The sequence below is a fragment of the Schistocerca nitens genome, chromosome 4 (genome assembly GCF_023898315.1).
Source record: "Schistocerca nitens isolate TAMUIC-IGC-003100 chromosome 4, iqSchNite1.1, whole genome shotgun sequence".
In the NCBI taxonomy this organism is placed as follows: domain Eukaryota; kingdom Metazoa; phylum Arthropoda; class Insecta; order Orthoptera; family Acrididae; genus Schistocerca; species Schistocerca nitens.
The window spans coordinates 349,950,964-350,023,052 of NC_064617.1; positions in this window are offsets into that span (position 1 = coordinate 349,950,964).

The following is a 72,089-nucleotide window of genomic DNA, read 5'->3' on the forward strand; positions in this document are numbered from 1 at the left end:
TGCTGTGCATGTATGCCTTTCTCGCATTATTAGTACACAAGTATTTCGCCTGCTCACACTGCAGTTCTTTCCTTTTCCACAGCTTTTCTCTTGTGTGGAGGTGTTGCCAGGATAGACGACGTGACGCCTTCGTAAGACAAGGAAAGCTGGATGAGACGTGGTTCTTCGATTACATCTGGCCTCAATATGGGCCGATCAAACATTTTTACCTTGATTTACTTCATTATGCGCTTTATTTTCTAGACGCCCCGTGACGCTTATCAATACGAGGAGGAAAATCAATGCAGAGTATGTTAATTAGTCAAATAAAAGATGTTTTGTTATTTGATGGCAACGAGAATATATTAACAGCGCTTCATACGGTAGTCTATGTTAACATAAATGCTGACATTATAATCACAGACAAACGTCTGTCATGGGAATGGAGGGAAATGCGCAAGCATTTCTTTTACTAATGACTGTGATTCAGTTTTTCGACTGGGCAAACGTATAAGCCCCACCAGTCTCCATCTCTAGGGTATGAGAGTGCAGAAGTTTAATGGGAGCAATTTCTTCGCAACATATCATCACTATTTAGACTAACTTATCGACGTGTATACATGAAACGTCTTTGCTTCTCTCTCACATTCTCTCCTTAGAGCTGGCATTTCTGTGGGACCTAAGCTAAGACAACTGGCATCCTTTTCTTCTCTATGTAGGCCAGAAGATTGACTTCAGTCTCCGCTGACTGTTTCATAAGTAAATGTCTGTCCATATACATATTGTGGTCGCTAACTAAATATTTCATTACTATTACGCATATTGCGAAAGGACTTCAGCTTACGTCTCGTGCGACAAGAGTGCGAAAACGTTGCTTTTCTTGCGATACGAACATGCAACCACTAAAGACTTGTTACTTTGTAGAGTCGCTTTGCTGCGGACTTAGTACATGTTTTCCAGTCCCAGTATCTTCCTAGGCTATCCTTACACCTTGTGCTGATTATCAAGAGAAGCCAGAGTCACAGGTTGGCAGATTTATGGTTGTGTGAGTAATTGGTGATCACGCGTCCTTTATCTGTATCATAATTTGTTTCTCGTGTTCCTTCTTCATAATGTACACTATTGGCCATTAAAATTGCTACACCACGAAGATGACGTGCTACAGATACGAAATTTAACCGAAAGGAAGAAGATGCTGTGATATACAAATGATTAGCTTTTCAGAGCATTCACACGAGGTTGGCGCCGGTGGCGACACCTACAACGTACTGACATGAGGAAAGTTTCCAACCGATTTCTCATACGCAAACAGCAGTTAACCGGCGTTGCCTGGTGAAACGTTGTTGTGATGCCTCGTGTAAGGAGGAGAAACGCGTACCACCACGTTTCCGACTTTGATAAAGGTCGGATTGTAGCCTACCGCGATTGCGGTTTATCGTATCGTGACATTGCTGCTCGCGTTGGTAGAGATCCAATGACTGTTAGCATAATATGGAATCGGTGGGTTCAGGAGGGTAATGCGGAACGCCGTGCTGAAGCCCAACGGCCTCGTTTCACTAGCAGTCGAGATGACACGCATCTTATCCGCATGGCTCTAACGGATCGTGTAGCCACGTCACGATCCCTGAGTCAACGGATGGAGACGTTAGCAAGATAACAACCATCTACACGAACAGTTCGACGACGTTTGCAGCAGCATGGACTATCAGCTCGGAGATCATGGCTGTGGTTACCCTTGACGCTGCATCACAGACAGGGGTGCCTGCGATGGTGTACTCAACAACGAACCTCGGTGCACGAATGGCAAAACGTCATTTTTTCGAATGAATCCAGGTTCTGTTTACAGGATGATGATGGTCGCATCCGCGTTTGGCGACATCGCGGTGAACGCACATTGGAAGCGCGTATTCATCATCGCCATACTGGCGTATCACCCGGTGTGATGGTATGGGGTGCCATTGATTACACGTCTCGGTCACCTCTTGTTCACATTGATGGCACTTTGAACAGTGGACGTTACATTTCAGATGTGTTACGACCCGTGGCTCTACCCTCCATTCGATCCCTGCGAAGCCCTATATTTCAGCAGGATAATGCACAACCGCTTGTTGCAGCTTCTATACGGGCCTTTCTGGATACAGAAAATGTTAGACTGCTGCCCTGGCCAGCACATTCTCCAGATCTCTCACCAATTGAAAACGTCTGGTCAATGGTGGCCGAGCAACTGGCTCGTCACTACTCTTGATGAATTGCGGTATCGTGTGGAAGCTGCATGGGCAGCTGTAGCTGTACATCCAAGCTCTGTTTGACTCAATGCCCAGGCGTATCAAGGCCGTTATTACGGCCAGAGGTGGTTGTTCTGGGTACTGATTTCTCAGGATCTATACACCCAAATAGCGTGAAAATGTAATCACATGTCAGTTCTAGTATAATATATTTGTCCAATGAATACCCGTTTATCATCTGCATTACTTCTTGGTTTAGCAATTTTAATGGCCAGTCGTGTATTTTCTGTTAGTGTGTTTTCTCTGTGTTTTCTGCAATTACATCCGATGCATTACATTTTCATGACATTATCTCAGTAATATAATATTATATCAGTAACGCATGATGGTAGATTGTGAGTTTTCACCTGCTGGTTGTATATGCTAAAGTGAAAGTTTGTACTTGACATTGCCGACTGGAGTAGCCGAGCGGTTCTAGGCGCTACAGTCTGGAACCGCGCGGCCACTACGGTCGCAGGTTCGAATCCTGCCTCGGGCATGGATGTGTGTGATGTCCTTAGGTTAGTTAGGTTGAAGTAGTTCTAAGTTCTAGGGCACTAATGACCACAGCAGTTAAGTCCTATAGTCCTCAGAGCCATTTGAACCATTTGTACTTGACAACATTATCTTTGCGACTCGCTTTCTCCTTACAAATATATACAGGATTGATACTTCCTGGCATTGAAACTGCGTGCAGGACCGAAACTCGAATTCGGGCTCTTTGCCTTTCGCTGGAAAATGCTCTGCCAGTTGAGTACGAACCACGACCCGTCCTCACAGCTTTACTTCCGCCAGCACCTTGTGTCCTATCTTAGTGCGATTTCGAGTCTCGATCCAGCACACAGTTTTAATCTGCCAGGAAGTTTCATATCAGCGCACACTTCGCTGCAGAGTGAAAACTTCATTCTGGATGTACAGGATTATTCGTGTGTGCGTCCGGGGTTCCAGGAGACGACTTCGCGAAAACTAGAAAACGTACTGATAGTGGGCAGACGTCAGTGGATAGAGCGTACCTCAACACCTGTATCTTACATCACAGTTGTTCAATATGAAGACCGTTTGTAACGCGACAAGCGTCAACACGTGCGTGTAAAACTGGGGACCCTGCAACGGATTTCCTAGGAATGTGGGCGGTGCCCGCTTTGGAAATACGTTCATTCGGTTGTCCATCCGTATTCCATTCATTAATTCGATGGGACAGTACGGAGAGGATTTGTCCTGACACCCCTGCGCTAGTGCAGTTATGCCACGACACGTATTACGTATGTCTCATATAAGGGACGTCAACAAATCATGCAACATATATTTCTTGTGCAAGCAGGTTGGTTTTGTTCAGGTTCAAATAGACTACATTATTCCTCACATTTTTGGATAGAAAATCCTGTTTTTCAACATAATCTCCGTTTAATAAGACGGCCTTATGCCGCCTTACTGGGAGGGCCGGTATACCCGCGTGGTACCACTCTACTGGTCGATGTAGGAGCCAACGTTTTGCTGCATCAGTAACCTCCCCATCATTCACATAGTGCTTCCCGCGGAGTTCATCCGTCATTGGGTCAACCAGGAAGTAGCCGCAAGGTGTCGGATTCGGGCTGTAGGGTGGATAAAGAGAACAGACTTCTGTGAAGTCTTGGATTGTTTTTGAAAAGGAGAAGTTCGTTTGGATTTTTATAGAGACGAACACGGTGAAGACCCTAATACTGCAGGAGTCACAGCTGTATGCTGCCATCCGGCACGCGGGAGATGGGACAGGTTTGCGTGACGTTATTGAGACGATTACAGACCCCTCGCCCAACTGTTCACAGTGCTTTTGTTCACTGTACAAATACCAAATTTTTTCAAACGAAATCGGCCTGGAAATACGCCATACACAAGTATGTTCCGAGTAAGTTTTTAAGTGATGGGGAAGATACACCACGGTTTAATAGCCGTGTTGTGAAAGCGTTACGTAAACAAAAGGCACTTCATCTCACATGGAAGAGAAGTAAAAACCTAGCTGACAAACAAAAGCTGAATAAAGCGCAAATGAGCATAAGTAGAGCAATGAAAGAAGCGTTCAATGATTTTGAAAGACGTTGTCAACCGACCTGAGTAAAACCCTAAGGATATTTTGGTCGTATGTAAAATCAGTAAGTGGGTCAAAACCATCTATTCATTCTCTCAGTGACCACACCGGCACCGAAACGGTAGATAACAGAGAGAAGGCCGAAATACTGAGTTCGCTCTTCCGAAGTTGTTTCACTGTGGAAGGTCGTAACAGTGTCCCCACTTTCATTTGTCGAAATGGCAGATATTGAGATAACCGATCGCGGAGTTGAAAAGCAGCTACAATGGATTAGGAGTAGAAACGCTTCAGGACCGGAAGAGATACCTATAAGATCCTATAAAGATTATGTGAAATAACTTCCTCCTCTTATATCAGTAAGTTATCGTAGATCGATTGATCAACGAAACTTACCTAACGACTGGAAAGACGTGCGGGTCATTGCAGTCTTCAAGAAAGGCCGTAAGACGGATCCACACAATTATAGACCTATATCGTTGACATCAGTGTGTTTTAGAATCATGGAACATGTTTTATGCTCAAGAACTATGACGTTTTGGAAAATAAACATCTCCTCTACAAAAATCAACATGCATTCCGCAAACAGAGATCCTGCGAAACTCAACTCGCTCTGTTCCTCCATGAGATCCACAGCGCAGTGGACAACGGCGCTCAGGTTGATGCCGTGTTCCTTGGTTTCAGTAAAGCATTTGGCACCGTGCCGCATTGCCGTTTAATGAAAAAAAAATACGAGCGTACGGAGTATCGGAGCAGACCTGCGATTGAATGCAAGACTTTCTTGCAGATAGAACCCAACACATCGCTCTTAACGGAAGTAAATCGATAGATGTAAAGATAATATCCGGAATACCACAGGGAAGTGTGATAGAACTGTTGCTGTTTACAATATATATAAATGATCTAGTAGAAAGCGTCGGTTGTTCTTTAAGGTTATTCGCATATGATGCAGCTCTCTGTACCAAAGGAACAACGCCAGAAGACAGTAAGAATTTAAAGAACGACCTGCAGAGAACTGATGAATGGTGCAGACTCTGGCAGTTAACCCTAAACGTAAGTAAGTAAATGTAACATATCGATCATACATAGGAGAAGAAATCCACTACTGTACAGATACACTATTGATGACAGACAACTGGAGACAGCATCTGCAGCAAAATATCTAGGCGTAACTATCCAGAGCGACCTTAAGTGGAATGACCATATAAAACAGATAGATGGAAATTCAGACACCACACTCAGATTCATCGGAAGGATTTTAAGGAAATGTAACTCATCCACGAAAGAAGTGGGTTATAAGGCGCTTGCTCGTCCGATTCTGGATTATTGTTCATCTGTCTGGGATCCCTATCAGGTAGGACTGATAGGGGAGATAGAGAAGCTCCAAGGAATAGCAGTGAGTTTCGTCACGGGTTCGTTTAGATGGTGAGTGAACGTTACGGAGATGCTAAAGAAACTCCACTGGCAGACGCTACAAGAGAGGTGTTGTGCATCATGGAGAGATTTGCTACTGAAATTTCGGGAAAGCACTTTTCAGGAGTAGTCGGACAACATAATACTTCCCCCCATATACATCTCGCGTCTTGACCACGGGGAAAAAATTTGAGACATTAGAGCCAAGACAGAGACTTACCGACAATCATTCTTTCCACGCACTATCCGCGAGTGTAACAGGGTTGGAGGGATCAGACAGTGGTACCGAAACTATCCTCCACCACACACCATTACTTGGCTTACGGAATATGATGTAGATGTAGATGATATATTGAAATTCAGCTTCAGATGAAAAACATACAAGTTTCTTTCAATGCAAATAGAATGATTGCATTGTTGTTTACTCCATCTCCATAATGACAAAACGTAAGTGCTGCGTGAAACGAAAGCTGGACAAAGAGAAGCTTCACAGTTATATCCCTGAGGCAAAAAAAGGCGCACTATTTTTGTTTTCATTTGCTCATGGCAACTTGCCTTTATAGGCTACCAGCGACTTTATTTCTTTAATTTATTTTAATAAGTAATCACCATTTAGAGATTGCACTTGATGCTCATGTCATGTTTTCTGGTACTATCTTTACACTCGGTAACGCCTCTGAAGTGTGTATACGTCAAGGTAATTGTTAGACATTCTCAGAATAGATATTTGATGTTGAAATATATTTACAGTATAGTTCTAAATAGTTATGTCTGTATAAATGCATAAAAACCACAATATTCATTGCTACCAGGTCAGTCGTTATGTTTATGCGAGGAGTAACCAATCAAAACATGTATTGTCCACCTGTGGACAAAATTGAGTTTGATATAGTTTCCGGTGGTATTTTACGTGCTCTACGTGACCCACCAATCACATTGCATCTATCAGTATATTGCAACATCGAAAAAGTATCTTGAAAATGAGCTGTAAAAACAAATCGTATATTATTCACATGACTAAATTAATCAGAAATGTCCACCATTTACGTTTCAGTTTGCTTTTGTTTCATCTACTTCGGCAATGGTGTAGAGTTTAACTTTTGTCAGTGCTTACGGCGGTTCAAAGCTTTTGTCGCCCTTGTTCACTTCTGGTATTGTTTAACATCATTTTAGCAAAATCGTTATTGATAGTACTGCATAGCGGCAGTACTCTGTTGTTTTTTGTGTGTCCTGCGTCCAATGGATTTAGAAGAGGAAAGTGTGACTGTAGGGGAGAAGCGTAAAGATCGCGCAACAAGAAAAAGAATGGAGAAGAAATCAAAAAGAGAAGTCGAACCTGAAATCAGGTAACTTCTGTTTATACTTTCTTATTAGAAAAATAGAATTAGTTTCCGTAACATTCATCAGTAAATAATACCAAGATAAATAGTATTTTCTTATTCTTTTTGTCCTAGATATGATGTTAAAGGTCCTCATTTAATGAATTTTGATCTTCCCTGCCAACATAGAGAGGGTCGTTTTAATTCCTGCTCTGTTCCAGTAAACGTTCTATGTAGAACCAAAAGAAATGTGTTTTCTACACCAAATAAAAACAGAAGATAAAAAACATCGTATCTTCTGGATTTAAGAGGTCCAAAACGTCGGTGCGTTCGCAGAGAAAGTGCCAAAATAAAACCAGTAGCTGGCACAGTGAAATATCACGGACGGCCGGTGTGGCCGTGCGGTTAAAGGCGCTTCAGTCTGGAATCGCGTGACCGCTACGGTCGCAGGTTCGAATCCTGCCTCGGGCATGGATGTGTGTGATGTCCTTAGGTTAGTTAGGTTTAAGTAGTTCTAAGTTCTAGGGGACTGATGACCACAGATGTTAAGTCCCATAGTGCTCAGAGCCATTTTTTTAAATATCACGTAATCTGAGGATTCTTCACCAGAATTTTCAACTCCAGGTTCGCACCATTTTCATTTAAATATTTCTTCTTAATGAGGATATAAAATATACACTGGCAATGGCAAGGAAGTCGTTTCTAAAGAAGAGAAATTTGTTAACATCGAGTATAGATTTAAGCGTCAGGAAGTCGTTTCTGAAAGTATTTGTATGGAGTGTAGCCATATATGGAAGTGAAACGTGGACGATAAATAGTTTAGACAAGAAGAGAATTGAAGCTTTCAAAATGTGGTGCTACAGAAGAATGCTGAAGATCATATGGGTAGATCGCATAACTAATGAGGAGGTATTGAACACAATTGGGGAGAAGAGAAATTTGAGGCACAACTTGACTAGAAGAAGGGATCGGTTGGTAGGACATGTTCTGAGGCATCAAGGGATCACCAATTTAGTACTGGAGGGAAGCGTGGAGGGTAAAAATCGTAGAGGGAGACCAAGAGATGAATACACTAAGCAGATTCAGAAGGATGTAGGTTGCAGTAGGTACTAGGATACAAAGGAGCTTGCACAGGATGGAGTAGCATGGAGAGCTGCGTCAGCCCAGTCTCTAGACTGAAGACCACAACAACAACGATTTCTGAAATAGAATGTCCGATTCGTCCATCTTCAACTACCAATCCGCGTTCAAAGTCTGTTAATTGGAGTCGTGGAGCAGTCGTCACGTTGGAAACCTTTCCACATGAATCGCCTGATTACACATGAGAGCTCCGCCAATGCATAGCCCTTTTATACCTTGCGTAGGTGATCGTACCGCCATCTGTAAATGTGCATATCGCTGTCCCATGACTCCTGTCACCTCATTGTAAACGTTTAATAATTTACAGTTTAATGGCAGACATTTCTTACGAAACGGTTGAGTATGTAGTGGGGATGCTTCAAGTCCGCAGTTATAATTACGAACAGGTGCACTCGCTCTCCTTTCGGAGCGAGTCGAATCTACTTGTACCCGAGAGCAGACTCAAGTGACAAGTTTGCACGGCGGAGACTCACAATTCGGGTCTATGGGTGCAAGGAGACGACGAGTTCGGAAATGACGTCACAGGACTTTCTGGGAATTTAAAGCGAGTATAAGGAGTACATTTCTGATCTCTACCAGGAAGGTGCCTTGCGTCGTTTGCCGGCCGATCTTGTTGCTGTAATCGTGTGTCTGGCCCAGGGAGTTGCCGGCGTCAGTGAGTAGACGAAGAGCAGTAAAAAGCTTTCAGTGGTGTTGAACCACGGTCATAAAGTAATTTTTGGAAGAATACACCGCTATTTAACTGTATATTAATGCATTTTTGTTCTGTACAACCTACATTTCGGTTTTAACGCCATTATCGAGTACGATGTTAGCAGAGCATTAACACGTCGTATTTGGCAAAGGGCTGAGTTTACAGATGCAACGTGTTCATGCTCTAATAACATTGTACTCAATAATGGCGTTAAAACCGAAATGTAGACTGCACAGAACAAAAATGCATTAATACACAGTTAAATGTTGGTGTATTCTTCCAAAAGGAAAGACGGAGGTCAGGCGGCCACTGTTGCCATCTGATGGAGAGCCTCGGTTGTGCGGCGCTAATTCTGGATGGCCAGTGAATAAGGACACTGCTAGCAATTTCAGAGTACGAGAGGCGTCTGCTGGAGGGCGAAAAATAAAGCATGGAACGGAATACCGAGGCAGCGTGGTGGACTGATTGTCGCGGCTCGAGGCGACTTGCTGTCAGCATGGTGCATCATTCAGGCTGGAACAGCAGACAGTTCTTGGCGTTTTGGACGCAAGAAACACAGCGCAGATAATATTTACTTGTTGTTGGGTGTTTTCGGCTATGGCCAATAAACGGGAGCACATCTTGTGTAACTAGTGCTGTCTTGTAGAGCAGATGGTTGCCTAAGGACTGGCCTACTCAAGTCACCAAGTGATGATATTTATGAAAGACAATGTGGCCGCGGGTGGGCCTGGCGTATTCGGCTGTAAAGGCTCTCTTTGACTGAAATATGTTTAGTGACAGTTTTTATCCGTCATTGGCTTTGTTTTCGCTGTTTTAAATGTGTGTGAAATCTTATGGGACTTAACTGCTAAGGTCATCAGTCCCTAAGCTTACAAACTACTTAACTGAAATTAACCTAAGGACAAACACGCCCATCCATGCCCTAGGGAGGACTCGAACGTCCGCTGGGATCAGCCGCACAGTCTATGACTTCAGTGCCTTAGACCGCTCGGCTTTCTTTGTTACACTGTCTTATCTTTTGCATCTATTCGAGTGTACATATGGTTCATATTTTACTGTTGAATCTGCCTCTTTTGCATTCTCTGTCTAGTGTTCTGTGAGGTGACAGCTTTTTTTGAGTACATTTTAGGTACGGGTATTGTGCTAAGAACCATCATGGAGTACTTCCATAATCTCTTTTTCTTGTGAACTGTTATTTGTCGTATATTAATTCCCGGCCCCTTTATTGTAACGTTGGATAAATACAGAGGCAGATTAATTGATTTCATATTTAACAGTATTTGGTACAGTGGCTCTTGCCATTTTTTTTTATGTTAATCCTATGTAAAGTTGGTTGACTGCAGAGGGACAAGGTGTTTAGAGGTGACGTATTAACTCGTATTTTAGTAAACCGGCCGCTGATTTCTTTGGTTCTTCCTTGCTGTATATTTGCTCTGAGTATCTGCACTGACTTGTCGAGACTGATTAATAAATTGCTTTATATTTTGTTAAGAGTTTATGCCCATACAATCCTCAGCCGCTTCCACTCGCACCGTTTTCTGTGCAACACGTTGCATAGATGTAGTATGTCTAGGAACAAAAATGGTAATTGAAATAATTAAAATGACACAAGCGACTTTTACAGGCAACATTGTTAGTGTCACTTAAACGTGACGATTTTCACATTTTGTGATTATTAAAATTCTATTTCAAAGGTGATCTATGTAAGAAAATACAGCGCCGCGAACTAACTACAGCTTACCTAAATTACCGAGCAGGAACCTTGAATACGACATTAGGGGGGACTGCAACTGCAACGGGCTTTCAGACGGAAAGGAATTTACACAAAACTGAACACAGGTTAGCTGCTTCATTCACAATATCCACTTCAATATTGTAGAGTGACAGTTTAATTTAATCGCTAGTGGAAGGGAATTGCATGGAAGGAAGTTTGAGCAGCGAAGCGTGACAAAATTACTTTGAGAACAAGTCGAAAATACTTGCCAGTGCAGCGGTCTATAGGTCTATTGACGCGCGCAATCTTGTCCCGATTATCGGTGCAAAAGAAGAACGAGGAAACTAAAAATTCTTAATGTATATTTGTTGCTCTGAGGTTGAGTAATATCATAGCTTGAACAAAACTCTAATCATTTCTGTAGCAGTTAGGAAGCTGTCTCAAAAGAAAAGGCCGGTTAGGTGATTAGCTGAACTATGTGGTGCCGTAGTTGTGGCTCTGCAATGGAGAGTAGGGTCCGTGGGTTAGACTCTTATGAGGGACGCTTTTATGATGATAAAGTATAATATGTTATAATGTGCAGAGACAAAAATGTAACTGACAGTCAAATGTATGTACTAATGTATCTGCCCCGTCAGACGAAGAAGTTTCGAGACTGATTAATAAAAAGTAGATAGAAGTTAATATGGTGGTTTCAGTGGTTCGGGAGTACTACTTAGGTTTCTTTTACTTCATTACAATGCACAACGTTCGTACAACTATGTGAATCTGTCACAAAGTCCTTCTTCGGGTTGTCGTTCAGTATGCGAGTCACTTTAGCTTGAATGTCGTTTATGTAGTCAAAGTATACAACTTTCATGTGAATTTATCCACTTTGTCGTTTTGTGGTAGGGTAGTATTGGTAACACCAAATCTCGTCCCCCGTGATAACTTTTCTCCAGGAAAGAATACTCCATCTTCAGCACTTCAGTCAAGTAGCGGCACTCATCCACGAGTAGTTGATTTTGTTCGGGAGTCAGGTGTGCGGGACGAACTTTGCGCACAGTTTTCACTTCTTCAAAACGTTCTGGAGAATGTCTTGAGCATCTGATTTAGAGGTGCTTGCCATTGCGAGCTGTGATAGAACAACGCTGACACTTCACACTGCCTGCTGACAACTGCACATATGTTGTTTGCATTTATTGCCACAAAGTCCCATCGTAGTTAGTTCATTGACGTCGCTTATCCACCAGGATTAAAAATCAGTGTCGGAATTTTTTGGGCGGCCTATCTATGTGTGAATGTATGTAAGGCACACCAGTAAATTTCACGAGAGGGGATACTTGGCTACTCGGGTACTAGGAGATCATTTGCAGCATTTCATCGACCATGTTCCCAAGGACCGATGGAATTTTTATGGATGACGATTCGCCGAGTCATCGTGACACATTTGTTCGCAATTGGTTTGAAGATCATTCTGGACAATTCGATGGAACGCTTTGGCCACTCAGATCACACTAAGATCCGGCGGAAAATCCATGGGACATAGTCGAAAGGTCAGTTCGTGCATAAAACCTTGCATCAGCAACATTTTCTCAATTATGGACGGCTATAGTCGCAGGAAAGCTAAGACGAATTGGCTGCATGACAAATGTGAGAACAACCTTCGGTGACATTAAAAAGATGGATGGTAATATTAAGAGTGCGAAGAGAATTCTACTGTTAAATGCAGAGGAGAAAGCGGATAGGTGGAAAGAGTACTCTGAAAGCCTCTATGAGGCGGAAGATTTGTCTAATGTGATAGAAGGAGAAACAAGAGTCCATTTAGAAAAGATAGTGGATCCAGCATTAGAATCAGAATTTAAAAGAAATTTGGAGTATTTAACATCAAAGAAGGCAAAAGGGATACATAACATTCCATTAGAACTTTAAAATAACTGAGGGAAGTGGAAAAAAAACGACTATTCACGTTGGCGTGAAGAATTTATGAGTCTGATGAGATACCATCTCACTTTCGGAAAAATATCTTCAATTCCGATAACTGCAAGAGCTGACAAGTGCGAGAATGATCGCACAGTCTGCTTAACAGCTCCTGCTGATATACATTGGGAAAGAAAATTGAGGATATGCTAGATGACGATCAGTTTAGCTTTAGGAAAGATAAGGCTACAAAAGGGGCAATGCTGACATTGCGATTGATAATGGAAGCAAGACTAAAGAAAAATCAAGACATGTTGATAGGATTTGTCGATCTGGAAAAAGCGTTTGGCAATGTAAAACGGTGCAAGAAATTCGAAATTCAGAGAAAAATAGATGTAAGCTATAAGGAGAGACAAGATGTACAACAACTAAGAGGGAAAAATAACAGGCACGAACAAGAACGAAGCGCTGGGATTAAAAAGGGTGTAAGACAGGGATGCAATCTTTCGCTCCTACTGTTTAATCTGTACATAGAAGAAGGAAATAATAGAAAGGTTCTAGAGTGGAACTAAAATTCGAGGTGAAAGTATATCAATGATACGATTCGCTGATGACATTGCTATCCTGAGTGAAAGTGAAGAAGAGTTACATGATCTGCAGAATGGGGTGAACGGTCTAATGACTACAGAATATGGATTGACAGTAAATCGATGAAAGACGAAAGTAATGAGAAGTAGCAGAAATGAGAAAAGCGAGAAACTTAACATCAGGATTGATGGTCATAAAGTAGATGAAGTTAAGGAATTCTACTACCAAGGCAGCAAAATAACCCATGACGTACAGAGCAAGGAGGACACTAGAAGCGGACTGGCACTGGCGAAAAGGGCGTTCCTGGCCAAGAGAAGTCTACTAGTACGAATCATGGGCCTTATTTTGAAGAAGAAATTTATGAGAATGCTGAGGGAATTAGATTAGGAAATGAGGCACTTATAGTAGTAAAGGAGTTTTGCTATTTGGGGAGCAAAATAACTGATGATGGTCGAAGTAGAGAGGATATAAAATGTAGACTGGCAATGGCAATGAAAGCGTTTCTGAAGAAGAGAAATTTGTTAACATCGAGTATTGATTTAAGTGTCAGGAAGTCGTTTATGAAAGTATTTGTATGGAGTGTAGCCATGGGAAGTGAAACATGGACGATAAATAGTTTAGAGAAGAAGAGAATAGAAGCTTTGGCAATGTGGTGCTACAGAAGAATGCTGAAGATTACATGGGTATATCACATAATTAATGAGGAGGTATTGAATAGAATTGCGGAGAAGAGGAGTTTGTGGCACAACTTGACTAGAAGAAGGGATCGGTTGGTAGGACATGTTCTGAGGCATCAAGGGATCACCAATTTAGTATTGGAGGGCAGCGTGGAGGGTAAAAATCGTAGAGGGAGACCAAGAGATGAATACACTAAGCACATTCAGAAGGATGTAGGGTGCAGTAGGTACTGGGAGATGAAGAAGCTTGCACAGGATAGAGTAGCATGGAGAGCTGCATCAAACCAGTCTCAGGACTGAAGACCATAACAACAACAACGTCTGGAGTACAGCATTGTATGGTAGTGAAACATGGACTGTGGGAAAACCGGAACAGAAGAGACTCGAACCATTTTTTGTGGTGCTACAGAGGAATGTTGAGAATTAGGTGCACTGATAAGGTAAGGATTTTTTGCAGAGTCGGAGAGGAAACGAATACGTGGAATACATTGATAAGGAGAAGGGGCAGGGTGGTAGGACATATGTTAAGACACCAGGGAATGACTTCCATAGTACTAGAGGGAGGTGTATGCTGGGGACTTCCAACGACTTGTTGAGTCCATGTCACGTCGAGTTGCTGCATTGCATCGGGAAAAAGAAGCTCCGAAACTATAATAGGAGGTATCGCATTACTTTCGTCAGTTTAGTGGATAGTATCAGTTTCGTATTCCGATGAAAGAACCTGCAACCCTCGTTCCTCGCCTGTCCGCATCAGCAGCGACGGCTGTCTCGCGGATAGTGCCGCTGTTAGAGTGTGGAGAGACGCAGGCGGTGTCTCCTGGCCATACTGAACCCGGGCAGCAGCGACCATCGTGCGGGCCGTGTCCAGGCGGCTGCGGAGCGGCCTCGGGGCAGCCGTTTCCACGCCGCGTCCAACTTGCGTCCCGCGGGAAATTTGCCAGATCGGCTTCCGCGCAGAAATTTGCTACGCCGCGCTGTGCAGGCCCTGGCTTGGGGGCCGAGTATTATGCACGCGAGGCAGCGGCCAGGGGCGGGCGTCGCGAGCGGCATAGCGCGGCGCTACGCTGAGCTCGTGTCCGCGGCGCTTAATGGCTCTCCCGACGCGGAGGGCCTCGCTCTGTCCACGGCGCAACACGATGGTTACCAGCGGTTACATCGCTCGTCAGAAAGGTCCGCCCCGTTGACGAATCTGCACACGGTGCGCCTGCGCCACTGTGCGCAAATAGTTGCTCTAGCGAACAGGTAGTTCGATAACGCTGCCGTCACAGTCCGACTAACATAGGGGCATTTCGAAGACGATCGTAGTCGGCCGAAGACGACCGAATTTCTCAGATTAATACTCCGGAACGAACGTGGCCTCGGTGTAAGCGACCTCTACTCAGACATTCTTGTCCAGACATGTGCCAACTTCGAAAGCCGGAATTCAAATGTGTTTTCTTCAATTCTACATCTACATCGATACTCTTCAAATCATATTTAAGTGGCTGGCAGAGGGTTCATCGAATACCTTCACAATTCTCTATTATTCCAATCTCGTATAGCGCGCGGAAAGAATGAACACCAATATCTTTCCGTACGAGCTCTGATTTCCCTTATTTTATCGTGGTGGTCGTTCCTCCCTATGTAGGTGTCAACAAAAATTTTTCGCATTTGGAAGAGAAAATTGGTGATCGGATTTTCGTGAGAAGACTCCGTCGCAACGAAAAACGCCTTTCTTTTAATAATGTCCACCCCAAACCCTGTATCATTTCTGTGACACTCTCTCCCATATTTCGCGATAAAACAAAACGTCCTGCCTTTCTTTGAACTTTTTCGATGTACTCCGTCAGTCCTATCTGGTAAGGATCCCACACCGCGCAGCAGTATTCTAAAAGAGGACGGACAAGCGTAGTGTACGCAGTCTCCTTAGTAGGTCTGTTACATTTTCTATGTGTCTAAGTGAATCTGGCTTCATCCCCACAAGCAAAACCAAAATTATAAGAAAGGTTGAAGTAGTTACTCCGAGATTAAGAGGCTTGCACAGGATAGAGTAACATGGAGAGCTGAATCAAATAAGACTTTGGACTAAAGACCACAACAACAACTACAGCAGGAAACTGACATTTTCAATATAAGAGAAGAACTGTTTGTGGAATTCTGAGAATCATAAATATAATGGCTGGTATATGTCTCGAAATGTATGATAGAAAATTCCTAATTTATTGAGAACCAGAACTTGTGAACAACTGAAAATTTTAATAATAATTGTAGAGTGTAAGAGTTTCTGTTTACGTGCTGTTATTGGTCATTTTCGACAGCGGAGTCATCATCAAGCGCATGCACAAAGGGAATGAACAAAAATAAGGGCAGACAGAAACGCAACACATTACCGTACCTGATATGGTATAGGAAAATTGTTGGCACTGAAAATACCTTACCTAGTCAGGTACTTGCAGATATCGAGACATTTTGGGGGATTAGATCTAAAATAATGAAACTGAATAAGAAAACATATTTAAACAAATGGTGACTAGCTACACATATTATTCAAAAATATGTTAGAATTAGTATCAAATATGCTTCTCATGTTACTTCAGCTGTTCAACAGGACAGCAGCACTCTATGGATCAAGTCCAAAATCAGGGAAGCCTCTAACCGAACAGATGAACTAAATTGTAAAATATGTAAGTTGCATCAGTCGTCTCCTATGATCTTCTCTATAGTTCTCAATTTCACTGATGAGAAAATAGATTTCTTATGTCAAGCAATTATGAATAAGTATCACAGGAAAAAGGTGCTCTTATCAGCCGGAAACATAATATTCTGCGGGAGTCTTTCATTAATGAGCATAAATTGTATCCAAGGGCTTTCAACCTCACTAATATTCATTTTAGTCCTGCTGAAACTGCCTTTCTATAAACGAACGCTAAAATATAATTTAACGACGACTCTTAACGATGTAAAGGTTATTCCCATTCGAGTAAATCAAAAATTCACAAAATTGCCTTAAAAGCCAACACCAAAGAAAAAAGGAAAAACAAGAGAGATAATGAATCCAAACAGTTAAAAATTTTAATGACATGCTTGCAATTAATAAAGCAATATTGTAAAAAAGGAAGATATAGGCAATACTTTCATGCTTGTTAATGACAGAGATTATATGTTGAGGACTTACGTTTTTCAGTGAATAGCAGATTACCGAAATGAACAAAGATCCATCGCCAAAACATCAAACTAAGATTTTCTTCTTTTACCAAATGAAAAATAACTTCATTGAAAATAATGATTCTTCGATTACCTAAGTTATGAATCCAATTACAGCTGCTTAAACCTAAAAGCCAGATTCGTCGAATTCTTAATGTAATGAACTCTCCATTACACAACCTAAACAAAAAATTAAATCGTGTTTTGAAAGCTTTTAACGTTATTTAAGAAAATGTTAGCACAAAGAACAGCTACGGATTAGCACAGTCAATCTATAACATCGAAATTTTTGGCAATGCAAGGTTTTCTTCATTAAATATTGTGAACTTGTACAAAGACATACCGATCACTGGAACAGCAGCCATTATTAAAATAATTTACTTCACGATAAGATTATGCATACACGAGAAATATCAGAGGTCACTGATTTACTTGAAAATACTCTTGCTTACAAGTACTTTTTATTCAGTGGCAAAGTTTATTTCCAAAAGGACGATTTACCAATGGGAATTCACTTGCAAGCTGACATCTTTGTTAATTATTTTTCAAAACAATCATCAGATCATAAGAAAAATTCTGAATTATAAAGTATATATTGATGATGCTTTGTTGCTACATACAGGTCCCAGAGACGAGTTGGATTCACTCAGTATCATTTTAAATAACATTCATCCTTAACTCCTTTTTTATAATAGAACATAAAACTACCACACCATTAACTTTTTAGATCTAACCGCTTCAAATTGCAATGGCAAACATTGTTTTACCATTTCCAGGAATCCGACTCTCAGTGATGTAATTAATGGCACAAAGGAATTAATGCCATTAGCTGCTGATTGGCATTGATTTAAATCACTGGGGAAATTAGAAAATTTCTACCAGACTGGGGTTCGAACTAAGCCTCCAGCTCACTGGACAGATGAACTGAGACACAGTGGTTATCGCAGTTGTACATACTATCCTAGCACGACTCCTGTCATATGAAGATTCTCAACTTATCCACACACTACTGATGTAGTGCCCCTTTCTATTCTTTCGGACACCACATTTATACTGATGGAATTATTAGTGCAGATTCATGTCATACTTCTAAATACTAGAAAGCCTTTTTCAAACTTATACTTAAAATTACATCTGGAATCAGATTCAAGCCAAAAGCAACCAAAAATTTTAAAGCAAATTGCCATAGTTAACTGGTTTAACACCAATGAAGCTATCTGTTTCGCAAATTGCAACGATTTGACGACTTACAATAACAATTTTACTACTAAGATCTTTTGCAGAATAGACTGAAAGATACAGCTGAAAATTTCAATGGTTCAAATGGCTCCAAGCCCTATGGGACTTAACATCTGAGGTCATCAGCACCCTAGACATAGAACTACTTAAACCTAACTAACCTAAGGACATGACACACATCCACGCCCGAGGCAGGATTCGAACCTGCGACCGTAGCAGCAGAGTGGTTCCGGATTGAAGCGCCTAGAACCCATGTTCCCAACTATTCTGCACTGGGGGACGTGTCTAGCACCTTCTGTGTTGACTTGAGCCGTGATTTGTTGCAGTGTTACTCTTCTGTCACTATTGACGACGCGTCTCAGATGTTGCTGGTCACGGTCATCGAGGAAGTCTGAACAGCCAACGGTTCGTCTGTTGTGGATTGTGACACGCTCATTCAGTCATTAACGATACACCCTGGACACGGCTGAACCTGTGAAGCCGAATTTCGTCACCGCTACCGAAACTGAGATTCCATCCGCTGAGCCGCGCAAGGTAGCCGCGCGGTCTAAGGGCGCCTTGTCACGGTCCACGCGGATCCCCCCGTCGGAGGTTCGAGTTCTCCCTTTGGTATGGGTGTGTGTGTGTGTGTTGTCCTTATCGTAAATTAGTTTAAGTTAGCTTATTAGCTTAAGTAGTGTGTAAGCTTAGGGACCGATGACCTCTGCAGGTTGGTTTGGTCCCATAGGACCTTACGACAAATTTCCAAATATTTTTCCATCCGGTGCGCACAGATCATCATACCCCGTTCGTACGGAATCAGCTCACGACGGCTTTTAATATTACAAAATTCACTCGCACCACCACTTCTCAGAACGTCTCCTATACAGCTGTAGCTTACTCAGAGGCAGTGGGCACACGACACACCTGCGAGATGCGTGCATCACTATCGCATGACATTTGTTAAGTCGGTCTACTTGTTTGCCAACGCTTATGGGCTTTGTGATTATCACTCGTAACGTGAAGCCAGAGTGGATTATTCAGAACTCGTGTATTTGTCTTAACAAGGAATTTGTACAGTGAACAGAAAGATATGTATGTATTCATTCTTTTCTTAATATCACCGGTACTTAAAACAAAACATGATTTTTTGTAATTATATCAGTCGTACATTGCGCTCCACGCTCCCGTCAACCAATTGAGATTCCACATGTGGCATGTATTCATTCTTTTCTTAATGTCACCACTACTTAGAACAAAACATAATTTTTTGTAATTATGTCAGTAATACGTTGCGCTCCATGCTCCCGTCAACCAACTGAGATTCCACATGTGGCTAATGCGAGGTGTAACAGGGCTTATTACCACTAGCATCTGTTCTGTAGAGTTCCGTAGCGCAGTTCTACAGCATTTGTATTCACGGAATTGCGAGCTAGCGAGATTCCGTTCCACACCAGGAAGATGTTTAAAATTTACACGTGGCCCAGAAAGGAAGGAGCGGAGCCGGGGTCTGAGAGGGAAGCGTGTTTTCCCGAGCGGTGTTCAGAGTGCAAGGCTGTAGGCACGACCTAGCCGGTTCCACTCCTCAGTCTCTCTCTCTCTCTCTCTCCGTACGTCCCACTGAGGCACGTCGCCGGCTAATGAGGCCCCTTACAGGCAGGCAGGGCGCGTTTGGATTCTGCCAGCCGCGTTACCCCAGAGTCGAAAGAAAGAAAAACGGCGCACAGCTGAGAAGACACGCCACCGCCCCCGCGCTCACACCGCAGCTCTGCACAGCACAGCACGCCACACCCGGCCAGGCTCGGCTAATGGTTTCATTTTAATCTTGCCAGCGCTACCGGCGCGCTCTGAAAGGCGGAAATTTCCGAGCGTCCCCGACGTCGCACTGGATGCAAAAAAACGTGCGGCACCGACTTTTTTCCCACATACGAAGAGGACACGTAAACGCTATTCAGCTTATTATCTGTGTCTCACTCCCTTAATTGCTGCCTGTAATTATTGCAGAGAAAATTTTTCACACTCAAATATTCTTACAGGACCCGAAACAACGACGAGGATATTGCGAAAGAAGCTATCCACTAGAAAATTTTCTCTCCCTGATTTTTCTCTACGTGTTACGAACCAATGGCAGCCCTATGCTCGAGATATCCTTCTCTGTTGTGTATACGAAAATTAACAGCTATTGTCCAAGTATGACAGTTGCATTTTAGGTGTAGTGCCGAAGCGCAGAACTATTGTTCTCGGTATTGCTTTCATTTCGATATGAAGAGTGCAAATCGAAAACTTTCTAAGTGCCGTATCTGACATTTTTCAGGACAATGAAAAAACAGTTTATTTTCGCCTTGCATAACTGTTGCGTCCATTAAATTGAAAACATAATCTGATACTACACATCAATACTGCTCACTTCATCACATCAAAAAATAAATCAGAGAAATTAGAAAATAAATACCGAGAATTTGACTGCTTCTAAAGGCCAATAAAAAGCTTCAACTAACCACTGTTAATAATCCAGAATGAGACTTTCACTCTGCAGCGGAGTGTGCGCTGATATGAAACTTCCTGGCAGACTGAAACCGTGTGCCGGATCGAGACTCGAACTCGGAACCTTTGCCTTTCGCGGGCAAGTGCTCTTCCAACTGAGCTACCCAAGTAAGTAGCTCAGTTCACAGAACACTTGCCCGCGACAGGCAAAGGTCCCGAGTTCGAGTCTTGGTCCAGCACACAGTTTTAATCCGCCAGGAAGTCCCACTGTTAATAATGCTAATTATTTGAACAGTTAGCACCGCTACCGGAATGGATCTGACAGATTCATCTTCAGGTGGCTGTTAGTTACATTAGCTGTTAGCTGTTTTCTTTTCCAGTAACTAATGTAAACAATAACAAATCGAATATAAACTTTAACAGCCGAACTATGAACCTGTTGGTTCGAAGCGTGTTACGGTGATATTAGTATAAATATATAAACAGCATTATTAACAGCCGGCCGTGGTGGCCGAGCGGTTCTAGGCGCTTCAGTCTGGAACCGCGCAACCACTACGGTCGCATGCTCGAACTCTGCCTCGGGCATGGATGTGTGTGATGTCCTTAGGTTAGTTAGGTTTAAGTAGTACTAAGTTCTAGGGGACTGATGACTCAGATGTTAAATCCCATAGTGCTCAGAGCTATTTTTTCAGCATTATTAACAGTGGATGATGGCTCTTTTCTTTTTTTTTTTGCCAGAATAAACTTGTATTTTGTACACAGCCTGGATCCAAAAAATATCAGTTTTCGACAAAATGGCAAGAAGGAAGTGGTATTAATACTGAAACACTAAGTTTTGTTTGTGATAATACAATTACATAAATACAGTATTAGGTTTTTAACTTATATAATTGTAGTCCCCAGAGGAAATCATAGCTTCCTACAGAGACCATGCGTCATCTACTAACGTATGTTTCAGAGACTCCATAACTGATCACTTGGATCAAGTCCAGGGACAGCTTATTATCTGTGTGCCGAGAACAAGTGAAAAACTTAGAACGTCTTCCAGTTCCACTTTTGATTTGTACATCGATGATCCATTTCATGTTCTTAAGGCTTTTTGTGTACCCCAAGGTCTGTTTAGTTTTGTGGGATGTCCGGCAATATCGTGATATGCACTAATATTTCAGTCGACGCTTCCTTATGCCATGTACCATGATAGACATCCGTTCAGTCTGTTTTCTACTCCTCAGTCTGTCTTATCAGACACTAGCATTTTTCTAACATTTCTTATCTCTAGTTTCTTGCTACTGCTTAGTGCACATTTCCAATCCGTGACAAATAGCGAACGGTCCGCCTCTATTACAGCTTATGTTTCTGACGTACCATATACTTACCTGTGCTCTATAATTCCTATTACACATTACTTGAGACTGTAGAAGGACTTAAGACACTGAAGCGCCAAAGATATTGGTATAGGTATAGGTTTTTAAATACAGAGATATGTAAACAGGCAGAATACGGTACTGTAGTCGGCAACACCTATATAAGACAAGTGTCTGGCGCAGTTGTTAGATCGGTTACTGCTGCAAGATTTAAGTGAGTTAGAAACGGCTCATGAACGACCCCAGGTAGCGATGAAGTGGGATTTTCTCGTACGACCATTTCACGAGTGTACCCTGAACATCAGAAATCTGGTAAAACATCAAATCTCCGACATCGCTACGGCCAGATAAAGATCCTGCAAGAACCAACGACGACTGAAGAGAACAGTTCAACGTGACAGAAGTGCAATTCTTCAGCAAATTGCAGCAGATTTCAATGCTGGGCCATCAACAAGTATCAGCGTGCGAACCATTCAACGAAACATTATCGATTTGAGCTGTCGGTGCCCGTGTGTTGATGACTGCACGACACAAAGCTTTACACATCGTCTGTTCCCTTCAATACCGACATTGGACTGTTGATGAGTGCAAAACATGTTGCTTGGTCGGACGAGTTACGTTTCAGATTGATGCAGCAGATGGACGTTACGGGTATAGAGACAACCTCCACGGACCCTGCATATCAGCAGCGGACTGTTTGGAGGCCCTGTAATAGTGTGGGGCATGTGCAGTTGTATTGATATGGGACTCCTGATGTGTCTAGATACGACCTTGACAGCTGACACGTAAGTAGTAACCATCCTGTCTGATCACCTGTATCCATTGATGTCCGTTATGCATTCCGACGAACTTGGGCAATTCCAGGAGGACAATGCGACACCCCACATGTCCAGAACTGCTACAGAGTCGCCCTAGAAACACTCTTATGAGTTTAAACACCTCCGCTGGCCACCAAACTCCGGCAGAGGTGCGTATCTGGGATTAATGGACAGCCCTGCAAGATTCATGGTGTCAGTTCCCTCCAGCACTATTTCAGACTTTAGTCGAGTCCATGTCATGTTGTGTTGCGACACTTGTGCGTGATCGCAGGGGCGCAACACGATATTAGGCATGTCTACCAGTTTCTTTGGCTCTTCAGTGGGGAATATGATCCTTTACAGAGATTCCGTATTCAACACATACCGTGTGTTTCGCAATTATTATTACAATATTACGAAACTAATGGAGTGAAAGCAAAAGATGAATTTGTATACTGCCCTTTTCAATGCCTGAACGAAAACAGATTTAGATGCCTTTCTTTTTTATGTTTTTCTTTAAATTTGTCATTTTGTTTTTATATTTACATTTTATAATCACTTGGCGGTATATGGTGTCATTTTTACGGTTACGCATCGTCGATATTTATTTGACTGGGCTGAATATTTAGATTACCTATGTAAATGCGATGGTGTACCTGAATTTCCTGTACTGCAGATGTGCGACGTAAGTGTGGCTATTCACATTCAGCGTTCATATGACACAATCAGTTGTGAAATACAATGGTGTTTGGACCGTTATCATCGTCATTGCTTTTATTGTGTTGTATGTCCATCCCGTATATCCTTAATCAACGTCGGTCGAAACTGAACCTAAGAAATTGTGAACGAAACGCCCACACAAATAGATTCATCTCGTGGAAATAGAACAGTGTTTGTGAATTCCAAGGATGTCAATGTCACAGGGACGAAATAGATGATGAATAGATGATGAATACCGTTGGGCTGACAATGTACAAGGGTCACTCCAAAAGAAATGCACACTATTTTTTTTGAAAAATCCGTCTTTTATACTACATGTTTGAAAGTTTTACAGTGTGTAGATACATCCTTTAGAAACAATATTTTCATTTCATCACATAATTTCCATCCCTCTTAACTGCCTTACGCCATCTTGGAACCAGTACCAGTATATCCGCATGGTAAAATTCTGCACCAACCTGTTGGAGCCACTGTTTCGCATCGTGCACAAGGGAGTCATCATCTCCAAACTTTGTTCCGCGAAGAGAGTCTTTCAGTTTCCCAAAGAGATGATAATCACATGGAGCCAGGTCAGGACTGTAAGACGGGTGTATCAGTGTTGTCCATCCGAGTTTTGTGATCGCTTCCATGGTTTTTTGACTGACATGTGGCCATGTATTGTAGTGCACCAGCAAAACATCGTGATTTTGCCGATGTAGTCGAACACGACTGAGTTGAGCTTGAAGTTTCTTCAGTGTAGCCACATATGCATCAGAATTTATGATGGTTCCACTTGGAATGATGTCCACAAGCAAGAGTCCTTCGAAATCGATAAACATCGAAGCCATAACTTTTCCAGCAGAAGGTGTGGTTTTGAATTTTTTTTCCTTGGGTGAATTTGCATGATGCCACTCCATTGATTGCCTCTGCATCTCTAGTGAAAAATGATGGAGCCATGCCGCACGGGATTAGCCGAGCGGTCTCAGGCGCTGCAGTCATGGACTGTGCGGCTGGTCCCGGCGGAGGTTCGAATCCTCCCTCGGGCATGGGCATCTGTGTTTGTCCTTAGGATAAGTAGTGTGTAAGCTTAGGGACTGATGACCTTAGCAGTTAAGTCCCATAAGATTTCACACACATTTGAATATTTTTTTTTGATGGAGCCATGTTTTATCACCTGTCACAATTCTTCCAAGAAATTCATCTCCACCATTCTTGTACTGTTCCAAAAGTTCGCTGCATACCGTTATTCTTGTTTCTTTGTGAGCCACTGTCAACATCCTGGGAATCCACCTGGCACAAACCTTTTTTAACGCCAACACTTTCAGTATTCTGCAAACACTTCCTTCCCCTATCCCAACGTAGCGTGACAATTCGTTCACAGTGATGCGTCTGTCAGCAGTCACGAATTCGTTAACTCTAGGCACAATGTCTGGAGTGTGTGCAGTACAAGGCCTGCCGCTGCGAGGACAATCCTCAATATTGCCCTGCCCGCTTTCATCACGTAACCTGATTGCACACCGACTAACTGTACTGCGATCGACAGCAGCATCTGCATACACCTTTTTCTACCTCTTGTGAATGTTTCCCATTGTCTCGTTTTCACAGCACAGGAATTCTATGACAGCACGTTTCTTCTGACGAACGTCAAGTGTAGCAGCCATCTTGAAGACATGCTGTGATGGCGCTACTGACGGGAACAGGTGGAACTAAGTTTGTAAACAAGTGAGAAGGATGTATCTACACACTGCAAAACTTTCACACAACCAGAATGAAAACTGTATTTTTACAAAACTAGTGTGCATTTCTTTTGGAGTGACCCTCGTAGCTTGTTAGAGATTTCCATGAGTTTCTTGAAGACTAAGAAAACTTTTGCTCAGAATAATGAGATACGCTTTGTGAACATTTGATTCGCTGTTGTAAGCTTCGACTGCAGTTTTGTGTACAGTGAAGAAGTAACTGAACTGCACTTAAAATTACATTCGTAAGCCACTTCAGAATAAGATTAAGTATAAGGCAAGTGATACTATTCTAATGTGTATGTCTGGCTAATTGCGGAAGAAAACTGTTTATTTGAAAATATATGTTTGAGAATACCTAAAGCGCATTCGAAAAGTGATTCGGTTAGCCACTGGTACTAGCAGAATGCTCGTGACGACCTTTGGTAAGGTCTGCAAGCTCCGACTCTGAAAACCCCATGAATAATTTTGAATTATGACGAAATGTAATTAGAAAAGAGTAGAAAACTACAATCTGATCCTTTGCGCCCTATGTCTTTGTAATTTTTATCAAAAAATTTCAGAAAATTTACTCTATCAGGTTATCCACGTCATACAGTCTTATCAGTTTTGTCTCAACCCAGAATGAACAAAGAGCTTTCACAGCTTCTAACCTAACATGTGAAATCAATGCGCCTGGAGGACCAATTTTATGGTAAGTTTACTGCTTCTGAAATTTAGTAACAAATGAATAAATTAGGTGCATGAAATGTTTATTCAAATATTTATTTTAATAACAACACAATTTACTTTTTTTCTACATTAGACAATTTTTATGAACATACAGAACAAAATCAGGTGCATGAAATTCTTGTTCAAATATTGATTTTATAATTTGACTACTTGCTTTTTTTCTACATTAGACAATGAAGACACAGAATTTGTTTACAGGTAGCAATTGTGTAAAGTAAGTAACATTCACAACTAGATGATTGACTAAAAAAGATAATTTGAATTCACTATATTTTGTTGGGAAACTACCTCAACACTAAAGCTGACGGTTGACACATGTAACGAGGGTGGATGATTTAAGTCCTCCATTACCTTCAGAAGCACGCAGTTGACGTGTTCGGAGATCACAGGTATGTGATACATTAAACTGGAAGACGTCAGATAGAGAATTCAGGAAGCGCATACTGACAGTCATATGGCCACGAACTGAAGGTGGTAATGAAATGAACAAAATGAAAACAAGAAGAAGTTCTAGAGGTGAAGAAAAAAGTGATTTTTCTGGAATCTGATACTCAACTCCTATAAAAATTTCCCTGCTCCTGGGAAATACTATCGATAGTAAAAATGCTCGGATTTCTGTTTAGACGTTTTTTCAGTTTGGATTTTAAAATCATTAATTGTAGCTTTGAAGGTGCAGTAAATAATAATCATCAATGAGTTCACAAGTCATGAGAAGTACAGACACTCTACACGAAAGACGTACTGAGTCTAAAGGCACAAAACGTACGAAATTCCAAGATTTTTATCCGCGAGAACAGCTGCAGAGTTTCCGAGTTATATCCAGGGAGCAGTGATGGCCATAAGCGCTCGTGGGAGTCCGTTACTTGAGAAAGCCCTCTCCTATTAAGTTTTAACTAAATTTCCGGTTCGTTGACGATAAATTGCCTTTCTTATTCTCAGGCGACAGGAAAATGTAAGCTGCTTGCGAATTTCAAAGTGGTCAAGGAACCTCGAGAAACGTGCCCAATGTCTGTTTACATCTTTTGTAAAATGAAGACGTTGCTGAACGAAACTATAGGTTCTCACTGGGGTGAAATCCTCGTTCTGGATCCTTGAGATGGGAAATACGAGTTTATTAAAGACTCGCTGGTTGTAAATTAACTCACTTTGTACATATTTATGATACATTTTCTGCTGCATTGTATGAAACAATGTTCCAAACCGTCGACAGATTCTGCGTCGATTGTCTAATGCTTAGTTAAATCAATCTAAAGGAAGTTGCAGGCCAAAATTGGTATATTAAAGTGGACGTACGACAGGTGTTCGATAAGCTTTCAAGGTATGCTGTACCTTTTCATAAGGGGTGACTTCCATTTTATTAACTTCGTAAGTTCAATTAGCATGTGATGCTGCAAGGAAAGGAAAATGTTAGCTTTTAATATCGCCCCTTCGACAGTGACGTTACCTTGGATTATATTCACGTTAGTGAAATGTAAGGACCGTCAAACTTTTCCCGACACTTTGCATCCATTTACAGGTTTCCGCTTTTTTTGAACGAGTAACTGATGATAGATTGTTGAGAGGTTTGAGAGAAGTACACTGCACAGCTATTAAGTCGTAAACAAAGTGAAGTATCAGTCAAAAAGCGCCGGGAAAACTTCTGAGTTATATTTTCCAAAACTAAACGAAATATTGACTCGAAGCTGTGTCCTTCGGTAGTTAAGCCCGCTTTCTCGTTCTTAGTACGGATGGGGTTCAATGCCCTGACCAGCTTACCCAATTTACGTCTTTCGTGGTTCTACTTAATCAAGCGATCACAGTTGAGATACTTTTTGTTATTATGGAATCAGGGTTTGTGGTCCGCCTCTAATGACTTCGATGACGACGCTATGTTAAACCCAACCCTCCCTCGTTTGCAGTTTACATGTCGCAATGTATTAAAGTCCATCTGATTCTCTACAGGCATCATTTTACAAGGTGGTTGAAAAGTTGTGCACGTTAGACATTAATGGACAGTGCTGAGTGTGGAATAGGTGAAACTACAGTACTACTTATCTTGAGAAGTTCACAAAAGTGAGGTGAAGTGAAAACTACTCAAAAGCAGTGTAAGAAATAGCGTGTCCATAAAACCCGAAAAGTTACGAAAAGTGAGAGTGCAGTTAGATTTTTTAGACTTCAGCCTCGGCTAACAAAAAAGGAAAAATTAGTGGACTTCAGAACATCGTCTTCCACTTGGTCCTCTAAAGATAGTTGATTGAAACACCGCAACGTAGGGACATATAGCCACATCGTCCATGTAAGAACAGGAGAACATCAATTTTTTAATCATTTATTACAGTCCCGCTTGTATGTTGATTTTCATCTTAACCTCTTCCTGCGTAGTACATGACGGGAATGTGACACCTCGACCATTTTGGTAACTGCCAGTGATATTTTGTTTTTATCCTTGATCGTAGTTTCCATAGTTGTGGAAACTCACGATACGATGAGATAAATTAAAATAAAAGTATGAAAGTATGCGGAGAAACGTCAACACAAACGACGTTCGCCATCTTATCAAATTTTCCAATCAGAATTTCTCACAAACACGTCAAACGCGCATTGATTGAGAAACACGGCAGACAGCACCGTACAAGGTCAAATATTTGGCAAACATAGTAAAATTTGACTAATGGTTTGATCATTTAAGCGGGCGTTAAACTTCAGAGACGATGTAAGGATATGGGGTAGCATATAACGCAGTATTCATAAAATTGCGTTTGCGTTTTTCTGTTATTATTCTTATCAGTCAAATGCTATGCCAGAATAAACGCCAACTGAGCTCCATATCATTAATCTTAAAATGGGGGAGCACGCTCCATTGTAATGCCTCGAATCATTTTTGTGAAAAGGCTTCAAGCTTTTTAAATAAAACAAACGTTAATAACATTCTAATTCTTTATTCTTCAGCCGTCTGCTGCTAGAGGACTCCGAATTGTGGCGTGCAACACAGCTGTATGTAACGTAGCTATGTCGGCGAGTGAACAACAACGACCTGTAATCGACTCGCGAATTCAAAGAGTTCGTCCACATATGGAGCACCCTCTCCTTGTGTATGAAAATACCAGACCACACTCGAGCTCTGCGACATCTGCAACAGTCCAGTGTCTTGGGTTCGCTATCACCGATCACCATCCATACAATCCCAACTTCGCCCTATACGATGTTCATGTGTTTCCAAAAATTAAAGAATGCTGTCGAGAACATCACTTTCATAGTGATGGTGGAAATAGAGGTGAGGTTATGACTCCGTCAACAGTGTCAAACGTTCTACACTGACGGTATCAACAAACTGGTCTCTCTTTGGGAGAAATGTGTTCGTCAGCGGCGTGACGATGCTGAGAAACAAATATGTACACTACTGGCCATTAAAATTGCAACACCAAGAAGAAATGCAGATGATAAACGGGTATTCATTGGACAACTATATTATACTACAACTGACAAGTGATTACATTTTCACGCAATTTGTGTGCATATATCCTGAGAAATCAGTCTCTAGAAAAACCACCTCTGGCCGTAATAACAGCCTTGATACCCCTGGGCATTGAGTCAAACAGAGCTTGGATGGCGTGTACAGGAACAGCGCCCATGCATCTTCAAAACGATACCACTGTTCATCAAGAGTAGTGACTGGCGTATTGTGACGAGCCAGTTGCTCGGCCACCATTGACCAGACTTTTCAATTGCGAGAGATGTGGAGAATGTGCTGGCGAGGGCAGCAGTCGAACATTTCCTGTATCCAGAAAGGCCCCTACAGGACCTGCAACTTGCGATCGTGCATTATCCTGCTGAAATGTAGGGTTTCGCAGGGATCGAATGGAGGGTAGAGCCACGGGTCGTAACACATCTGAAATGTAACATCCACTGTTCAAAGTGCCGTCAATGCGAACAAGAGGTGACCGAGACGTGTAATCAATGGGACCCCATACCATCACGCCGGGTGATACGCCAGTATGGCGATGACGAATACACGTTTCCAATGTGTGTTCATCGCGATGTCGCCAAACACCGATGCAACCATCATGATGCTGTAAACAGAACCTGGATTCATGCGAAAAAATGACGTTTTGCCATTCGTGCACCCAGGTTCGTCGAGTACACCATCGCAGGCACTCCTGTCTGTGATGCAGCGTCAAGGGTAACCGCAGCCATGGTTTCCGAGCTGATAGTCCATAGGCCGTTGGGATCCAGCACGGTGTTCCGTATTACCCTGCTGAACCCACAGATTTCATATTCTGCTAACAGTCATTGGATCTCGACCAACGCGAGCAGCAATGTCGCGATACGATAAACCGCAATCGCGATAGGCTACAATCCGACCTTTATCAAAATCGGAAACGTGATGGTACGCATTTCTCCTCCTTACACGAGGCATCACAACAACGTTTCACCAGGCAACGCCGGTCAACTGTTGTTTGTGTATGAGAAATCGGTTGTAAATTTTCCTCGTGTCAGTACGTTGTAGGTGTCGCCACCGGCGCCAACCTTGTGTGAACGCTCTGAAAAGCTAATCATTTGCATACCACAGCATCTTCTTCCTGTCGGTTAAATTTCGCGGCTGTAGGGCGTCATCTTCGTGGTGTAGCAATTTTAATGGGCAGTATTGTATATAGATACGAAGAATGAAGGTGTAGAATGTTAATAACGTTTGTTTTATTTAAACAGCCTTAAAAACACGCTAATTTTCAGAACGCCCTCGTAGATTTGCTGCCGGTAAAGAACAATTCGTTATAGTGCCACTCGCTGGTTGAACTTACATGCTTATGAATATCTGATTTGTAATATATTTTTCATCTATTCGTTACAATTTGTTACGAGACCAATGTATAACTATGTAGTATCCTGTACAGCTTTGTGAATCAGCAGCAATTGTATGCCTCTCATTTGAGGAGCCAACTTACATACGATACAGCAATAAAACAGCGGTGGATAATCGTCAGCACCTGGAGAGGAATGCACACCATCACCACAGAGCGAGAGTGCTTACTTGTTCATCGAAACAGCGAGTTTTGTGAGTACGAAACCGTGAGGCACTTCGTAACAATCGTGTGTTTTCCGTTGTTTTAGTAACATAATTTCTAGTATAACACATTCTTTTGATCTTATAACGTATATGTCGTAAGTTATAACGTATCAATCATTTTTGCTTTATATATCACGTTCACAAAGTGTAAGATAAATTTATCCTATGTCAGTAGTTGTCGTAGTATTCGTCGTATTTTATTTATCTACGAACAGCCCCATTACACTTACTCGCTGATCGTTATTCATTATTTGCAACTATAATGGCCAAATGGTCAACTTTGGCGCTTTTGCTTCACACTTGCATTTCGGAATGGCAAGAATGGTAATGAATTACCATTTATAGCTATATCTACTTAATCATAGGTGCCGGAAGTTACAAGAATAATTTTCTTTAAAGAGATTTATAGATTTTTAACGTACAAAATTTTAAAAACCTAAGTATATTCCTTCCGCATCTATGCTGAGCCGCCACCGCTGAGCCCAGTCCATACAGGCTTCCTGGAAGGCGTCATCGGGAACCTCATTAACCCTTTCAATACTAATTTTATATCGAAAACATTACTGTATGGTTGTTTCAATGAATGTCTTATTCAGAAGTAACAACATGGAAAGAATATTTCCCGTCGTTCCGTTTTCCAAGGAGGGTGAGGGGGCGGGGAATAGGACATACAGGATTATTCATAAGTACCTCTGGGGATTCAGTACACGACTACGCAAAAACTACAAGTCATACTGAAAACGGATACACGTCAGTGGACAGAGCGTCTCTACAAGTTTGTAACACACACTTCAGGTGCTTAATATGAGTTTCTTTTGTGTTCTGGCAAGCATCAATTACTGGGTTCAAGTTGTCGCCACGGTATGTCTGGGAGGACACGAAGGCAACCCGCTTTTACAATCTGGTAATTGGGTTGTCTATCTGCAGGTGCGAATTAATTCAGTGTGACACAACTGAGAGAACAAAACCTACAGGAAGAATCTGTAACTACAAGAATTCTGATAACCATTAACAGGCTTATCGTTACCACGGGACACTGAACCGAGTACGTAGCAATAACATGCAACAAATTGCAGTTTGTTTTCTGATAACCTACAGTGGGACACAAACGTCCCGGAGGTAATAAAGAATTAACACAGCGCGTCGAAACCTCTTTCACCCTCTCCAACGGTCCACGATACAGAATCGTACTCTAAAATCCGTATTCGTCGTCCGTCACTACTCTGTCCAATATATCAGTCACTTTCACGGGGTTCTAAAAGCTCAGGACACTTCAGGACACATATTTTTTTCTGTTCATCGGTTACTGCCTTTTTGACCAACTTTGTGGACTTTTTTTTATTCGACACTCAAAACACTGCGTACTTTTCATTTCGGTACATTGAAATCCTCTGCTATCAGTCTTACACAAAAGCGCCTGTCCAGGTTCGAAACGTTTTGCACGTTCTCCACATTTTCGTGCGTTTGTGACCTTGACGTATGCCTGACGTCCTCGTTTTCGTCGACGTTTTCTTGTGCTTCATCGACTCTTGGCTGGAATTTGGATTCCTAGCCGAAGGTTTTCCGAATCATCCCCACCGTCTTAGAGACCGATTTTCTGAGTTCAGCAGAAAATTTGATTCCGTATCGCTGCTCGATTAACCGCTACAACTTGAATCTCGACGTTTCACAAAAACACACTGTATAGCCCACTAGACGAGTGTTGGCCAAGGAGCTATGTTCAGATTTGTTGTACTGCATATCGGTCACTACGACTCGCATTACCTAGCGACAAAAGCAAAATACGCAACAACACTCAGGTCGTATCTAAGCGTATAAATTTATTTAGAGACACTAGTTCTAAAATAGAAACTCAAAAACCTGTAGAGAATTGTTCAGTATCTAGAATGACAAAAAGTCTAAGTTATTTGTTAACTCTTCCCAATGGGAAAGCAAACTTTTTCGTAATTCTGTAGATTTCACAGTTTTTGTTTTCACTGTTAAAACTTTTCGTTATTAACTAACAATGAGGGAATGAATCAACATATTAACAGTTATAATCTGACAAAAAAGTAATTGTAATGTCATGATCTGTCGATTACACACACTCCTTCACTCCTTTTAAATTCCTAGTGTACTGACATTATGATAATGGAAATGTTTTACTCACATCGCTGTCAAAATCTGACTGCGAATATTTTCTTTGACACTCTTCGGACTGTCACTACTCCATATGGGCATTTAAAGGGTGTAGGACGTCAAACGGGTTGACCTGGAGTAGGAGAGGCACCATAGGACATTTTAATTTCCATTGCCTATACTTTCACAAATAAATTCAGAAAACTTTGTCATCATGACCAGGATGGATTCAGGGTTCACATTCATAGCAGTAGAAGTTCAAAAACATATCAAAATAAGTTTGTCTTTCATGTGGAATTTCATCACTTTGTTAGTTAGTATTGACTGCATTTTTGCTATAGGTACACTTTTCTTCATAAGCAAGAGAGATTCTTCGATGAATTTTGAACAACATGCAAACCACACTTAGATGTATGAAACTCTACAATTGTCCAAATCTATTAAATCAGTGGTAAATATTGATATAATTAAATATAAATTTGAATTTTTTCTAAACATGAAGTTCAATATGTAACAGGTCATTCTTTTATTTTTCATAAATTAAATACATTCTAGAGTTTCGTACACCTGTTAAGTATGGCTTGTATGCTGTGCAATCCTCGAAGAATTTCTCTTACTTAAGAAGAAAAGTGTACCTACAGCAAAAAATGCTGGCAATAGTAAGTGAAAAAAGTGATGAAATTTCACATCTAAAAAATTATTTGTTATGTTTTAACTTCCATTGCAATGAGTGTGAATCCTGAATCTTTCCTGGCCACGCTGACAAAGTTTTATGAATTTATTTGTAAAAGTATAGACAGCGGAAATTAAAATGTCCTGCGGTGCCTCTCCCGCTCCAAGTCGGCCCCTTTGTCGTCCAATCCCCCTTAAAAAGACCGTCTTTGTGGAGCGATACGAAAATTACACAAACTGTCGGATGTTCCTTTCTCTTATATTAGATATGTATATGACTACGAATAGCTTCTTCCTGGAACGCACCTTAAGCTTTCACGTGCTCCTTATGGGCCTCATTTCTTTCTCTGAATCAGCAACTTACTTGTGACAGTCCCACTTACAGTTTGCACTGAGCTGTTTTGTTACTCTTCTTGTAACCGTGTTTTCCTCTTTACGGGCTGATCAACAGGAAATAATGACTCTCCATTCTTCATTTCATTCTCGAGATGCTGGCTTACCAAACACACGATTTCACTAGTCAGGCCGCGTGGAGGGCTTTCCTTTCACTGTTTCTTTCAGTTGATGTACTTATGCCACTCGTCGCACTGCATGAAACAACATCGAATAAATACTAAAAACATTTAACATGAAATAAAGTGCTAATTACATTGAAACAAAGCGAAACGATGGTGCCAGTTACGAAGCAGGAAGCCTACTATTATGCTTTAACAGACTAGCACGATCGTTTCGTAGCCCGGCAACGTGCCTCATGCTGCCTGCTCGAGCCCTGTCCGGCATTAGTTGGCTTCCTGCTGCCCCTACGCGACGAAAGGACGTTACTGAGCTGTCAGTATCAAAGACTGTCTCCTTCACTATATACGCGATCCTCACTCTGTCACTGGTCGACGCAGCTGGACCGTATCTCATTCGTTAGTCGTGATCCCTCACCACTATCCTCACTCAAAACCGCATAACAGTAGTCTCTTTGATTTGTAGAAGAATCTTACTGTTAGAACTTTTTGGACAGACTGTCGACACTAGGTCTATACTAGGTAGGTACAGATTCCCGTATGGAGGACATAGTGCTAGACGTCCCTGGGGATATGAAGTAGTTGAATGGGTTGAAAATAAATAAATCGCCAGGTCCTGATGGGATTCCAATTCGACTTTACAGAGAGTACTCTACTGCATTGGCTCCTTATTTAGCTTACATTTATCGCGAATCTCTTGCCCAATGTAAAGTCCCGAGCGACTGGAAAAAAAACACAGGTGATGCCTGTATATAAGAAGGGTAGAAGGACGGATCCTCAAAATTACAGAACAATATCCTTAACATCGGTTTGTGGCACGATTCTCGAACATATTCTCAGTTCGAATATAATGAATGTCCTTGAGACAGAGAAGCTGCTGTCCATGCATCAGCACGGCTTTAGAAAGCATCGCTCCTGCGAAATGCAACTCGCCCTTTTTTCACATGATATCTTGCGAACCATGGATGAAGGGTATCAGACGGATGCCATATTCCTTGACTTCCGGAAAGCGTTTGACTCGGTGCCCCACTGCAGACTCCTAACTAAGGTACAAGCATATGGGATTGGTTCCCAAGTATGTGAGTGGCTCGAATACTTCTTACGTAATAGAAACCAGTACGTTGTCCTCGATGGTGAGTGTTCATCGGAGGTGAGGGTATCATCTGGAGTGCCCCAGGGAAGTATAGTAGGTCCGCTGTTGTTTTCTACCTACATAAATGATCTTTTGGATAGGGTGGATAGCAATGTGCGGCTGTTTGCTGACGATGCTGTGGTGTACGGGAATGTGTCGTCGTTCAGTGGCTGTAGGAGGATACAAGATGACTAGGACAGGATTTGTGATTGGTGTAAAGAATGGCAGCTAACTCTAGATATAGATAAATGTAAATTAATGCAGATGAATAGGGAAAAGAATCCTGTAATGTTTGAATACTTCATTAGTAGTGTAGTGCTTGATTAAATATTTGGGCGTAACACTGCAGAGTGATATGAAGTGGGACAAGCATGTAATGGCAGTTGTGGGGGAAGCGGATAGTTGTCTTTGGTTCATTGGTAGAATTTTGGGAAGATGTGGTTAATCTGTAAAGGGGATCGCTTATATAACACTAATACGACCTATTCTTGAGTACTGCTCGAGCGTTTGGGATCCCTATCAGGTCGGATTGAGGGAGGACATAGAAGCAATTCAGAGGCGGGCTGTTAGTTAGTGGTAGGTTTGAACATCACGTGAGTGTTACGGAAATGCTTCAGAAACTCGGGTGGGGGTCTCTAGAGGAAAGGAGGCGTTCTTTTCGTGAATCGCTACTGAGGAAATTTAGAGAACCAGCATTTGAGGCTGACTGCAGTACAATTTTACTGCCGCCAACTTACATTCCGCGGAAAGGCCTCAAAGATAAGATAAGATAAGAGAGACTATGGCTCGTACAGAGGCATATAGGCAGTCATTTTTCCCTCGTTCTGTTTGGGAGTGGAACAGGGAGAGAAGATGCTAGTTGTAGTACGAGGTACCCTCCGCCAAGCACCGTATGGTGGATTGCGGAGTATGTATGTAGATGTAGATGTAGAATTTGCGTGTTTCCATGGTCGCCTGCAATGCCTCCAACCCGCAACGTAGCACCGCTTTGCGGGTCATCGCACCGTCTCCGCAGGCGCACCGGCTGCAGTCAGCCGAACTTGGCCCGACCTGCAGGAAGCAGGCTATTTCAGAAGGCGAGCGCTAGAGCAGTCTAGGCCGCCACATCTACGGATCTTTCGCTACATCCGCCGCGGCCAGTCCGAGCCCACATCGTTATACCAATAGCCATCTGGTAGTCATTTACCACGGCGTGTATAACCTCCTTCGCCCGGCGAGCGGCAGGTACTTCCGTCTCCGCCAGCAGAATTAGAAGATCGCCTGCACCACGCCACCACCCGGGCCCCAAGTCGGCCTTGCCACCCAGGACCACAGCGCATCGCGAGCCGCTGCTCCGGCCGTCGATTATGATACTGTATTGATGTATAGGAAGATAGTTTCGTTTCGTTTACAAGATAACTTTCTAGAAGATAGTCTCACACAGATATTTACTTATGTTGTTTTCCATGAACTTCACATTTTCAAAGTAATCAGTCCTTTATTTTCAAGAAGGACTTATTTGTTTTGTGCTGCTAACGGTTCGTAGAATTTATATTTGTGAACAGAAACCGATTGTGCCTATAAATTGATTTTTGAGTGTAATCAACGAACTTATTGTGAAAGTGTCCCAAGACGGGACACTTCAAAGACCATCTACAATAACTTTTCATCTTATTTACAACAATGTAACCTGCAAAACGAAATACAGCATCTGTGAAGTCTAACCGCAGTGAATTAATTGCGTCCTCTTTGCAGTCGTCCGTGGAATTTGCCGGTTTTCTGCTGACAGCTTAAACAAAATAGAAGAAAGTGGAGCTGCCGACAGAGTCACGGCAAGGCTTTTATTAAGGTTGCAGGCCGCGGCTGTCAGTTTATTGGACCCTGGTCTAAGCGCCAGAAGATATTTCGCGGCGGGACGAACACGAAGCTTCCGCTGAGCTGGCTGTTAAACAGAATCTGATGTGCACTCGAGTTTCTCTTCGCTTAAGAGAACCTGCTGCCTAAAGTTGAACAGTCTTAAATGTGAGGAACAGACAGACGCTACGCGAGTTTTCTTAATTCGTCTAGGCCGTCATCTATTTTAACATGGGCCACAGATTACTGCGTTATTAGGCCACTATAATGTTTACTGGGGACATTGTTACTGTTGAAAAATTATGCATATTAACGTACAAGCTGTTAATGGGAACAAATACACCCTTATTGCTTTCTACACCACAATATACTAAAACGAGATCGTACATGTAGTGAGAAATAAATCTAAAAATTTCCTGGTCATATACAATTGAACGTCGACACAGTTAGCTATACATCACTATACGAAATATAGTAACGGGTTACACTTCCCACTCTTATTGCGTAATGGAATATACAACACAATGCTTTACTTTGTATTCATACGAGCCTAAATGGCGAGAAGATTGTCATTTGTGAAGAAACAGATCAAAACATACAACTCACTATTTATGTGTGGTACGTTCAATATTGCAATACATGCGAGCAGAGCAAACCGTTTTTATATTTTGGAATGTGATGTGTAGTCAACTGGGTCGTCGGTATATCTGGAGATGACTCGACATTTTCTCTTTTATACAGGGTCTTTCAAAGTCTTTGTGCTAAATGTCTTGGGGTGATAGATCAAGCAATGGGGAACAACTTTTGTTAGAGCCAAAATATACACCAATGCTTCCCCTGAGAGGCGGACAGGGTAAGCAATCTGCAACGTGCGTATGAGATGTGTACTGCGTATATTTCAGTCATCTGGTCCATGTGAGAGGGGTCCGAGATGCTCACATGCGTCGAAACTACCTTTCTCCTCTTGCAGACCATCATCGGTTTCTTGTTGAAAATCACTCTATGGATTTTCTGCTGTAGAAAGTTTGCAGATGCAAGACAACTAGTTACCAGATCCTGATAGTTCGGTAAAATGTCGTCGTCCGAGGACCGGAGAATTCAATAAGAAAGATACAATTCATCGGTGGGAAGCGTCAGCGGTAATGTCATCGAAGGACATATTATTCCCCACGACGCTATCACCCGCAGACGTGTGATACAAATACTTTGAAACATCCTGTATAGAACTACAGGTACGATCTGCTATTAGTAAATGTATAGGAATGATCCAAAAGTTTCCGTCTGAGAACTTTACTGCAGCGTATATGCAACGCAGCATGAGTCCGATGCGTGTACCGGGTGATCAAAAAGTCAGTATAAATTTGAAAACTTAATAAACCACGGAATAATGTAGATAGAGAGATAAAAATTGACACACATGCTTGGAATGACATGGGGTTTTATTAGAACCACCCATATTGCTAGACGCGTGAAAGTACTCTTGCGCGCGTCGTTTGGTGATGATCGTGTGCTCAGCCGCCACTTTCGTCATAATTGGCCTCCCAGGTCCCCAGACCTCAGTCTGTGCGATTATTGGCTTTGGGGTTACCTTGAAGTCGCAAGTGTATCGTGATCGACCGACATCTCTAGGGATGCTGAAAGACAACATCCGACGCCAATGCCTCACCATAACTCCGGACATGCTTTCCAGTGCTGTTCACAACATTATTCCTCGACTACAGCTATTGCTGAGCAATGATGGTGGACATATTGAGCATTTCCTGTAAAGAACATCATCTTTGCTTTGTCCTACTTTGTTATGCTAATTATTGCTATTCTGGTCAGATGAAGCGCCATCTGTCGGACATTTTTTGAACTTTTGTATTTTTTTGGTTCTAATAAAACCCCATGTCATTCCTAGCATGTGTGTCAATTTGTACCTCTCTATCGACATTATTCCGTGATTTATTCAGTTTTCAAATTTATACTGACTTTTTCATCACCCGGTATATAACCACCGACTTGTAGGCATTCGTGTCTTTCCGACATGCCTGCAGTAAATGCAGAAAAGTCAACTACGGCGACGTTAATACCAAGTATGTCCAAACAGGACCAACAGGTCGTTGCTCTTTTCTTGGAAGCCGAAAGATAGTCACCGGTATACATCCATCAGAGGATGAAGAATGTGAATGGGGGCAGCATGTCCCTCGAAGACCACTTCTGTGGAATATTATGCCATGGTCTGTGCGGGTCGCGGCTCGACACAAGACGCCGATCGATCTGGGAGGCCAGAGGTTACACCAACTCAAGTGGGAGGCATTAGAGCAGCCGTGCTATAGTCCTCATCTCTCATCATGCGGTTACCACGCCTTCGGTCCCTTAAAAAAAGGCCTTGAAGGGTCGACGATTCCTGTCAGACGAGGATGTACAGTAGGAAGTTACAGCTTCCTTCAAGCAGCACAGCGTTTTACCAAACGGGTATCTTCAGTGGGATGAATGCCTCAATGCTCATGGAGATTTTCCCTGATTAACCTACCGGTTGTGGACTGTACGGCCCTCGAACGGAAACCTTCTGATCTCGCCTTAATAAAGATAAAGTGATTTACACTGAAGTGAGGAAGTCACGGGATATCGATATGTACATATACGGATGGTCACAGTACCACGTACACAAGGCAGAAAATGGCAGTGCATTGGCGGAGCAGTCATTTGTGCTCAAGTGATTCATGTGAAAATATTTCCTGCGATATTATGGCCTCACGACGGGAATTAACAGACTCCTAGCGCGAAATGGTAGCTAGAGCTAAACACATGGGCCAGCCTATATCGGAAATCGTTAAGAAAATCAATTTTCCGACATCCAGAGTGTCAAGAGCGTGCCGAGAATACCACATTCCACTCGTTATTTCTCTCCAAAGACAACGCAGTGGCTGACGGCCTTAACTTAACAACCGAAAGCAGCGGCTTTTTGCTTAGTCAGTGCCAACAGAACAGTAACACTGCGTGAAATAACCGCATAAATCAGTGTGGGACGTACGACGAAAGTATCTGTTAGAGTAGGGCGGTGAAGTTTGTCGTTTATGTTCTATGGCAGCAGACGACCGACGCGAGTGCCGTTGCTAACAGCACGATGTAGCATGCAGCGCCTCTCCTGGACTAATGACCATATCGGTTGGACCATAGACGACTGGAACACCATAGCCTGGCCATATGAGTCCCGAATTCAGTTGGTAAGGACCGATGGAACGGTTCGAGAGTGGCGCGGATTCCACGAAGTCATGGACCCAAGTTGTCAACAAGGTACATTACATTGTATCCTGGCCGCGCGGGATTAGCCAAGCGGTCTATGGCGCTGCAGTCATGGACTGTACGGTTGGTCCCGGCGGAGGATAGAGTCCTCCCTCGGGCATGGGTGTGTGTGTTTGTCCTTAGGATAATTGAGGTTAAGTAGTGTGTAAGGTTAGGGAGTGATGACCATAGCAGTTAAGTCCCATAACATTTTCCACACATTTGAACATCGTATCCTGGTGGTGGCTCCATAATGGTGTGGGCTACGCTTACATGGAGTAGATTGAGTCCTCTGGTCCAACTGCACCTATCATTGACTGTAAATGGTTACGACCGACTACTTGGAGACTATCTGCATTCATTGACGGCCTACGTGTTCCAAAATAACAATGCCGTGGCACTGGGCCACAATTGATCGCGACTGCTTTGATGAACGTTCTCGACAATTCGAGCCAATGATATAGCCACCAAGATCATCCAGCATGAACCCCACTGAACATTTTTGGGCGTAATCGAGATGTCAGTTAGTGCATCGCCAATATTTTCGTAATTATGTACGGCTATAGAGGCAACATGGCTCAGTACTTCTGCAGGGGACTTCCAACGATTTGTTTAGTATATGCCGCGTCTAACTGTTCTACTACACTAGGCAAAAGGAGACACGAGGTATCCCATGACTTTTTTAACCTCAGTCTAAGTTGGGCAATAGTGGTGAATGGTACGTTTTATTCGACAAAAAGACCGGCCCTGGAGATGATTGTAGACAGCCCCCGTAGGCTTCTGTTTAGAATTGTGCATAATGGAAGCAATTCGAAATGCCAAAGGCTAACAGTGGTCTTAAATAAAGAGAAAAACAGAAAAGTTTCAGAGACACTGAACCTCACTTCCTTGCGTGCCTCTAAAACGATGAAGAACCACCTCTCGGAAAATCTCTCTTCTACTTACACAAGAGTGATCTCGTAACACAGGCGCCCGTAAAATCGTTAGGCAGTAAAGGTTTTACGTCGGCCGTGTCCCTGCAGGAGACTGTTTCGGTCGCGTCCGCCGAAGATCTACTTGCCTGCGTGGGGTGGCCATTTCGCGTAATGAGCTCTCGCGCGAACAACACCCAGCGTCGCATCGCGCCGCGCCGCCTCTACGGTAAGAGGCGCAGCCGGCAAGTTTCTTCGTTAGGCCGTGTTTACAGGTGCGCCGCGCCGGCGCCGCATGTATTATTCTGGGCGGCACGCAGCGGGTGCGCCCTGCGGGGGTGGCCGTCGGGTAATGAGGCACGCCACCGGCGACTGGCCGCCGCCCGCGTCTGGCGCTGAGTGGGAGCAGCGTGGGGAGCATAGTGTTTGGAGCGCTGCAGTCGTATTCGGGAGGAGCGGCGTTATACTAATTGAGAACGGCACTGGTTCCCGTAATCGAACCCACTGAAATGGTACGGCGATCTCGTAAACTTAACAGACAGTTACTTCTTCAGTTGTTCCATTTCTAGTGACTTCTTTGTCGATATGACATTAAATGGTAATCTTGCTTGTTTATGAACCCTAGCATGTTCTCTGCCTCTCGTGATGAGCACGCTAACGGTAGACACTGAACTGACGATGTTTCCTTGGTTGCTGAGCAGTCATAATATACTTTTTGAATGACATACACATGTGGTGTTTGTTCTTCCGAAAGGAACAGAGACTAGGTGGGGTAAATCCTACCTAGTAATTTCTTGTGGCTATAAAATGCTTATCCGAGGTCGGATATTAACGTTATGTACGTTAAATTATAGGTAATATAAAGGAGCAACGGTTTGCAAAATATTTGTGTTATACCATGAATAGTTTTTGAGATATCCGTATCTTAAGAAACGTCCATTTTTGCCATTTGCAAAAATTGGGGGGGGGGGGGGTAAATCCGACCCCCTATTTGTGTGGCTGAATTTGTACAGAAATAGTTTTAGATGAACGGTATTTTTGGTAAATAATTATAAGCAATTATGTTTTTACATAAATGTACAAAATGTATTCAAAAAATTACAATGTTTAGAGTACTAAATATACTGAAAGTTAAATGAATGTAAATTTTAATTGAAAAAAGCTGATTTCATTGCACGGCGGTGCAACACCAATGTCGATCTCGGAATGTTAAAAACACGAGCGACATTCTCATTTCCACTGCAGAAACTGCTCGGCTAATATCGTTTTGACTGCGTTATGTCGTTTTTAGTTTCTAATTTCGTACCATTTCCGTAAAAATAAATAAAAATTCACTTCGTTTCCATAAATAAATAATTCCATACACATAAACGATAAAAAAATGTGCGGTCGGATTTACCACACCATTTAGCGCTCGACTTTACCCCAATATGCCATTTTTCATTTAACACACATAGAAACATTTTCCACGAAATTTCCAACAAATACGATACATACACTGAATGGGGCACTAAATGCACTACTACAAAATCACTTACCGTTTGTTTTACGATCGTTTTATTTAAGAAGGTAAATCTAGTCATGCAATTTGCACAAAAACTAAATTGAACCAATCGAAAACACACTTGTTGTCTTTTGAGTGAATGTCAAATGCGGAAAAGCTGACAAGGTGACATTTTCGTTATTTCGAATGCTCTATATGGCAACACTGATGCGAAATCGCTCAGCTTTGCCGTTTTTCACAAATAGAGGACGGTCAGGTTTACCCACCCGGTCAGATTTACCCTATATATATATATATATATATATATATATATATATATATATATATATGGTGTTACAAAAAGGTACGGCGAAACTTTCAGGAAACATTCCTCACACACAAAGAAAAATGTTATGTGGACATGTGCCGGAAACTAGAGCTTAGAGCTCATTTTATCACTTCTCTTCAAATCACATTAATCATGCAGTGGAAACACACTGCAACAGAACGCACCAGCGTGACTTCAAACACTTTGTTACAGGAGATGTTCAAAATGTCCTCCGTTAGCGAGGATACATGCATCCACCCTCCGTCGCATGGAATCCCTGATGCGATGATGCAGCCCTGGAGAATGGCGTATTGTATCACAGCCGTCCACAATACGAGCACTATTTAGGTACTAAAACGCGATGCTACAACTCTCAAATACTATAATACTCCCGAAATTTATGAATTAAACAATGCAAGTACCAAAAACACGCAAAGAAATTAAGAATTAAATTATGTAACAAATGAGTGAGCTAGGAGTATACGACTTGCTGCTGTAGCTGCTTATCCAACGGCGGCAGGGCGGCGAAAACTTGATTGGGGATAGGTGTCGCATAAAATGAATAGGTAACTCGGTTGGAAACATGGGTTTATGCAGTATGAGAGACCCCCTGTGCATCTGTTGGATCTGTGAGGATAGCAGCTTGAGTGCCAGTATTTCGCATACTTTCAATCTGCAGATAGGTAGGGTTACAGATTTTGGACGATTCAGATTCTCGTAGTGTTCTAATCGTAAGCCGATAAGCCACAAATAACCTACTACTTTCCTGTTTTCTGTAAAACGGATGGTGACGAAGGAAATGAATATATTTAGGAGAAACAAATTGTCTAATGGTTGCATGCTCCGCAACCTAATTTGAAAATAACTATGAGAAAAAGAAACGAAAGCACAAATCTTCACGCCACAACATAGCATTTGTTACCTCGCAGTCGGAAAAATGTATAGCTTATGTCCGTTTCCGTTTTTATTAGTGCATCATACAAAAATTTTAGGTTAATCGGTCAAGTACTTAACGAGATTTCTGGTAACGACCGGTTCCCATTCTCACATTCTACATATCTTTATATTACCACATATATTAAAAATACACTCCTGGAAATGGAAAAAAGAACACATTGACACCGGTGTGTCAGACCCACCATACTTGCTCTGGACACTGCGAGAGGGCTGTACAAGCAATGATCACACGCACGGCATAGCGGACACACCAGGAACCGCGGTGTTGGCCGTCGAATGGCGCTAGCTGCGCAGCATTTGTACACCGCCGCCGTCAGTGTCAGCCAGTTTGCCGTGGCATACGGAGCTCCATCGCAGTCTTTAACACTGGTAGCATGCCGCGACAGCGTGGACGTGAACCGTATGTGCAGTTGACGGACTTTGAGCGAGGGCGTATAGTGGGCATGCGGGAGGCCGGGTGGACGTACCGCCGAATTGCTCAACACGTGGGGCGTGAGGTCTCCACAGTACATCGATGTTGTCGCCAGTGGTCGGCGGAAGGTGCACGTGCCCGTCGACCTGGGACCGGACCGCAGCGACGCACGGATGCACGCCAAGACCGTAGGATCCTACGCAGTACCGTAGGGGACCGCACCGCCACTTCCCAGCAAATTAGGGACACTGTTGCTCCTGGGGTATCGGCGAGGACCATTCGCAACCGTCTCCATGAAGCTGGGCTACGGTCCCGCACACCGTTAGGCCGTCTTCCGCTCACGCCCCAACATCGTGCAGCCCGCCTCCAGTGGTGTCGCGACAGGCGTGAATGGAGGGACGAATGGAGACGTGTCGTCTTCAGCGATGAGAGTCGCTTCTGCCTTGGTGCCAATGATGGTCGTATGCGTGTTTGGCGCCGTGCAGGTGAGCGCCACAATCAGGACTGCATACGACCGAGGCACACAGGGCCAACACCCGGCATCATGGTGTGGGGAGCGATCTCCTACACTGGCCGTACACCACTGGTGATCGTCGAGGGGACACTGAATAGTGCACGGTACATCCAAACCGTCATCGAACCCATCGTTCTACCATTCCTAGACCGGCAAGGGAACTTGCTGTTCCAACAGGACAATGCACGTCCGCATGTATCCCGTGCCACCAAACGTGCTCTAGAAGGTGTAAGTCAACTACCCTGGCCAGCAAGATCTCCGGATCTGTCCCCCATTGAGCATGTTTGGGACTGGATGAAGCGTCGTCTCACGCGGTCTGCACGTCCAGCACGAACGCTGGTCCAACTGAGGCGCCAGGTGGAAATGGCATGGCAAGCCGTTCCACAGGACTACATCCAGCATCTCTACGATCGTCTCCATGGGAGAATAGCAGCCTGCATTGCTGCGAAAGGTAGATATACACTGTACTAGTGCCGACATTGTGCATGCTCTGTTGCCTGTGTCTATGTGCCTGTGGTTCTGTCAGTGTGATCATGTGATGTATCTGACCCCAGGAATGTGTCAATAAAGTTTCCCTTTCCTGGGACAATGAATTCACGGTGTTCTTATTTCAATTTCCAGGAGTGTATAAGGCCTATGTTTCTCCGAATGTTCGTTAGTATCGTGTAAAAATTTGAAGTAAATCGTTCGAGTACTTTTCGAGCTTTTTGGTTGCAAGGTTAAACAATGAGTTATCTTTATTGTATAATCGCGGTTTCGGCCGCCGAGTCATTTTTACGTACAGTGGTGAAAACGATAAATATCAAGCATGGTTGAGTGACAAGTGGTCATCAAAATACTAAGGGCGTTCAATAAGTAATGCAACACATTGTTTTTTTCTGAAAGCAGCTTGGTTTTATTTAGGATTCCAATTCACCATATTATTCTCCACTGTTTTGGCTACAAAACTGTGTTTTTCAACATAATCGCGATTCAATGCGACGGCCTTACGCCACCTAACTGGGAGAGCCCGCGTGGTACGACACCACTGGTCGACGTCGGAGCCAATGTCTCGCTCCATCAATAAACTCCCTTCATCTACGTACTGCTCCCCTCGGAGTGCATCCATCACTGCGCCACACATATGGGCGTCGGAAGTTGCGAGACCCGGGCTGTAGGGTTGATGAGGAAGGATTGTCCAGCTAAGTCTTATGAACCCCTCTCGGGTGCGCATACTTACGTGATACTTTGTGTTGTCACGAAGAAGTACTTTTGCGTTTTGTGGCGAGGAACGCACTAAAGTCGTTTCTGAGGGTAGCACAGTACGTTACGGAGTTCATCGTTACTCCATGAGGGAGGACACCAAACAGAATAATCCCTTCACAAACCGAAAAGACCATTGCCACGCAGAGGGTGCTGATTTGAACTTTTCCTTCGGTTGAGATGTAGTGTGGCGCCGTTTTGTTTCCGGTTCAAAGTGATGAATCCATTTTCCAGAGCCTCTGACAATGTTCGGCAAAAAATTGTCGCCGTCAGCCTCGTCACGCGCAAACAATTCCGCACAGATAGTCCTCCGTTGATCTTTACGGTCTTCTGATAAGCGGCGAGGAACCCAGCGGCCATACATCTTTGAATACTGGTGAATGATTGTGTCAGCAGTATCAACAGAGACGTCCAGTTGAGGAGTGAGATCATTGATTGAGATCTGTCTATCATTTCGAATGTGAGTATCCGTACGTTCCAACACTGCGGCACTCACAGTTGTGTGGAGCCGGCCGTCGCGCTTGAGATCACAGGCTTGCGCGACCTTGTTGCAATGTTGACAGACGCCTCACACAACGACTCACTGTGCTTTTGTTCACTGCCGGGTCTCTAGAGACAATCTGAAAGCGACTATGAATATGTGGGACGCTCATGTTTTCCGCCAAAACAAACTCAAAGGCAGACTCTACTTGGAAAACATCTCCGTTACAGACGCCATGTTGAAGTCGTCGTTTAGCGCCGTCACCTATTAGAACTTCATGAAACCATAGGGGCTGAAGCGGGAATATGGAACGATGTCATACAACAAATTTAGCATTTTTTCAACCGAAACTTACCGATAAAATATGTGTGTCGCATTACTTTTGAGCGCCTCTCGTATAACGAAACATGTGGTCACATAGTCAAATGGAGGCACTGGTTTCATTCAGTTCATACTGAACTCTTTGTGTCCAAGAGTCACCAGGTGTTCAGATGGCTCTGAGCACTATGGGACTTAACTTCTGAGGTCATCAGTCCCCTAGAACTTAGAACTACTTAAACCTAACTAACCTAAGGACATCACACACAACCATGCCCGAGGCAGGATTCGAACCTGCGACTGTAGCGGTCGCGCGATTCCAGACTGTAGCGCCTAGAACCGCTCGGCCACTCCGGCCGGCGTCACTAGGTGTGTCAGGGATCAAATTACGTGTCTCATATATTCGAAGAGCTAGTTGTAAATAAAGCTTGATCAGGTTTTATCGATTTCTATTATCAGCCGAACTAAAACAACATCTATTATTTTATGTGCTTTAATTATGCCACAACCGGTTTCATTCCATACGAAGATCCTTACGTGACAGACTAGCAGAAACTTGCCAGTGTCATGATTTCAGATTTTTAATCGCCCGGTGAAACGTCATCATATTCTCAACATATATAGGACACAGAACAGCGCAGCATGTTACTCTGTACCCAACACTCACAGCTGGGCGTGCTTATACCAGGCACAATCAACGAAGTGAAACATTGTACTTGTAACATTCCATAATGAAATTTTTAATGTTTTATTGGGAAATTAAGCAGTTTAAATCATGATACCAGCACACTTTAGCTTCTTTGTTAACGGAAGATGTTCGTTTGGGATGAAACCGGTTGTGGCATAACAAACGCACCCAAAATAACAAGCGAGATCGTTTTCATAAGCTTCATAACAGTTATATGTCGACGAATAACGTGAAGATTAACGGACGATTCCTTCAATGGAATCATTACTCCCTCTTAACAAATTATAATTAGAATTATCTAATATTCTATTCTAGCCTCAAAGATATACTTCATGATAGACAGAAGGCAGGAAAGAAAGAAGATATGTAGATTAGAGATTAGGGCGTCTTTTCTATAGAGATAATTGAACTTTAGCTTAGATAGACAAGAATGTGGACTTAAGTGAAGGTAGTCTTGTTGATGGAGCCTTTGCGTCTCATCTGTCACATGCCTGCAAGGGTCTACTGCCAAATTAATCTTTGACCTGAAATAATAAGCACTTAATCGGGCAAAAGAAAATAAAGTCTTGCAACTCACTCATGGCGTTTGTTTTTGCTTTATCAAAAACCTCTCACACAACCTTCGCGCCGGCCGGGGTGGCCGAGCGGTTCTAGGCGCTACAGTCTGGAACCGTGCGACCGCTACGGTCGCAGGTTCGAATCCTGCCTCGGGCACGGATGTGTGTGATGTCCTTAGGTTAGTTATGTTTATGTAGTTCTAAGTTCTAGGGGACTGATGACCTCAGCAGTTAAGTCGATAGTGCTCAGAGCCATTTGAACAACCTTCGCCTGGCGCCTGTGTTGTGAAAGCACAATTCTCATTTCAGTTTAGTAGACCGTGTTGTTTCTCCAATCTTGAACAGGACAATGCGGCCTGTCTAAACTATTTACTTTGACAACATGCCTAGACACTGAACACATGGTACATGCCAAGATGCTTTCTCAGAACGAGATGGTGACCCTCGATCTGGATTCCACAATAGCAGTTTCATTCAAATTTCGGACGCTGAAGGTCTGCCTCGTACTCGTCACTGACGTCAACAGGTGATGACAATCACTAACAAATTACTGCGTGTAGATACATCTAGGAGTATCGAGAGAAACTAAGCGTTGCCTTTTGAAGGCAACTGGAAAAACAGTACGCAACAGTCTACTCACGATACATTTCGCCTAAGAACACAGTAGCAGCAACGGAAAAGCCTCTCCCACATATTCACCGCCAGCATGGTAATGTAGGATGCAAAGAAAGTGGAAGCGGAACTTGAACTGATGGCGACAAGTCTTCATCGCTAATAAGTGCAATAATTACTCTGACCATATGATGGTCGTAGTAGTGCGTGGAGGAAGCCAGTTTCCAATACAAGCCACAGCCATGTAGTCCCACGAGTTGCACAAGGACATATGTATCACGCATGTAACTCATTCACCTGTCGTGTCTATCGAGGATATCTGAGGACTTTATAATATCGGGGCAGGATCCTCTAACCTATTACACAGTCAAAATTTCGGGAACGATATTGTCCTTGAAAGATATTGTCTTTTATCAAGACTATAATGCACGAGAACATCATGGCCCACCTCCAGAACGTCGGCAATGAGGAGACAGGAATCCACCGAATGGACACAAACTCCATTGAGTGTGCTTGGGTCTAGTTAAAACCAGAGGCATATCGTCCCAGGATTCCTCATCAGAAATCTGGACGCACTCAGAAGGGCTGTCATCGAAGAGTGAGAAAGGCTACAAAATGTGTCGACCACCTACCTTATGGCATGATGAGGAGGATCCAAGCATGTTACAGTACACGAGGGGCAGCAGTACAGCACAGAATGCTACCCAGACGCACATTTGATTTAAGATACACGCAAAGAATGTACTTTTAACAGACTACCTTTATTTTTTTACTCCTTTGTTCTTATTTCACACCAGCCTTTCCTCACAGCTTTAATCATTTACACATTTGACGTATATATTGCACACATCTCACCCCTCTCTTGATCTGTTTCCTCCTACACTTTCTCCCTATCCATCTAATGCATTCCCTTTCTCCATACATCTTCTCCTCCCCCCTCTTTCTTTTCCATCTGTCTGCTAGCCCTCCATACCTTCCACCTTTCTCCTGCATCGCATCCTCCTTCACACTCTCTGTCCTTCATCAACTACTCTCTCATTTCTTTATCCATCTTTTCTACTTTTTCTCCCACTCCCTCTGCCCGTATCCTCCAACCCTCAATCAATATCCTCCTGCCCAGTCTCTCTCTGCCCATGCCTTTGTGTCGCTCTGCCCAACACCTCCTGAACCCTCTAACTTTCCATCCGCTCCTGCCCCAGTCCCTCAGTCCATCACCTCCTACCCCCTCTTTCAGTCTATCCTCTCCTTCCTCCTCTCTCTCTTTCTCCCTCTCCCTGTCCATCCCATGCAGCCTTCTCTCTCTGTCCACCCTCCACTCCCCCCCCCCTCTCTCTCTCTGTCTCTCTGTCCATCCCTTGTGCTATCCATCTCAGTCTTCTGCAGCTATGCTAATTTGCATGTGTAGAGCCTGCAAAATGGGTCGATAATGTGTGAGAGCAAATTGCGGCAATCGTGCATGAACCACGAAGCAGGACATACTGATGTTCACGATGCAGGCCGTCAGGGAAGGAAGCGAGTGTCAACCGATTATCATATCGCATTTTCGTATGGAACGAGAGAAATCTGCTGTTATCCTTATATCTCCATTATCTTATTCCCTTTGCACTCTGCCACGGTCGTGCACCTATGCTCGTCGCACGACATACACATTTAAGCACTGGCTCAGGAAAGACGTTGGGGAGCGTAAGAAACATGACAAAGGCAAGGGGGACTTCACACAGTAGCTATAATCTAAAACAGCCCCCATAAAAGTCCAATATATCTGTCACTGACAGGTGTACTGCAATTCATCAGAATTCTTCTGACAACTCCTAGATGCCAGTTCCACTTTCCTACATATCTATCGTGAAGTAGTCGTATTACTGTCTCATGAATTGCTACGGAGAATATTACGCACCAGTTGACAAATTTGTGACATTTTTAACACAACATATTTTGGGACTACGTTACCCGTTATCAAGTGCTAGCAAAACAAGGAAACAAATCGATACATCGCAGTGCTACACCTCCCGAAAAATATTTATGTCATCCTATAGTATAACGTATCTTAAAGGCTCTACACTATTGACGCAACGTCGAAAATAAAATCTCAGAATCAAAAATACAATGTCAAACATAAAATTCTTCCTAGAACGTCCCATGCTCTCGTGTTATACACCTATGGTAGCCGCTTTCACCTACCAAAGGTAGAACATTCCTGCAACGCATAAGTCACAGCCCCCAACGATGCTACTGTCTATCATAAAATCTATGTACATTATACACCAAGTCCTAGACAATTGCAAAAACCAGTAATACACCATGGTGCACACATACAGGCTGGTCAAGAGAAAATCTAACGCTGCTAATTCGAATAAGTTAGTGGCTGTTTCCCAAGGAGGACGTCGATAAAGTGAGCTCACAAATGCCTCTTAGACACTTCTACCTTCTCATTTAGCACCGTGACGCATTCCTTTCCTCTAAATTTGGCAACAACCACCATCACCAACAACAACACCCATTATCCTCTAAAAGCTACGTCAACATGTTGTCTGCTATGTTACTCAACCAAAAATATAGCAATATACAGACTGGCTCATTGTCGGTGGCGAAACACCTCATGTAGGGTAACAGCGCATGCAAGAGGGTATTGCGCTTTGAGGATAAAAGATGATCGTTGTCAAATTTGGAGGAAGTAGAGATTTCGCTTTAATAAAAGAATGAATCAGTGCGCTAAATGAGGAGACGACGTGTCCAACAGACATTTCTTGACCCACTTTAGCGATGTCCTCCTTGGAAAGCAGCTACCAACTTCCTCGAATTAGCGGCGTTAGGTTTTCTCTTGGACATAATATTTTTATACAAATGCTGCAACAAAGTTCTTGAATTGGTTTTTAGAATTTATTAGGAATTTACATACAAGGTGACAAAGGGTATTTGTTTTAACTAAAGACAACTTAATACCTCGAAGACAATGCATCGTACGAAAAGACTGTTCCAGGTCAATATTTGAAAAGCGGACGTCTATCTGTGCTTCAACTGGCCACCTCCTAACGATCCCTCCTGTGCGGGAGGGGGGGGGGGGAGGTTAAATTTGTATTTTCATATAGAAACCTCCATTTTATTGCGTTTTAGGATTACATGCTAAGCAATACGTACGGTAACTCAAACCATTATTTCCCATTCATGGTAGATGGCGCTGTAATCGACAAATGTTAAGTGTGGCTGTGCTGTAGAGACGTATTAAGATATGGCGCATTTGATTCTACATTTCATTTACGACCTAAATGTAAACATTTATGTTTTACTAATATCAACTTTTTACCTAGAACATTTTTCTTGTACGATGCACCGTTTTAGATATATTTCGTTGTCTTAAGTTAAAACAAAGAGGTGTAAATTATTCATAGATTTTATGATGAACAGTAGTATCGTTGGAGACTGTGAAATATGCAGGAAAGTACTATCTTTGCTGGGTGAAAGCTGCTGCATTTAGTGTACGAGTGTGCCTTGAAAGTATAACATGACAACACGAGTTGATCTAGGGAGAGTTTTCTGTTTGACCATGTATTTTTGCTGCTGGGTTTTTACTTTTCACGGTACCTAAGGGCATAAAAGCTTCCAGGTATGTTATACTACAGGACAATACAAAATTTTTTAATCTCGTTGTAAGTACGTGTAGTATTGCGATGTACCGTTTCGTTTCCTTATTATATAGCACTTGATAATGGTGTAACGTAATTGCGAGACATGTTTTGACTGAAATATCACACGGGTGACACCTGGTGCGTAATATTTTTGGAACCTTTCCTACTGTTAATTCGTCACAATTCAAATCGCCGAAGAGTGTTTTTCCTAGATACTTTAACGAAGCGAAAGGAATCATGAGGATAACCATAAACACTTTAGGTCACATTTCATAGAATATCCCCTATTTTACAGTTATATATGCCTCGTGGAGATGATACTCCGTGGAAGTAATGGTTCATTTACCAGAAATAACTATGAATAATGTGACAGTAGGCATTACTTGCTATCGTTTACGGGTCTATTCTTTTGGACTTTCGGTAAAAAATGTAAATGTCGTGTGACTAGGGCCTCCCGTCGGGTAGACCGTTCGCCAGGTGCAAGTCTTTCGATTTGACGCCACTTCGGCTACTTGCGCGTCGATGGGGATGAAATGATGATGATTAGGCCAACATAACGCCCAGACCCTGAGCGGAGAAAATCTCCGACCCAGCCGGGAATCGAACCCGGGCCGTTAGGATTGACATTCTGTCGCGTTGACCACTTTTTTTTTCCTTCATTTTGTTCTGTTCTGTTCGTTGCGTTTGGTCTGGGCGGACGTCACAAGACATTCGTTTAAGTTTATCATTGATTTCTTTTACTCAGTTTTTTTATTACAGAGGACTAGCAGCCCTCTGAGCGAACACGCTGAGCTACTGTGCCTGCGTGAATGATAATCATTTACGAAATTATAATTATATTAATATCTTCAGCTGCTTACGCGCGTTGATATATATCAACGGGGACAGGTGAAAATGTGTGCCCCGACCGGGACTCGAAACCGGGATCTCCTGCTTACATTGGAGACGCTCTATCCATCTGAGCCACCGAGGGCACAGAAGATAGCGCGACTGCAGGGACCATCTGGCGCACACCGTTCGCCGGGTGCAAATCTTTCGATTTGACGCCACTTCGGCGATTTACGCGTCGATAGGGATGAAATGATGATGATTAGGACAACATACCAGTCCCTGAGCAGAGAAAATCTCGGACACAGCCGGGAATCGAACCCGGGCCCTTATGATTGACATTCTGTAGCGCTGACCACTCAGCTACCGGGGACCGACTTGACTCTCGGTGATGAATATGTCTTCAGAAAGGTAATTTTTTGTTAAGCTTAGCAGCAGAGTAACTCATCTTGAGAGACGTGTGTCATACAGAAACTGCTATGTTATCTTAGTATATGATTCCATTTTCAGGATATTTACCACGATAAGAAATTATCAGTTCTTGAGGTAGGTAACGACAAAAAAATTGTTTGTATATATCGCATCGTTTTCTCAATAATCCTGTTTCTTTTTTTTTTTCACCGTCTCCATAATCTTATGTTACGGCAGCTCATTTTGTATTTCATATGTAAAGTAGGAGTCCCTCCGATGTCTGTCTTCTTCACAAACGCATCGTCTTTCATCCTGTCTTGCCGTCAACAGAAACGTCAAGGCGGCACCCTCAATATTCCTCGTACAACTCTTGATACTACTGAACAAGGGAGCGTCTTAAAGCAGCTTTCCATAATGGCATTTCTCCAGGTTTTGTTCTTTTGCTCTTGCTCCACCCTACTTTACCAGACTACGAAAGAAACTGTTTCTTAGCAGTTCAGTACACAGTTCAAACGTTGCGGTTACCCATTCGGTGGATTATTTTGTAAATGGACAATTTCTTTAGAATTTCTATACGTATCGAGCAAAATAGTAAGAAATATACTCCTCTCAAATTGTGAAAAAAATATACACTACATATTCTACATGGATAAAACATCACGAATAGCAGCGCTACACGACAGGAGGTCTCTTCGAATTGAATTTATCGCGAGTGTAATTATAATTTACTCTAAAATATTGTTAGCCTTCAGCTTTCTTTCATAAATACTAGTATAGAAAAAAAGTAATTACATACTGATTTGATTTGAAAGTCTGTCTACAACAATTTCTATCTTTCTACAATGGAAGTCATCTCTTTGTTTAAGAAAACCATTTGATTGCAGTTCAGGGAATGAAAACTTGTTGTCGTTTGGAGGATTTCCAAGTTTTTAGAACACTTTAGCACAATGTCTCATTTATACCACTTAGCTATAAAGGAAACTGACCCCGTCTCGCAATGCTCGAGGCGTCTCCTCGGCATTTACTACACGTGTCTTCCATAACAAACTTTTACTCCACGCTGATTACAACTAAATAATTTTCAATTTCTATAGTAATAGGTAACTTGCGACGTTAGCGATGGTTTTATAACAATTTTAGTACTTACGAGAAGATGCTATCTTCAAAGATTATTCATAGATAGTAACATCTTCGAAACTGAGCACAACATACCTGTAAATAAGGAAAAGAAAGAATTAATAACACGTTGCATTCGACTGCATGCATTATCATTGAAATAAACCTGTTTTACGATAAACTACTTATTTAACATATTAAACTTAAGTATAGGGATAGGAATATGTTAAACTTAATTATTTTTACAAAAATTTTCGATGAGCACATTAAACCCTGTCGTAGTTCTTGAAAATATCATATTTATTCGAATTCAGATTAGCCAAGGTAAAAAAAAAAGGTTTTCATACTATATACGTGACAATCATATCACTAATTTTCGTTTACATGTATACGATTTCCGTTCTGTGTAGAGGAGCGAGCAGAAACAGGATCACGCCTCATAATGTAGCCTTACAAGTGAGACATACAAAGCTATTACGAAAGCAGAATGTTACTGCAGACAGCTTAGTGGAACACTAAGCTGATTAATGTAGCAGTGGACACAAAGAATACAGTCGTCGGACGGGTCCTTTCCAAACTTTGCTATGTTCCCAGAATGAGAATATCCTCTGCGGCGGAGTGTGCGCTGGTATGAAACTTCCTGGCAGATTAAAACTGTATGCCTGACTGAGACTCCCACTCGGGACCTTTGCCTTTCGCGAGCAAGTGCTTTTTTTTTATCTCTTTTCGTTCGTTAATGTTCGTTGTATTTGTTTGTGGCAGACGTCCCATGACGCTTGTGTTCAAGTGCATCGTTGGTCCATTAACTCAGTTTTTTTTATTGCATAGGACAGCTCACCCTCTGACCGAACACGCTCAGCTACCGTTCCGGCAAATTTAAGCAGCGGCGGGATTCAACAACTGAGCTACCCAAGCAAGAATCACGCCCTGTCCTCACAGCTTTAGTCCCGCCATGTACTATATTTATCTCAACTCTTCAAAAGAGTTTTCATTTGTTTAGTCACACAGATTTCACTAATTGAGCGGAGTCTTCCGTGATATCTAAGATGGTGAGCTCGGGAGAGTACATATGCCACTCTACAATAATTTTCTGGTTGTGACTATCTTAAATTTCTTCGGTTATTAGGTACGCAATTTCGGGTTTACCAGAGAAGATAAAAGCCTTTAAAGTAGCCCATATAATAATAATAATAATATTGTGAAACATTACTTATTGTGCGATATTACTGACCGTCTATGGAAAAACTAAAGATTGTATTATATATTTTAATATATATTGACGCACCTAATGAAATTAGACTTTTATTGTGCAAAATGCTTACAGCGTATAGACTCTGCCTAACTGAGTATTTCGTATGTTTGTCGACTGACTCTCGTACGCTGAACTGTTTATTTTGAGTGAAATTGGCTTCGAAATCAGCGGAATGCACGTTCATATTAGAGGTATTACAACTTGACTACGTAGTTATATGCCAGCATTATTGCATGTTGAATGCGGCGATTTTAGTTAGTGCCAAAAGTAAACAGAGCAAACGACCAGTTGTTGTCGAAATATAGGGAACTGTTCCGGAAAGCATATAGGCTTCCAGCAGTAAAGACATTAAATTCACTGCAGAGAAATGCATTGAAACAAATTAATAGTGCATCAAAAAGTGGACTTTGTGCTGACGAAGTACTGGAGCTCTTTTGTTCTCTTATACCATGAAATTCTCGCAGTACCTCAAATATTTTAGCGCAATTTAAATAAAAATATGAGTACTTCTTTATTTTAAGAACTGAATTCCAATAAGTAAATCTTACGTACATTTATTACAGTTATAGGTGTAACTATTTTCAAAAGTTCTTCAAATGAACGAGTGTCTCTCCTGAGAATGTTCCGATAATCACTAGGCTCGTTTATCCTCGAATCACGTAGAAAATTATCAAGTGGTAGTCTTCCTCTCTTCTTATACGTACTACTCCTTCATCCATTTACGCTTCCTCTTTGCATTACGCCGGCGTAAAGCCAGCCTTAGATCCAAATAACATCTTATATCAGTATCCTCCAGGTTTGCACTTCCAGAATTTGACACAATGTTTGTATAATATTGCTTCGCTGCTATGTGACATATTGCACAATATTATTGCGCAGTATTATTGATAGCGTAGGGACCGTTTAAATTTGAGAAATGAGACAGATAACTAGTTAATTTACAAGAATGCAGACTCTCGTGGCGGTGACACTGTACCACACAAGCGACTTGTACTGAAATTGCGTGCTTATGGAATATCGTCTCAGTTATGTGACTGGATTTGCGATTTCCTGTCAGAGAGGTCACAGTTCGTAGTAACTGACGGAAAGTCATCGAGTAAAACAGAAGTGATTTCAGGCATTCCCCAAGGTAGTGTTATAGGCCCTTTGCTGTTCCTTATCTATATAAACGATTTGGGAGACAATATGAGCAGCTGTCTTCGGTTGTTTGCAGATGCGCTGTCGTTTATCGACTAATAAAGTCATCAGATCAAAACAAACTGCAAAACGATTTAGAAAAAAATATCTGGTGCGTAAAGTGGCAGTTGACCCTAAATAACGAAAAGTGTGAGGTCATCCACATGAGTGCTAAAAGGAACTCGTTAAACTTCGGATACACGTAAATCAGTCTAATCTGAGAGCCGTAAATTCAACTAAATACCTAGGTATTACGATTACGAACAACTTCAATTGGAAAGAACACATAGAAAATGTGGTGGGGAAGGCTAACCAAAGCCTGCGTTTTATTGGCAAGACACTTAGAAAATGTAACAGTTCTACTTAGGCGACTGCCTACACTACGCCTGTCCGTCCTCTTTTAGAATACCGCTGCGCGGTGTGGGATCCTTACCAGATAGGACTGACGGAGTACATCGAAAAAATTCAAAGAAAGGGAGCACGTTTTGTATTATCTCGAAATATTGGAGAAAGTGTCACAGAAATGATACAGGATCTGGGCTGGAAATCATTAAAAGAAAGGCGTTTTTCGTTGCTACGGAATCTTCTCACGAAATTCCAATCACCAAATTTCTGCTCCGAATGTGAAAATATTTTGTTGACACCAATCTACATAGGGCGGAACGATCACCACGATAAAATAATGGAAATCAGGGCTCGTACGGAAAGATATAGGTATTAATTCTTTCCGCGTGTTATACGAGATAGGAACAGTAGAGAATTGTGAAGGTGGTTCGATGAACCCTCTGCCAGGCATTTATATGTGATTTGCAGCGTATCCATGTAGATGTAGATGTAGACGTAGATGTCACATTGAGTAAAAAGTTATCGGGTTCCCAGCCGCGTGAAGTGATTAAAATTACTTGAGCTTTCGGACAAGCACTCATTGACCATTATCAAGTGTATTAATTATATGAATTCTTGGTGTCTGTGTTTCGGACATGTCTGAAAGGATAGACACCACGCGTTAATATAATTGATTCGCCTAGATGGGCAATGCATCCACCTTTCCAGAGCGTATTCACGAGTGAATCTCAGGGTAGCGAGCATTGAGGAAATGGACAGAGACAGCGGATAGGTGACTATCGTTGGGAAAGAGGGTCGGCCTTGAGGGGCGTCGAGATAGTCAGCGCGGTTACGCTGACGGTGTGCCCCGGATGGCGGAGCGGTTAACGCACCTAACTAGTAACCAGGAGATCCACACCGGCACGGTAACTCAGCGTGTTCAATCAGAGGGTTAGCTGCCCTCTGTAATAAAAAAACTGAGCTAATCGATCAATAACGAACTTAAACGGAAGTCTTACGACGTCCGCCCCGAGCAGATGTAACGAACAAAAGCGAATAAAATGAGATTTAAAAAAAAAAAAATCAGAGGGTTAGCTGCCCTCTGTAACAAAAAAAACTGAGTTAATGGATCAACGACGAACTGAAATGGCTGTCTTGCGACGTCCGCCCCATGCAGGTGCAACGAACGAAAACGAACAAAATGAGACCACCAAAAAATAAAAAAATAAAAATAAAAATAAATCCTGGACCGGTACACGTTTTTATTCGTCCTTGCTGATTCCGCTTAACGTCCCGATGTAGCTAAGTAATCACTTTCCTTCCTCCCCCTTACATCATAAATTTATATTATCAAGTGGTATGACTGTCAAGGGCTGATGATACGCCTAGCGGGCACATGGAATGCTGAGTCAACGTACACTTTATATGGCGATGCCGCTAGCACCAGCGACACAGCCGACAGTTAGCGTAGATAAGGGCGCACTAACAGACCACTGGCAGTCACACAGCTTGACAATGGCCAAGGAGAATTTGGTCGAAAGCTCCTGTAATTTTAATCACTTGACAGGGCTGGAAATCCAAGAATTTATTATTTAACAAGTGAATTTGTTTGTTTGTCGTATCACATTTTTATGGGGAAAGCGGTACCACTTTGACCTATGTAACCTGTACTTCGCCGTCATTACGATGGCATCGCAAACTTGTGGGGTAGTTGTGCTTCCGATGGAGCAGTGAAGCGGTGTACGGCGCGCGCGGGTCCTGCAGATGCGGGGCAGATGGTCGGCCATTGTGTCGGCTGTCGCTGTTATCGCGGCACTGTGCGGTCTGCGCACAAAGCGATGCCGTGGACACCAGTGACCAGCGCCGACGCACCACACCACAACTCTACTCCTCCCTGATAGCCGCCGCCGCAGACACTGTGCGACAGCCAGCTGCGGCCACAATAATGCCGCCTCTCGGACTCCTCCGACAACTTCACTCTCACCTTCCCCTGCTGCCGCTACTACTACAGCTCTAGTACTGAACACACGTGCCCGCCTTCCGTCGCACGGTACAACTGAAGACACGTAGCTGTCACCATATCGGCCACTGTTGTCGATATTTTAGTACCGTCTGCAATTGAAACATTCGAAAGCAACTCTTTATTCTCAGTAAGTTATGAGTGCTGCCGACAGGATGTCTCAGCTTTTGTAGGTGTGGGAGAAATATACGATCGAGCGTCTGTATCCACCAGCTGCTGCGCAATCAGTAGTCGTTCGCCTATTTTGTCTAACAACAATCCAGTTAGAGCACACGCAGCCCAAATTAGAAAACAGAGATTTTAATATCGTCATTTGCCCAAATAATAATAGTGTAAATAATCCGCTGCGCCAAGAGCGTGCAGACTGCAGGTGTAGTGTCTGATTTCAGTGGGTATCGGTCGAAGACACGAAACGGTGCACTTCGTAGCTTAGTCTGTAAAAGTTTTGGCCGTATTTGGTGAATTGAAACGATGTTAAACCTTTGACTACCAATTTGATTCCAAAAGCATTTATGTATAGTTATTGTAATAAATTTATCAGTCAGAAGTAACAATATGAAAAGAATATTTCCGCGGCTTCGTTTTCCAGGGTGGTCGAGGGGCTGGGGGCAGGACATACAGAATCATTCATAAGTACCTCTTAGATTTCAAAAGACGACTTCGCAAAACTTACAAGCCATACTAAAATCAGACACAAATCGGTGGACAGAACATGTCTCCGAGTTTTTAACTCAAACTGTAAGTGCTCAATATGGTCTTGATTTGCGATGTGGGAAGCGCCAATTCGTGGGTGCAAGTCGCCGACAGGACGTGTCCGGGAAGGCGAAAAGGCAACCCGCTTTGCGGATCTGGTGACTGGGTTGGCTATCCGCACTTGTAAACTAATTCGATGTGACAACTGGAGACAGGGTTAAGAGGGGTAAGACGTCAAACGGGCCGACTTGGAGCGGGAGAGGTACCACAAGACATTTTAATTTCCACTGTCTATACTTTTACAAATAAATTCGTAAAACTTTGTCAGTATGACCAGGAAGAATTCAGAATTCACACTCATAGCAGTGGATGTTCGAAAACATAACGAAGTAATTTTTTTTTACATGTGAAATTTCATCATTTTTTTCACTTACTAATGGCTGCATTTTTTGATATAGGTACACTTTTCTTCATAAGTAAGAGAGATTCTTCGATGAATTTTGCACAGAATACAAGCCATACCTAAAGGTGTATGAAACTCTAGAATTTTCAAAATCTATTAAAAATATGGTAAAAATTGAGGTAATTAACTACAAAATTTGTGTTTTTTCTGAACAGGAAGTTTAAAATATAGCAGCTCATTCCTTTTTTCATAAATTAAATAAATTCTAGAGTTTCATACACCTGTAAGTATGGTATGTATGCTGTGCAAAATTCATCGAAGAATCTCTCTAACTTATGAAGAAAAGTGTACTATAGCAACAAATGCAGCCATTAGTAAGTGAAAAAATGATGAAATTTCACACGTAAAAAAATTACTTCCTTATGTTTTGGAACTTCCACTGCAATGACTGTGAAACCTGAATCCTTCCTGGTGATGCTGACAAAGTTTTATGAATTTATTTGTAAAAGTATAGACACTGTAAATTAAAATATCCTGTGATGCCTCTTCTGCTCCAAGTCGGCCCGTTTGACGTCCTACCTCCCTTATCAAAGAAACACGAGGAAAGCACACCCCACAGGTGCAATCTGTAATGATAAGAATTCTGCTAACGATCAGTAGGCTTCACTTTAAAGATGTGACACTGATATACAGCAACAATGCCCCACAAATTCCAGTTGGTTCACTGATAACCTACCGTGGGAAACATACGTCCCAATCCTAGTCAAAGAGTTAATAAATCAAACAAATAATAATAAGATCAATTGGTCGCTAAGTATCAGTCTTTTGTTAACTGATACGTAAGAAACTTGATTCAACTGTATGCAGTTTCTAGTCACCTAAAAGCCATAATTGAATTTACGTAAAACTGTAAGGGCTCAGTCACAACTGATTTATTTGGTTGGTCCTTATCGCGCAGCTATTTGCTCCAGGTAATTTATGATAGAAACCCTAGTTTTGCACTTCATCGCTACACACAATAAGGACAACCTCTGGTGACTACAGGAAACCGAGCATGCTCCTGTGAATCTTGAGTAGTTCATGCTCTGCAAGAGCGCTGGCAATCATGCCGTTATGAGCCCAGGAACTATGATTATTATCATCATCATCATCATCATCATCATCATCATCATCATCATCCTGCGTGAGTTCTGCTAATTATGTCTTATGATTTATATCTTTCTGGTACAGATGCTAAGTGAATCAAATAAAAGCAGCAGAGTAATTTATAGCTCCATCGATGTATGTATTTGGTTGTATTTCAACTGGTGAGAATGCAAAAATTGGTGAATAAGGGTATCACCATTTAATCCTCAAGTGGAAAGAGACGCTCGTGTCTATGGGTTGTGGTGTAAAATTTCATTGCACCGTAGTGCATTCTAAGTAGGTGAATATCTGTGGATTAATAAAGTTCAGCCGTGGCGCTCGTTACTGGCGCGCCAGTCTCTTGGATGTCCATTATCGATCCTTCGATGTTCCTTATCTTTGCTTGCCTTCTTGTTTTCCGCATTCGCGGAGCGAGTGGCAGGTGACGTTTGTTCGGGCTACCTTTTGAGACGCTGCGAGGTACGAGGTGGGAAGCAATCACGTATATGTGGAGTTGGTTGTACGCGGTCTGCCGGTTCAGGATGGAGGATATGTGTTGGCTGCCTGCCTGTCTGCTCTCATGATTTTGCTCGCCGTGCCTTGCGACCGCCTAGTTTGGGTTGCTGCCTGGTGTATCCTGCACGAGCCATACCGGACGTCCAGCCGAAGTTAAGCAGCCTTGTGTTTCTTTTAAAGAAAAGGAGAAAATGTATAAGACTTTTTGTAACCAATTCTGGTGGCCTCTTAAGTGTGGCCATAGCGTTTACACTGCCTTTGGAGAGAGCTAATTCTTTTAAATTTAAATAGTTGGGGTTCCCTGTCCTTTATAATCTTTTGGGGGTTTTATTTGAATTTTCTCTTTGGGGTTCCTTCCTTATGGTTGGTTAAATGTTTACTTGTGTAGCGGGAAGTGACTCCTGGTTAAAACTCGGACGTTACTGCCGCCTTCGGCATTCGTCTTTTCAATTAAGTGTTGTCATCCCTTCGAGCGACCTAGTGTCACTCCTCGTTAATTAATGCTGGTTTATGTGTACTTAATTTTGAACTGGCCATGTGAATTAATATTTTGGAGCGCAGTATAGCACTAAGGCAACCTCATCGTATACCACCTTCTGCTCCGGTCTAGTGCCTTAATTTTCAGTGGTATGAGTTAGCTCCACTACCGGTTTTACTGGTGTGCTCCCTTCAAAATCTTGTCTTGTATAAGTTTGCCCCATGTGTCTCTGGGAACACAGAGATGAGCTTTCGTGTGACGTCAGTGCTGGTCAGTTAATGGATTCTTCATTTTGGCTTGGCTTCCACTGAAGAGTTTGAGTGGAGCGTAGAGTGTTTGATTTGTTATTCATTTAATTACTCTAAGTTTGTTTATTTAATGGGGGGCAAGACATTTAAAGACTGTTGGTATTAACTCCGCTAGTTGCTGGGTGTTGCTAATTCGTCGCAAATGGCCTACTACTTATTCAGTGGCAAGGCTGTTGATTAGTTGGTTGCTGTGAGTACAAATTCACGCTATTTATTTGTTGCCGAAATTGTTAAAGTGTCTGCCTCGTGATTCAATCAGTAGCTACGTGTTTGTGCTAAATTGATATAAACCTTACATTGCCTCCTTAAAATTTGTTGCTAGCAGAAACCCTTAAGAGAACTAAATTTTGTCAGTGCTTATGTTAACCTTTAGTGGGAGCAATATTTCATATAGTTAAATTTTGTCTTAAAATGCGTATTTCTCTGATGTAATAAAGGAGTAATAAAAGAAAAAAGCAAAGGGCCTGGTCCTTTCTATTGTGTCCGGTTTGTAACACGTTAATGACAGAACTACGAAGTATTGTAAAAGAATTGCTGCGAATGGTGGAAAAATTTAAAAGCCTTTTCAACGAGAAAAGCGAGGTGTTTTGAAGTAGAATGACAATAATGGATGGCTCCCCTGTGTCTACGTCTCCAGCGGTGGAACGAGGTCTGCACTCGGGCTGCACTGCGCCGCCGTTTGGTCCCCAGGAGAGGTACTCTATAAATTAGCGGCGGAAACCTCCGTGAAAGGCGGAAAATCCTTGAACAAGCCAGAGGAACTGGCTGCTCAGTGCACAGCACCAATTTATCTCGTTTGTCAAAACCACACATTCCTGTCACAATAGAGTTCATCTGATTCCTGAAAGTGATTTCTCACAAAGAAGCTACACTGGGTGAGCGTAGTGCGGCGACAGGGTCGCTTTTCTGCTCATTGCTCGCGTACGTCAGGAAGCTCCACGATCCCGAGCGTCATCTAGAGGCAACGGACGCACAAATCTGTCAACTGTCTATCTGCTGAAAATTCTTTCTGAACATTATGTTTAGGTTCACTTACTAAATTAGGCGAATGCTTCGAAAAATAACGGCAATGTTTTATTAAATAGGAAATTCACAAAAAACTGCCATCAATTTATACAGAAATAACAACTATATCCTTCTCAGACGCAGCTCGTGGTGTAAGAGTCAATGTTAATCTACTCCCTAACTCTTCTGTTAATTCATACGAAATGTTGTCACTAACGGTCGGTATCTGTATCGAGCCAACGACCTCAAGTTACTGACACGCAAATGCACACAATATTCGGTGACTGGTTATGTTACTTGTTACACATTTCCTTTCTTATTCTCAAGCTATTGTGTTACGACATGTAGTAATAAAGATAATTTTCACTTCACAAACAAAACTCTCAAGAAAGTCATCCAAATCGGATTTACTATATACTGTGTGCTTTCACACTTTTCCTACCCAAAGCGCATTGTTGAAACATGTTACCAGTTTCTCAGAGCCACTGGAGACACATCTTTATTCATTGACGATTAACTAGATCATTACCCCTCGGTTGTTCATCCGCAAAATTATTACCATGCCCCCAAAATTTCCTCCTCTGATTGGCTGAGACTAATTATTGAGACTGAGGGTTGTATCAGCTCTCCTATAACTTGATACTTTACCTGCTTGATCAGTCATAAGCTATTTTGCCAATGTATATTCACTAAAAATTCTAGACAAAATTTTAGCTAACAGTTATCTTACGTGTCGGTAGGAGAGGACTGATAATATGGCCTTTTTCGCTGTAAGTACCATCTGGTTTTACTTCAAGCTTTCCATATAATCAAACAATGGAAACTCCAGATAGGAATATTAACAATGTAGGCAGACTGTTACTTACCGCAGAGAAGAGATGTCAAATTGCAGAGAGGCACGATTAAAAGACACGTACGTGAAACTTTCCGCCACAGCCTTCATCCGTAGAACACACACACACACACACACACACACAAGCAAGCACAACACACACACACACACACACACACACACACACACACACACAAGCAAGCACATCTCATTCACACACCACCGCCAACTCTAGCATCTCGGGCCGGAATTTCGGGCAGAGTTATGTGGGACACCCTCTATAGACTTGGTTGATGAGAACTGGGTGCACAACTGTAATGAAATTATTGAACGACGACTTTCCGCTTAAGGCTGTTAAAACATTATGTATTGCGATTGCAGTTTCAGCGCAAAGTCATTGACAAACCGTGTGTTTTATTGAGCCCACTCAGTAACAAAAAATTTTGACATGCTTGAGCATATTGCCGAGCAGGATAAATTCAAGTACATGTCGTACTTTAAATCTATCCATTGTTCCACAAAACATGCGAGCACACGTTACAAAGCTGATGTAATAATGGCACATAGCTAACATGATAGCAAAAAGAACATCCACTGAAAACACTAAAGTGAAAATCTCGTGTGGCAGAGGTAGAGGATGAAAAACAATGGCGGCATTGTGATCCATACACAACTTTACAGAGCCCTACGAGGATGCAGCGGGCACTGAGGACGCTACATCACGAATCAGCACTGAGGCACTGCAGCTGCACATGAATATGAGCCCACCCAAGGTCTCAAACAAGGAGGGAGGCTAGCAATTAACAGTCTTATTACAGATTCAAAAACCCTTTGGAAATAAACAGATCAGCAGTACATTAATTTTCGGCCAGCCGTTTTATTTCGAGTTGCTTTGAGTTTTAGTAGCGGTTCAACCAACTAAAAAAAATTTCTAGAGAGATATCTGTATAATTATTCCCAAAGTACTGAGAAATATAAATGCGGAACTAGATCGCGCTAGTTGTCATTTTGAGAGAAGTTGATAGTTTACTAAAATAGCAGATACCTTTCAAAACTCTTCGAGCTGTAAACGGTGTCTTCTTCTTCTTCGTGGAGGCATAGGAAAGCTGTGAGGACAGTTCGTCCGACGGTTCGGCCGAAGCCAGTATGTTTAATCTTTGTCGGTAAAAGACGTGGTCAGTTCCCTGTATCGCAGCAGATAGGTTTTGGTCGCTGCTACTCCACGGAACTGCCAATGTCCCAATTTTTTGAGGTCCCCAGCTCACTAGAGGGTAACGTCTCTGATGTCAGAAAAAGGATTACCGGGGCCCCAAGCCCATTCAGTCTTCGTTTCGATACGGAACAATATAACTGTTGTTTGACATACTCAAATGGAAAGATAGGCGATCTGTTATGTTAAAATGTGTAGATAAAAATCGTAGGTCAAGATCGCTAACACTCCTTTACTGATTTCTAGTTTCAGATCATTGATGAACCATCTTTTGATCTAAAATACAGGAAATTGCATATTTGCATATTTGCATATTTGCATATTTGCATATTTAAACCTCCATTCTATGATATACAGCAATAAAAATTATTATTTTATTCCGTGTGGATCATCCATCAGGCATTACACATCACCTTAATGTGTTGAGCCGAATCGCTCTTGTTGTCATGTACACATTGAAAAATTTTATGGGTCGTGGTAAAAATAAAGACATACAAAGCACAATTTTGTATATGATATAAAGCTATAATCTTACCTAAAGTAGGTCGTCATAGTTTCATAACGCGTAATGTTAGCGATATATATCTCCAGTGCTCATACTGGCACACTTGTGTAGGTACAAGGTAACTGATAGGGGTAACTATCATTCAGTCAATGTGTGGTTTTACATTAAGCGTAGCACTTGCAACGCTACAAGAACAAGGAAGTAGCTGTATTATGGTTGTCAGAACTGACCATGTATTTAAAGTTCTTGAGTTCACGGACAATTAAAATAAAATAAACAGAAATAATGTTTATTTTTCTTCAGTTAACTTGTTTACTAACATGCATGGTATATAGTGTTATCTGATGATACGATCTGTAGAAAATACTTACGTGTAAAATACTATGTTATATTCATGAAGTTCGACCCTTGTAACCGTCCTAAACATAACATCTAAAAGCTCGATTTTACCACTTAGGTTCTGTCCATCTATTTACTGATTTGTAATTAATGCCACTTATAACGCTGATTATAATTGGCATCTAGACTTCGGAATACAGTATTACTCACTTTATTATTCAGTATTATGGATTTAAATTTTTTGATCATTAGCATAGTAGCACTTCCCTGTATCTTAAATTATTGTACTGCTTTCAGTTGTGACGGTATTGATTTCTTTCTTTTTTAGTATGTCCTTGTTTGCATTACTTAACGAACAGCTTATGTTCGGTGTATCGTTAGTATGTACCGTAGGAACTGAGCGTATTTCCATACGTTTTATGTAACGTGAATCTAGTAGAAAGTTCTCTACGTTGCAGTTCTTTATGTTATTATAGAGGCACGACTCTGTCAACTCAGTTGTCTGGCAGCGCCTTCCTGCAGTTAGCGTTTTCGTGTAGCAATAATGCTACATATGTGGACAGTCGTCTGACATCCGTTGTACAACTACTCCCATGTTCCTATAGCGTTGTGAGTGATACGCCACATTTACATTTACATGTTCACCATGTGATAGTTACCACTGTTAGTCACCTTGCATGTAAAAACAACTTTTGTAATATCAGAAATAGAGACATTCACGACTAACGATGTACAGTATGCAGACATTATGACCTACTTCAAGATTATAGCTTCATACCATTTACCAAATGTACGTTGTATATCTTTATTTTTTTCACAATCTGTTAAATTTTTCAGTCAGTAGATGACAACAAGCCGATTAAGCTCAACAGATTCTGACGGTATGTAATGCCCGACAGCTGATACACACGAAATTAAGTGATAATTTATGTTTATATGTATCATGGAACGGGAGTTTAAATATAAAATATATCGTTCTATTGCTCACCTCTTTTATGCAATTTTAGATTTAAGCTGGCTCGTCAATAATCTGAAACTAGTACTCAATAAAGGAGTTTTAGCGATCTCGACCTAGGATTTTTATCCACATATTTCCTTTACATTTGATTAACGCTACTGAAGGATGGCATCGGCTAAATAATGAGTACCATTATTTCAAAATAGCCTGTGTTGTTACTCTCTAACATGCTTTTTTAGTTGTGAACTTCTACCATCCGAGCCCCTGTAAGTAGAAACATTGGCGACGCGTGACACGTTCGGAGACTGGATAGGCGGCGTATTCTGAAGTCCCAGAGGCCTTTTAATCTATAGCGCTTCTGCAAACTGAGATACGTTGCTTTGATGGTTGGTTGATTCGGGGGAGGGGACCAAATGGCGAAGTCATCGGTCCCATCGATTTTGGAAAGGATGGGGAAGAAGTCGGCAGTGCCCTTTCGAAGGAACCACCCGGCATTTGCCTGAAGCTATTTAGGGAAATAACTGGAAACCTAAATCAGGATGGTTGGACGCGGGTCTGAACCAGTCGTCCTCCAGAATGCAAGTCCAGTGTGGTAACCACTGCGCCACCTCGCTTGGTGTTCCTTTGATGCTAATTGCCTGTGGTGGGAGCTCTATTAACGACGATACCATCACTGTAAGAGTGCGGAAACGCATCTTGGTCAATACAGCGACCTCGGTATAGAGTGACGCCAAGAAGGACTTGACGAGGAATTGAAACATACGACTGTATGCTGCCATTCCTGCGTGTCAGATTCTGTGTTGATGGAAGGGAAGCTACAAAGGCTGGCAGCTACTGAACGTAACGGTCTTTGAGACCGCCCATCACGTAAGGACAAGTGATAACAGAGATGGGAATCCTAAGAAGTCACTGAGAGTCGTGGAATCGACAGCTACACTGGAAATGCTGCTGTCATGCTACCCTACGCCAAATAAATCCGGCAGGCAATTGCTGCTGAATGCGGTAATTTGGCTGTGGATCCAGTAGCAAAAACTGCCTTCTATAGTTTAGATGTATAAGTACTGCCAAAAATAGTGCTTGTAGTTGTATAACTGGTTAAGTGGTCTATAGTAGTTTTTTACAGGTCGAATATTTTTTCCTCTTTCTTTTTCTGTTTCTTTGTTGTAATATTTGTTCGCTTTTTGTTTGCACTATTTGCGAGTAGGAGGCAGTAATAATTATTATATGCACTAGTATGTAGGTTGCAAGACCTATTTTAGCTGAACAGAAAATAAGCTTTGGTTGTGAAATGGCTCTGAGCACTATGGGTTCAAATGGCTCGGAGCACTATGGGACTCAACTTCTGAGGTCATTAGTCCCCTAGAACTTAGAACTAGTAAAACCTAACTAACCTAAGGACATCACAAACATCCATGCCCGAGGCAGGATTCGAACCTGCGACCGTAGTGGTCGCATGGTTCCAGACTGTAGAACCTAGAACCACTCGGCCACTCCAACCCGCCCATTTGTCTTCTGCAATACGAGGTGCATTCAAGTTCTAAGGCCTCCGATTTTTTTTCTCCGGGCTGGACAGAGATAGAAATATGCGCATTGTTTTAAAATGAGGCCGCATTCATTGTCAATACGTCCCAGAGATGGCAGCACCGTACGGCAGATGGAATTTTACCGCCAGCGGCGAGAATGAGAACTGTTTTAAATACTTAAAATGGCGACGTTTTCCTTACTTGAACAGCGTGCAGTCATTCGTTTTCTGAATTTGCGAGGTGTGAAACCAATTGAAATTCATCGACAGTTGAAGGAGACATGTGGTGATGGAGCTATGGATGTGTCGAAAGTACGTTCGTGGGTGCGACAGTTTAATGAAGGCAGAACAACGTATGACAACAAACCGAAACAACCTCGGGCTCGCACAAGCCGGTCTGACGACACGATCGAGAAAGTGGAGAGAATTGTTTTGGGGGATCGCCGAATGACTGTTGAACAGATCGCCTCCAGAGTTGGCATTTCTGTGGGTTCTGTGCACACAATCCTGCATGACGACATGAAGATGCGAAAAGTGTCATCCAGAAGGGTGCCACGAATGCTGACGGACGACCACATGGCTGACCGTGTGGGATGTTGCCAAGCAATGTTGACGTGCAACGACAGCATGAATGGGACTTTCTTTTCGTCGGTTGTGACAATGGATGAGACGTGGATGCCATTTTTCAATCCAGAAACAAAGCGCCAGTCAGCTCAATGGAAGCACACAGATTCACCGCCACCAAAAAAATTTCGGGTAACCGCCAGTGCTGAAAAAATGATGGTGTCCATGTTCTGGGACAGCGAGGGCGTAATCCTTACCCATTGCGTTCCAAAGGGCACTACGGTAACAGTTGCATCCTACGAAAATGTTTTGAAGAACAAATTCCTTCCTGCACTGCAACAAAAACGTCCGGGAAGGGCTGCGCGTGTGCTGTTTCACCAAGACAACGCATCCGCACATCGAGCTAACGTTACGCAACAGTTTCTTCGTGATAACAACTTTGAAGTGATTCCTCATGCTCCCTACTCACCTGATCTGGCTCCTAGTGACTTTTGGCTTTTTCCAACAATGAAAGACACTCTCCGTGGCCGAACATTCACCAGCCGTGCTGCTATTGCCTCAGCGATTTTCCATTGGTCAAAACAGACTCCTAAAGAAGCCTTCGCCGCTGCCATGGAATCATGGCGTCAGCGTTGTGAAAAATGTGTACGTCTGCAGGCCGATTACGTCGAGAAGTAACGCCAGTTTCATCGATTTCGGGTGAGTAGTTAATTAGAAAAAAAATCGGAGGCCTTAGAACTTGAATGCACCTCGTACTATATTTGCTATGAATGTGATGGAGTCAAAGTAACGCATTCCAGCAATTATGATGCACATTAATGAAGTACTTTCTCAAAAAATGTTTTATTTTACCACGAAAAATGTGTTCCCAACAGTCTCACTAAATGTTAGTATATTTTGGCGTATGATTCAAAGAGAGAATTGAAATTGTTCATTGTACTCACAGATGCCCACAAACGTTAAGTACACTGACCAAAAAAAATCGCAACTCAAAGAAGGAGTTGTGCTCCATAAACGAAAAATTGGTAGGCGTGTTTCTACATCTGAAAGATGATGTCTATACATATTTCGCGCCATTCGCATTAGAGTGGAGCTAGTAGCATCACTATGATGATGCAAATCAGGTTTACTTTAGATACGTGCTGTAACGGTTGTGACCGTTAGTTACCTTTGAGATTGGACGTCATGAGTTGAAGTTAGTTAAGAATGCATTTAAGGCGACAAAGACGCCATTATCAACTTCTCACTGAACGAGGTCGCGTAATAAGGCTACGAGAAGCTGGATGTTTCTTCTGTGATACTGCACAAAGACTTGGTAGGGTTGTAGTATATTAATGCTGGCAGTACGGTCGCAAGAAGACCGGGCTCTCGACGACTACGTGGCGCTACCGAGAGGGACGAGTATCGTACTCACCGTATGGCTCTGGCGCATTGTACTTCAACTGCAGTGGAAATACACTACTGGCCATTAAAATTGCTCCACCACGAAGATGACGTGCTACAGACGCGAAATTTAACCGACAGGAAGAAGATGCTATGATATGCAAATGATTAGCTTTTCCGAGCATTCACACAAGGTTGGCGCCGTTGGCGACACCTACAACGTGCTGACATGAGGAAAGTTTCCAACCGATTTCTCATACAGAAACAGCAGTTGACCGGCGTTGCCTGCTGAAACGTCGTTGTGATGTCTCGTGTAAAGAGGAGAAATGCGTACCATCACGCTTCCGACTTTGATAAAGGTTGAATTGTAGCCTAACGCGATTGCGGTTTATCGCATCGCGACATTGCTGCTCGCGTTGGTCGAGATCCAATGACTGTTAGCAGAATATGAA